General features: G+C 41.2%; 5 protein-coding genes and 1 long non-coding RNA gene across 35 annotated transcripts in view; 5 read left to right on the plus strand and 1 right to left on the minus strand.

The window, feature by feature from the left end:
• Positions 1–3,288: 3,288 nt before the first annotated feature.
• phf21ab (PHD finger protein 21Ab) lies at positions 3,289–36,599 on the plus strand. Its single transcript, XM_051380811.1, is given in 20 exon segments — positions 3,289–3,326; positions 10,087–10,126; positions 10,705–10,756; positions 10,967–11,056; positions 12,773–12,805; positions 12,898–12,963; positions 16,095–16,247; positions 16,740–16,976; positions 17,744–17,833; positions 21,596–21,934; positions 22,799–22,909; positions 22,985–23,036; positions 23,113–23,192; positions 23,841–23,901; positions 26,585–26,698; positions 26,701–26,813; positions 27,194–27,349; positions 27,700–27,775; positions 27,864–27,967; positions 28,691–36,599. Coding segments are annotated over 18 exon segments (2,709 nt in total). The 5' UTR covers positions 3,289–3,326; positions 10,087–10,126; positions 10,705–10,714; the 3' UTR covers positions 29,483–36,599.
• A 1,123-nt stretch (positions 36,600–37,722) lies between these two features.
• On the plus strand, positions 37,723–41,910 carry LOC127352451 (histone-lysine N-methyltransferase SETD1A). Of its 29 annotated transcripts, none has more exons than XM_051380847.1 (8): positions 37,724–38,471; positions 39,112–39,357; positions 39,596–39,703; positions 39,734–39,775; positions 39,812–39,844; positions 39,930–40,051; positions 40,164–40,515; positions 40,593–41,910. In XM_051380847.1, the coding sequence occupies exons 1-8, from the start codon at positions 38,228–38,230 to the stop codon at positions 40,919–40,921; spliced, it is 1,476 nt and encodes a 491-aa protein (XP_051236807.1). In that variant the 5' UTR covers positions 37,724–38,227; the 3' UTR covers positions 40,922–41,910. The 29 variants fall into 29 exon arrangements, with proteins under 29 accessions (XP_051236796.1, XP_051236795.1, XP_051236790.1 ...); XM_051380852.1 differs by having other exon boundaries at positions 39,734–39,763; XM_051380851.1 differs by having other exon boundaries at positions 39,740–39,769.
• A 2,206-nt stretch (positions 41,911–44,116) lies between these two features.
• On the plus strand, positions 44,117–55,427 carry prdm11 (PR domain containing 11). Its single transcript, XM_051380807.1, has 7 exons — positions 44,117–44,332; positions 46,656–46,723; positions 47,221–47,480; positions 47,730–47,797; positions 47,965–48,152; positions 48,670–49,173; positions 49,922–55,427. The coding sequence occupies exons 1-7, from the start codon at positions 44,127–44,129 to the stop codon at positions 52,075–52,077; spliced, it is 3,450 nt and encodes a 1,149-aa protein (XP_051236767.1). The 5' UTR covers positions 44,117–44,126; the 3' UTR covers positions 52,078–55,427.
• Positions 55,428–57,656: 2,229 nt separating this feature from the next.
• Positions 57,657–58,659, plus strand: LOC127352506 (uncharacterized). The gene is made up of 3 exons (XR_007881123.1): positions 57,657–57,738; positions 57,829–57,892; positions 58,043–58,659. It is a non-coding gene; the product is annotated as an uncharacterized LOC127352506 (long non-coding RNA).
• A 3,991-nt stretch (positions 58,660–62,650) lies between these two features.
• On the plus strand, positions 62,651–66,086 carry cd59 (CD59 molecule (CD59 blood group)). The gene is made up of 3 exons (XM_051380968.1): positions 62,651–62,870; positions 64,406–64,507; positions 65,407–66,086. Exons 1-3 carry the CDS (start codon positions 62,816–62,818, stop codon positions 65,604–65,606), a joined length of 357 nt encoding a protein of 118 aa, XP_051236928.1. The 5' UTR covers positions 62,651–62,815; the 3' UTR covers positions 65,607–66,086.
• A 639-nt stretch (positions 66,087–66,725) lies between these two features.
• Positions 66,726–70,833, minus strand: part of kcnj11l (potassium inwardly rectifying channel subfamily J member 11, like) — a 5,353-nt gene continuing 1,245 nt past the window's right edge. The window contains exons 2-6 of one of the 2 annotated variants that reach the window (XM_051380862.1): positions 70,628–70,790; positions 69,801–70,040; positions 69,458–69,727; positions 68,481–68,688; positions 66,726–68,090 (exon numbers count right to left, since the gene is read on the minus strand). In XM_051380862.1, coding sequence (XP_051236822.1) covers positions 67,657–68,090; positions 68,481–68,688; positions 69,458–69,727; positions 69,801–70,040; positions 70,628–70,786 — 1,311 coding nt within the window. In that variant the 5' untranslated portion in view covers positions 70,787–70,790 and the 3' untranslated portion in view covers positions 66,726–67,656. Of the gene's footprint in view, positions 68,091–68,480; positions 68,689–69,457; positions 69,728–69,800; positions 70,041–70,627 lie in introns of both variants that reach the window. The other variant, XM_051380863.1, reaches the window with a different exon arrangement.

Genomic DNA, 70,833 nt, shown 5'->3' on the forward strand with positions numbered 1-70,833 from the left:
CTTTCGGTACTGCGCACCCGAGGCCTTTGACGGCTGTTCCATCTCACAAGATATATCAAAACATGACCTGTCTGTCACTTTACCTGACCTCTGTGACACCTGTCTCACCCTCTGAGGCGCGCAGCCAATGACCACACGTCATGTGACTCAGCACCACAAGTGAGAAACATGTCATTGTTTATCTGTTTCTTTATTTTGTTAATATTTATTATTTTCAAGACAGAACACGAAGGGGCATCGAAAATTATTATTATTGTTTTTTTGTTTTTTCCTCCCTTCAGGGTGACTGGCGGCGCCCCTCCAGCAGATATATCGCCTATGCCTAGAGCCGGCCCTGCTACTGTTGGAAGTCCGACTGAAGAGCGAATATTCTCCTAAACTGGCGTTCTCTGTGGGAACGCAATATTACTCTATTATATTAGTATAATGTACGATAAGCACCGTCAGCCAGGGGGCGCTGTCTGGGAATGACTCCCTACTCTCTGACACTTACAACTCATAGTTACCTGACAGGGGAGATACCATCAAGAGTGAGGCTGTCTGTATGTGCCCCCCCCCCCCGACTGGGTCTGGGGTTGTATGAAGTATAAAGGTATCTAACATTGCAGTGGCTCCTCCTGGTGATCAAACTGTGATCAGCACTAGAATGATGTTAGTTCAATTATCAATCAATAGATGGAAAATGTACTAAATATATGAAATATTGATCACAGATACTCTCAAGTGCCCTGATGAGGTCAATCCAGAAGAAAGACATCTTTATACTGGTTTCTCTTATAATTGAATGTGTTAATCATATACCGGTATTTATACCAGGTTAGTACTACTGGTCTGCAAACCAGCTCGCTGTGGCAGAAGTTTGGTCCCTTCTACCATAACTCTACTCAACAGAACTCCCCGGGAGCCGTTCTGTGTAATTACCTGTGTTCAGATGTCTATCCTGTGCTAATGTGTGTGTATGTACAGACTGTGGCAACACGTTTCCTGAAAAGGACAATAAAGAATCTATGTATCATTTACTGTGATAGTGACTTTAAACTGTAATTCCATTTGAGCATTAACATCAGAGAGTGGTTAAGGGATGGATGTGGCCTGGGATCCTGGCAGCCAATAGGCCAAAGGACACTAACCAGGAGTAGAGGCTGGGAGGACACCAGACTTTATAATGCAGATAATATATAATAATATATAATTCACTTTTTACTAAAGACCTGAGAGTGAAGAGGAAAACCAATCAGTTAAATCACTTTTTGCTTCTAGTTGTATGTTTGTGTGTCTGTGTATTTAGTAAAATGATGAAGACTGTACCGAAGGCGATTTAGGCTGAAACTAAGTTATCCTTTACTGAAACCCTTCACAGTAATTCATTCTCTGCAGTTAACCTCCATCCCAAGTACTGGGAGCAGTGGGCATCCACCACATGGTGCCCGAGGACCAACTCCTGCTCCACTCAGCGAGGCCTCCTCGCCCTCACCCTCACCCTCGTCCTCCCTCGCCCTCGCCCTCACCCTCACCCTCGCCCTCGCCCCATCCTCGCCCTCACCCTCACCCTCGCCCTCGCCCCATCCTCGCCCTCACCCTCACCCTCACCCCTCGCCCTCACCCTCACCCTCACCCTCACCCTCGCCCTCGCCCCTCCCCCGCCCTCGCCCTCGCCCTCGCCCTCGCCCCTCACCCTCGCCCTCGCCCTCCGCCCTCGCCCTTGTCCTCGCCCTCACCCTCGCCCTCGCCCTCGTCCTCCCCTCCCTCACCCCGCCCTCACCCTTGCCCTCACCCTCACCCTCGCCCTCGCCCTCGTCCTCGCCCTCACCCTCGCCCTCGCCCCATCCTCGCCCTCAGCCTCGCCCTCACCCTCACCCTCACCCTCACCCGCGCCCTCACCCTCGCCCTCGCCCTCGCCCTCGCCCTTGTCCTCGCCCTCGCCCTCACCCTCGCCCTCGCCCCCGCCCTCGTCCTCGTCCTCACCTCGCCCTCGCCCTCACCCTCGCCCTCACCCTCGCCCTCGCCCCGTCCTTCTGCGTTCTGTGTAAAGAACACTTTCACATTGACATTCAACAATCATCTTTATATTTTTTATTAAAATATAATATCAGCACAGAAATGCTCATTTTAGAGAGTTAAATTATAATTATTATTGTTACGTTTATAATTAAAAAGACTTCAAACATAGTCCCAGTAAAGTGGAAACTCTATCGTTATATAATGCATAATTATATAACGATATATGCATAACAAACAAAAGGTTGTATATGGAAGTTACAGAAATACAGGAATGAAAAGGCTATATTATTATATATAAGTTTTTGTCTTAATATAATATAATATAATATAATAAAAAATAATATAATATAATATAATATAAAACAATATAATATAATATCATATAATATAATATAAAATAATATAATATAATATAACATAATATAATATAAAACAATATAATATAATATAATGTAATATAATATAAAATAATATAACATAATATGATATACTATAATGTAATATGGTATAATATAATATAATATGATATAATATAATATATCATATAATGTAATATAATATGACATAATATAATATGATATAATATAATGTAATATGGTATAATATAATATGATATAATAATATATTATAATATAATATATTATTATATTATAATATAATATAATATGATCTAATATAATATAATATAATATAATGGTATAATATGATACAATATAATGTAATATGATATAATATAAATGTACAGGGGAATATAGTACAAAAAGTAAGTAAATAAAATATAATAAAATACAACATAATAACATATAATATAAAATATAAACACTATATGCAATAATAAATCCTTTATTACTGATAGTATTGTACTTTACTCAGTATGTTTTATCTGTTTTATTGTGAATATTTACTTCTATATGATTTTAATTGTTTGATTTAATTTTACCTCCTGAAAGTAAAGTATGAATACAGTTTATTAATTATTATTATCATTATTATTCTCTCTCTGCAATGAGGTGGAGTAAACGTGTAAAGTTACATAATGAACTGAAGATTGTACTTTTATCCTGATATAATATTCAGTTGTTGTTGTTTACATTCCAGCACTGCTTTATTTATTTGTGAGGAAACCCTGAGACACTGAGGCAGGAATGAAAAGGCCGAGCCACCTGTCCTCTTCCTCCTCTTCCTCCTCCTCCTCCTCCTGCTGCTGCTGCTGCTGCTCCTCCACAAAGTGCAACAGTGCGGCAGCTCCAGCAGCGAGCAGCCGAACACGGAGCCTCATCGGCGGCAGACTGAGGGCGGACTGCCCGGTGCAACAAACACAGCCGGTAACACAACGAAACTGAGTTACAGTGTGTGTGTGTGTGTGTGTGTGTGTGTGTGTGTGTGTGTGTGTGTGTGTGTGCTGACTTTCTCTCCATAGAGTTTCACTGAGTTTACATCCGGGTTTTTTCCCTAGGCAATGGGAGTCGCAGCACCGCCGTTCCTTAGGCAAAGTGAAATAAATTCGCAGCACCGACACAAAAACTAGTCCGCTTTTCGAACACATTTTCCCGGCACCTCGCGTCGCTCATCGGCGCCATTTAACGAACTTTAACAGCAACTGGCGCAAATATCAAGCGCTTTGAGGCGGATTGACGCGCATCAGCCGCACGGGGAAGTAGTTTTTGTGCCCCTTCCTCCAGCTCCGGCGCGCAGGGATCTGTGCTGTGCTGAGGCTGAGCTGAATGAGATTGAAGAAGAGTTCTTCTTGTTTTGTAGCTTCAGTTTCTCTGTTTTTTACACAAATTTACTAAAACTAAAATATAAAATACAGCAACAAAATAAAGCTCCGCGGGAAGGAGTGAGCCGGACTGTTTGTATGCTGTTATTCCATCGCGGATCGGGCTTCTTATAGATATATATATTTAATTAATCTAGAGGAGGACTGCTGCTGAGTAAGTGCACATTGGGGCTTTTTTAATTTCATAACTTTAATTTTCTCTGGTGTGAAAGTTCGCAGTCTGTGTGCGGCTCTGCGTCCGGATCCGTGTGTGTGTCAGCGGGCAGGTGTGTGCCTGGCAGCCGGCGGTATGTCGCTGTGCTCCCGTGTGTTTCTGTGGCTTTTAGCTGCTGTGTTTCTTATTCTAGGAGTTGGTATTCTGGAGGACAAGGGGCCGATATAACTTGCCTGCTCGGTGTCATAATTCTGAAAGATGGCGTCTTTTTTTGGGGGGACTATTTCCTGCGTGAATGTCTTTCTCAGCCTCTCTCTGTTTTCTCCCCCGTCGCCGCCATTATTTTTATTATTATTTATCTTTTGATGTAAGTTATCAGCGTGCTGCTGGTAGCGTTAGCCAGCGCGGCTAACAGGATGGTTAGCATTAGCGTTAGCTCCCAGCTAACACTTGTTCTCGGTGAACATTTCTCAGCCTCACACGGAGCAATGTCGGATGTGTGAGGGTCGCTCTGGATGGGGGTTTCACCGACACTTAGGACCCGTTAATCCGCCGGAACATGCTAGTTTACCGCGTTGTGAGGACGATGGATGTGTAAGGGGATGCTGGACGTCCACACGGCCGTAGATAGCGGGGTTATAAGGAGGTTATAAAACATTTATTTCACCGCCGAAACAAAAACACACTTTTCAGTGTTTCCACTCCCGCGGCTGAAGCACTTAACGGCTCTCATCTTGAAAACCCTCCATTTTAGCTTCATTTCTCGCCTTTTCGAGGGCCTCTGCAGCGGCATGTGATGCTGATGGAAGTTTATCCAGACAACTTCATGTCCCACCCAGGGAGCAATTACTCCAATTAACCGGCAGCGTTTCCATACAGCAGGAGCTCCACATAGGCTGCTCTTAAAACGGCACTTTTGTTTATGAGCTTCTGAATGGAGCTCATCTTTTCCACCAGTGACACATGGAGTTAGTCCTAGAGGTCATCATATAACCTCTCAGTGTGCTGGAAAGTACTTCTACCCAAACTCCTACCCTCCACTATTAATCTGAGCTACTTGTACATCATTGTGAGGTACTTGTACTTTGTTGTAATCGACTACATTTCTGTTAAACATTGTGTTTTTACTCTGATTCCTCCAGAGGAGGCTAAAGCTCGTTCAGAAGTGCAGATATTTGTGTAAAAGTACTCAAGTACTCATTCTTTACTCAAGTAAAAGTGAAAAAGTACAGGCTCTGAAATGTACTCTAAAGTAAAAAGTACTCTAATGAACTCTGTAAAACTGTGGAGGAGAAAAGAGAAATACTCGAGTAGAAATACCTGAAGAAGAGTAACAGTAATAAAGTATTTATACTTTGTTACATGAATACAACTTTGGGGACTATTTCCTGCGTTTCTCTGTTTTCTCTCGTCGTCATTGTTTTTATTATTGTTTATCTTCTGATGTAAGTTATCAGCGCGGCTAACAGGATGGTTAGCATTAGCTCCAGTGGCGGATTGTTGTTTCCTCTCTCAGATTATGTGGCGACCCTCTGGAGGGCCCCGACCCCTATGTTGGGAACCAGTGGACTAAAGTAGCTCACTGTATATAAAGTACAGTACAGTGTTGCTCTAATATTGATTATTGATTAACAGTCCAATCAGTGTGTACTTTTACTGCAGGATAGTTGGTACCACTTTAATCCCATTATTGATCCAGTATAATCAGTATTTAATCAGTATATTGACAGGTAATAAGTGGTATATTCCAGACTATAATGTAGTTTTAAGCAGATATTAGTGATTATTAATGTATTTATTAACAACTGCTGTCAGCGGTATAAACTGATCATGAACAGCTGTAATGATATAAACTTATACTGTAAGTAAACACATACAATGTCCTAATGTCTGCTAACAAGCACATTGCAATGTGTTACAACCATTTGCTACATACTGAACAGAAGGTTAAAGTTACCAGACAGTTAATCAATGAATTCATTGATGAGAGAAGTTTAAAAAAAATAAATCTTCAAGCAGAAAGAAAATAAAAACTCATGTATTGTACTTTAAATTACATGAATGTAGAAGAAGTATAAACAGCACAGTCTACTGAGTAAAAGAGCATTTTATAAGCTTATTAAACTTTAAATAGTCAAAGTAACTGATGCTGACAGCATTTATATTGTAATAAAAGTAGTTTCAGACAGTGGCAGTAGTTGAGTAAATGTACTCAGTTACTCTCCAGCTGTAGATACTCAGACCGCGGCGGTCGACACTGTCGCTGTTTACATCTCGCTGCCGTCAAAGATTGTTTCTGAGGGAGGAGAAGTGTCACTCTGTAACGTCGCTGTACAATCAGTGTTTCTGTAGTTCAAGAGTCTTCTTCTGTCTGATCAGTCCTGGTCCACTGCAGTCGTTAGATAAAGCCAGTGATCGACTTTCTGTTTCTGATATTACTGTATTGATTTATTGATTATAGTGTGTTTATGTGAGTCTGTTAGACGCTAACAGAAACAGCGATGATTCTGAACATCACACGGAATAAATAACTGAAACTGATCAGACTGATCGATACGATGGATGATTGATAACGTTAACAGTTACTGACGAATTAACTGGCTACAAACTGGCTCCTCTTCCTCCTCCTCGTCTCCTGTTGCTGCCTGAACCCACCGGGTCTTCATCCTCAGAGTCAGAGTCCTGGTCGGAGCCGCTGGACATCAGCCGGCCTCCGTCGGGCCGCCCCGCTCTGGTTCTGTGGCTCATTCGGGCCCCGCTCTGGTTCTGTGGCTCATTCGGGCCCCGCTCTGGTTCTGTGGCTCATTCGGGCCCCGCTCTGGTTCTGTGGCTCATTCGGTCCCTGCTCCGGTTCTGTGGCTCATTCGGGCCCCGCTCTGGTTCTGTGGCTCATTCGGCCCCGCTCTGGTTCTGTGGCTCATTCGGGCCCCGCTCTGGTTCTGTGGCTCATTCGGGCCCCGCTCTGTTTCTGTGGCTCATTCGGGCCCCGCTCTGGTTCTGTGGCTCATTCGGGCCCCGCTCTGGTTCTGTGGTCCCCCCCCCCGGTCCTTCCAGCTCCCAGTCGACAGTTAATAGCACCGCTAACTAGCCAATAGCAGCTAGTACAGTTAGCATATGCAGCGGTGCAGCGGTCAGAGACTTCCTGTGTTACAAGAGAAAACGTCCCTGTTGCAACGATCCTCTGATCCTTTGGTCTCGGGGACGAGGAGCAGCTCGTTGGTTTGGGTCCGACTGATGGAAAGTGTCACTGAGAGTCCATTAAGTGGACTGTTGGCAGTTTAAGATGATCAGCTTTAGAGGAGGCTGTATTTCAGATACATATTTAATCTTTGAGGGAAATGTAAAGTATTGGATCAGACTCTGTATCAGCAGATAATCAATATTAAAGGATCCGATCAGGGCCAGAAACACTTTACTGGGACGTCCCTACAGATGAGTTGAAGTCTTCAATATCAATAATCAATATCTCCACATAGAGAGAGGTCGCTAATAAATGTAATAAATGTAAATAAGAACTTTATTGTGTTTGTGTGTCGACCCTCAGAGTCTTTAAACTGACTTCAGAGGGTTGAACCAGGAGTTAGACCTGTTCTAATCCGTCAAACATGACCTTCGACCCTCTCTGGATCATTTCTATAATCATAATCATAATAACAATAACAACAACAATAATAATCATATTATAATAATAATAATAACAATAATAATATAATAATAATGATAATATTATAATAATAATAATATTATAACAATAATAATATTATTATAATAATAATAACATTATAACAATAATAATATAATAATAATATTATAATAATAATATAACAATAATAATATATAATAATAATGATAATAATAATATTATAACAATAATAATATAATAATAATGATAATATAATAATAATAATAATATTATAACAATAATAATATTATTATAATAATAATAACATTATAACAATAATAATATAATAATAATGATAATATTATAATAATAATAACATTATAACAATAATAATATTATAATAATAATATAACAATAATAATATATAATAATAATGATAATAATAATATTATAACAATAATAATATATAATAATAATGATAATAATAATATTATAACAATAATATTATAATAATAAGATAATAATAATATTATAATAATGATAATGATAATAATATTATAATAATAATAACAATAATAATATAATAATAATAATGATAATAATAATATAATAATAATGATAATGATGATAATATAATAGATATGACATAATAACAACAACAATGGGTCCTACCAAAGTAAAAGACCTTAACTTCCATCTGATCTCTCACTCTGTTAATTGATCATTATATATATATATATATATATATATATATATATATATATATATATATATATATATATATATATATATATATAATCAGTATATGGTTATATATATATATATTGGTCCGTTAGTTCTTTGGTTCTCCGTTTTGGTTCTCTGGTCCTTTGGTTCTCTGGTTCTCTGGTCCTTTGGTTCTTTGGTTCTCTGGTCATTTGGTTTGTGTATCTGAGAGAAGTTTGTGTTTACTGAACACATGAACTCAGTTTCAGAACCAGAATCAGAAAGAGCTGATTGATCCCGGCGGGAGATCAGTTAATTATTAAGTGATTGAGTTGAATTGTGTTTGAGTGCAGTGAGACAGAGAGCTGCTACTGATGTTCACCGGTTCTGCTCTGGTTTACTGGAGCTTTGTGGAAGTTATGACAAAGATATTTTATATATATATATATATATATAACACTATTATATTTACCAAACAACAACAACATTGACTTTTTCAATAACTTATTTACAACCAGAATTAAAGTTTAGGCCTTTTGCAGAATACTGTAATAACTTTACTCACTGAAGATTAGTTATTAATATTAATCTATTATTAATAAACAATAACTTGAATCCATACACACGTGGTTTTATATATTTAATTTTGAATTTTATCTTTAAAAAGTCAGAAAAGAGTAAGAAAGGTTTATTGTAACAGCACAAAGTGTTCAGAATAAAACAATACATTCATTATAAAAGACACAGTAATATTAATAGTAATGGAGTAACTGTTGCAGCTGTAGTACAGATAAGTTGTTCTTTATCTCAGAACTTACATCCTGTAAATAACAATAAGTCATATAAATACAGATCATATAAACTTTATAGAACACCAAATACAACTTCAGCCTTGTTCCAATGTAAAGTAGAGCTGGAGATGAGTTCATGTTAAACACAGTTTAATGTTTAAATGCTAAAGTCTGTGTGTAACAGTGTGTGTTTGTTATGTGTTACAGTGTGTGTGTTTGTTATGTGTTACAGTGTGTGTGTTTGTTATGTGTTACAGTGTGTGTGTTTGTTATGTGTTACAGTGTGTGTTTGTTATGTGTTACAGTGTGTGTGTTTGTTATGTGTTACAGTGTGTGTGTTTGTTATGTGTTACAGTGTGTGTGTTTGTTATGTGTTACAGTGTGTGTTTGTTATGTGTTACTGTGTGTGTTTGTTACAGTGTTAGTGTGTGTTTGTTATGTGTTACAGTGTGTGTGATTGTTATGTGTTACAGTGTGTGTGTTTGTTATGTGTTACAGTGTGTGTTTGTTAGGTGTTACAGTGTGTGTTTGTTATGTGTTACAGTGTGTTAGTTATGTGTTACAGTGTGTGTGTTTGTTATGTGTTACAGTGTGTGTTTGTTATGTGTTACAGTGTGTGTTTGTTAGGTGTAACAGTGTGTGTGTGTTTGTTATGTGTTACAGTGTGTGTGTGTTTGTTATGTGCAGTGTGTGTGTTTGTTATGTGTTACAGTGTGTGTTTGTTATGTGTTACAGTGTGTGTTTGTTATGTGTTACAGTGTGTGTGTTTGTTATGTGTTACAGTGTGTGTTTGTTAGGTGTAACAGTGTGTGTGTTTGTTATGTGTTACAGTGTGTGTTTGTTAGGTGTAACAGTGTGTGTGTTTGTTATGTGTTACAGTGTGTGTTTGTTATGTGTAACAGTGTGTGTTTGTTAGGTGTAACAGTGTGTTTATGTGTTACAATGTGTGTTTGTTATGTGTAACAGTGTGTTTATGTGTAACAGTGTGTGTGTTTTCATATGTGTAACAGTGTGTGTTTGTTATGTGTTACAGGGCAGCACAGAGGGGTGGAGTCCAGTCTCACAGCCAGGTGGTGAGTCCTGAATTAAAGTTGTCCGTAACCTCTATTGTAATAATAATTTGATAATAAACAGAATAATTGTAAATATTACAGTAAAGTTAAAGGTTTAGTTTGATGATAATAATAATAATAATAATAATAATAATAAAAATAATAACATTTAATCATAAAGTTACATAATCTGTTTTAAGAGTTACAGTAAAAGGTTTTTATGGTTTAAATAATCATAATAAGTTACATTGACTGTGTTAATAATCATAATAATAACGTTCAACCTCTTTGAGTTGTTATACGTAATGTGTATTTTTATATTATTATAGGAAATTGTATTAATGTATTTATTGATAACTGTTATAAACATAAACAAATATAAACATGCATTTTATTTACAGTCCACAAACCTCACAAACCAGAGATATTCTGTTTTAAACCTGTTTCACTAACAATAAGTTCTCCTGTACGGTTTATATTAATAACGTATTAAAGCCATTTCTATTTTTACTTTAATAACATTCAGTGTGTTTCCAGCTGAATTCTGGCTCCATACAACCTGTTTATTAATGATGTCAATGTGTTTGTTTTGTCTGCAGCGGCACTTTAATGCTTCAGTTGGATGGTTTTCCTACTGGAGACGGTGTTAAGGTAAACAACAACAAAGAACCTGCTGTGTATTTACTGCGTCTGACTTCCTGTCACCTTGTTTGACCTTGACGTATTATTAGCAGCATCACACAGGAGGTCCTTATATGGCTGTACCTCCCGTTGCTATGACAACAGCTGTGATTTCTGCTGATGTCTCTGTGTGTGTGCATATGTGTGTGTGTGTGCGTGTGTGTGTGTGTGTGCGTGCAGGCTGATCGATCGGCTGGCAGACTGACTGGATCCATGATGGAACTACAGACGTTACAGGAGGCTCTGAAGGTGGAGATCCAGATCCATCAGGTAACGCTGAGGTTCCACGAGTCCGTCTGCAGACACATCCTGTCACATAGGAACCAACTGCTGGACTTCTGAAGGGGGGCAAAGAGGACTCTTAAAACCGGGGGGGCATTTAATCATTAGTTTAACTCACTAATATTAATAACTAATAACTGGATACATTGTCCCACAGCGACACTAAAGTCACACATCTGTCCGTAGAGGGTTAATAAGTTCGTTATTAGTTAGTTAGCTGGTAACTAATCACTGTGATATGCAGTCATTGGTAAAGTAATACAGTTACTCCTGAGAGAAGAGTCTGATGAGTGTCTGCTGATCCCATATCAGTCCAATATTTCTCCTTCTGTTAATAATCTGTTAATAATCCCTCTGTAACACAGAGCAGGAAATACACAGCACACAGCTTTAAGCAGCATTTCTAATAATCAGCCTCAGTCAGATACTGGAAGTGAAACAATGTCAGTAACTGCACTGCTGACAGTGTCCACCAATATAATTGAATTACACGTGTTTGATTCCTGGTTCAAGCATGTAAAGAACTTATAATAAATAATTATTGTTGCTGTTGTTGTTGCTGTCGAGGGATTTCTGTCTCAGGGTTTCTTAAGATTAATATGACTGAATTTTAAGACCTTTTTTACATCCATATTGGCAACTAAATCATTATCAGTATCAATTCCCGCTCTTTTTAATGCACCATTCTTCAGAATAAAGGACAGCACTCACTCACAGTCAGACGAGTCAGATGAGTCTCAGGTGGATTACAGGTCAGAGTTTATGAGGCTCTTCAGTGTGAGTGATAATTAACACTTTTATTCAGTTTGTTCAGGAAGTCACACAAACACTCACTTCCTGTTAGAGCGGTTCTTTAATGACTGCTCATTATTGTATTATCCGACGGAGCAGTTAGTGGACACATAATCTTGTTTAATCTGTTATTTTACTGACGTTTATCATAAATCGGATTTTCTGCTGTGCTCAGACTCACATTATCTCCAGGAGGCTCCAATGAGAACCTCTGAATTCATTAGCTTTTTCTTTTCATTAGAGTTTGTATAGTGGGGTTTAATAACTCCACATATCTTATTTTCACATATATCCTGCATTATATAGTGTTTTTAAAGTATTTCACATTAAAGAGGAACATTGAGGGTAAAGAACTTTTTAATAAAAACCATAGAATTTGACATGAGAGCAGCTCACAGGTTCAAATAAAATGGAATAAAATAATGTGGAGAAATCCAAAAAGACTGAGAATATAATATTTAAATGATATAATATTTGATGTACATTCATTCCTTTATTTATTTATTCATTTGTTGTGACTTTTAAATAATTTCTTTACTTTATTATAATAATAATACTAATAATAACTGATAATAACAAACTCATTAACAGGTAATCAATAACAGATAATCACAGATAATAACAGGTTATCAATAACGGATAATAACAGATAAACTCATTAACAAATAATCAATAACAGATAATAACAGGTAATCAATAACAGATAATCACAGATAATAACAGGTAATCAATAACATAATAACAGGTAATCAATAACATAATAATAGATAATAACAGGTAATCAATAACATAATAACAGATAATAACAGGTAATCAATAACAGATAATCAATAACAGATAATAACAGATGTGGGTGCAGTTCCTCGCTTTGTCCAGCAGGTGTCACTGACTGTCTGTTTTCTTCTTCTGCAGAAACTGGTTGCCCAGATGAAGCAGGACCCTCAGGTAACGGCGGCTTAACGACTTATTAATTAATGTTTGGTATCTGAGTTATTAATCTGATTTATTAATCTGATATTAATCTGATTTATTCTCAGAACGCAGATCTGAAGAAGCAGCTCCACGAACTTCAGGCAAAGATCACAGCGCTCAGTGAGAAACAGGTAACACACACACACACACACACACACACACACACACACACACACACACACACACACACACACTCAGTTGTCTCTTTGCAGTTATCTTGCGTCTCTTTGTGGTCATTTTGCAACCACTGTTCTCTGCGGTCAGTTTGTGTCTTGTTGCTGTAGCTTTGTGTCTTGTTGCAGTAGCTTTGTGTCTTGTTGCAGTAGCTTTGTGTCTTGTTGCAGTAGCTTTGTGTCTTGTTGCTGTAGCTGTCTTGTTGCTGTAGCTTTGTGTCTTGTTTCAGTAGCTTTGTGTCTTGTTGCTGTAGCTTTTGTCTTGTTGCTGTAGCTTTTGTCTCATTGCTGTAGCTTTGTGTCTTTGTTGTCGTCTGACTGACGCTCCAACTGTAAACAGTCAGTTCATACAGCGGCTCTGGGGCCTCTGGTTCTGTACCTGGTCCCGTTCAGTAATCCATCAGTGTGACTCTGGCAGGAGGACCAGGACCAGGACCAGCAGACTCTGTAATCCTTTAAATGTTGATGTAGTGATTCCAGTTATTTCCACCAACCATCAGCAGCTTCTGAAGGCTCTTTGATTTTTCTGACTCTTGTTGCTGTTTTTTATTTTTAACCGCTTTCAGCGTTCGTCCTATTTTTATCTCCACTCTGCATATTTTACTGGTACTGGCAGTGAAACTCTGCTGCTCCCAGATCAGTGCACAACTACAACGGCTGCTAGTAGAATAAGAACTAAAGCTTTTAAGAGCTCTAATGGAGGTTAGAAAGTGTGCAGATACAACAGGATGTCTCTGCATGTCGTTGTGAAGTTTGCAGACTGTCAGTAAAAATAGAAAACTCTGTTTGTATTTGTCCTCCCAACTGCTTACGTAACAGTTTAAGGTGTATTCAGACAACCAGTATTCCTCTATACACCATATCCCACTGTACACCACTGTACACCCTGTACACCACTGTACACCGTATACCACTGTACACCACTGTACACTGTACCACTGTACACCGTATACCACTGTACACCTATACCACTGTACACTTGTACCACTGTATACCGTGTACCACTGTACACCGCATACCACTGTACACCGGGTACCACTGTATACCACTGTACACCGTATACCACTGTACACCGTATACCACTGTACACCACTGTACACCGTATACCACTGTACACCGTATACCACTGTACACCGTGTACCACTGTACACCGTATACCACTGTACACCGTGTACCACTGTATACCACTGTACACCGTGTACCACTGTACACCGTGTACCACTGTATACCACTGTACACCACTGTACACCGTATACCACTGTACACCGTGTACCACTGTCGTATTGTGTGTGGACAGGACCCAATTTAGGTAACTATGTTGTAGTTTTTGCTCTCCTCTGCAGCGACTGTGAGCTTTATGTGGCGTCCTCCAGTCGGCTTTGCAGTGTTTGTAGCTCCACTAAGGTGAAGCAGGTGAAATGTTTTGTGGAGGACTTGCTGAAACTTGGTGTGTGTGAATGTGAATGAGACCCTGGAGGAGCTTCACTGTGGACAAGTTTCAGCTGGCCAAATACCTGCAGACTGTTGTACTGCAGCAGTTCCAGTTGAAGGACTTTAAACAGTGGTTGTCAGACCCTCTCAGTGTTGCAGCCTGTCGGTCTGCTGTGTGTACACTGGTGCACTGATGGACCCACAGAAACACTTGTCTGAGAATCATCACGTTTTTAGTGAAAGTTAACAGGCGGTGCTAACAGCTGTTAGCTTTGACTTTAGTCTTTGTGTTGTGTAGTGGTGGGTGTCCATTTATAAGCTAACGTTAGCCAGCAGAGGAAGTTGGGACGTCTCTTTATTTAAGGTGAATTAAATGTCGCCTGTGGTGCTCACAGGATTAAAAAATGACCTCCTGAAACGTTCCCTGTGTTTTAACTGTTGTCAGTGGATTGTCACTGAACATCTGACTGACCCTGGAGGGTTAGATGCCTCCAGAGGTTAAACAGTAAGTGGGTTCCTCTGTGATTTGTGTGAACTGATCCTTTAAAGTCACTGGCAGATAAAAGCAGCTCATCCTGAGCAGCAGATAAAGTTGTGAGGGTCAAACTGCTCTAAAAGGGAATCGGGGCACTTTCCAGCCGGCTTCCTCTCTCTGATTCTGCGTCGCTGCATTAAGTTGCAGCCTGAGAGTTGAGTGTTGCTAAGCAACAGATGTGCTTTATCTCTGTGCTGGTTTCATACGTCAGTGAGTCTTTGTGTGCGTGCTGATTGTCTGAACTCCACATTTCTGCGTACCGTTTCTTCTTATTTGAAGACGGCTGTAGCTGCAGTGTTGTAGTAACATCAGAGACTGGCAGTGTTCCAACACACCCTGGAAAACCTGGAAAACCTGGACAGTCCTGGAAACACCTGGAAAGTGATTGAAATGAGCAAAATATCCTGGAAATAATGTGTGTTGTCCTGGAAAACTTGGATTGTATTATAGCTCCGATTACATAAACTGAGTGTAGAAGAGTTCACAGAGCTCCAGTATCAGAAGGTCTGCACTCACACAGCCTGTTACTGATGGACACGTTCACACTGCTGCTTCAGAACTCACAGTCTACCATCAGGATGGATTCATGTTACAATGAGAGAATAACTGCAGCCTGTGTTTACTTGTATGTTGAACAACAATGTAAACATAGATTTTAGTTTATTATTAACAACAATAAACAAATATATATATATATAACCACAAGATTAATGTTTGAACTAAAGCAGCTGGAGGTCAAAGATTAGACATCAGTTAGAAATATTCTAAATTTGTCTTCAATTAACCTCCAACTCTCCTCTCTCCTCTCTCCTCTCCTCCTCTCTTCTCCTCTCTCCTCCTCCTCTCCTCTCTCCTCTCCTCTCCTCCTCTCTTCTTCTCTCTCCTCTCCTCTCCTCCTCTCTTCTCCTCTCTCCTCCTCCTCTCCTCTCCTCCTCTCTTCTCCTCCTCTCTTCTCCCTCTCTCCCTCCTCCTCTCCTCTCCTCCTCTCTCCCCCCTCCCTCTCCTCTCTCCTCCTCCCTCCCCCCCCTCCTCTCCTCTCTCCTCTGTCCTCCTCCTCTCCTCTCTCCTCTGTCCTCCTCCTCTCCTCTCTCCTCTCTCCTCCTCCTCTCTCCTCCTCCTACAGAAAAAGGCGGTGGAGCAGTTGAGGAAGGAGCTGTTGGTGAAACAGGAGCCGGAGGCGAAGCTGCAGCTGCACGTCCAAACTCCTCCAGCAGGCGGCGACATAAAGCCGACCAACCTGCTGCAGAGCCAGCAGATACCTGGAGGACTGCAGCAGGTGGGAAACAATATCAGGACATCACGATCAATAAATACTGTTTATAATATCTATCATGTAGATATAGATTTAATATTGAACAGAAGGTCAATTTGTGAGGAGAGACCCTGCAAGAAGATTGCAGTGACTTCCTGTTTACATATCCTTTGATTGGATGGCATTCCAGATGTTAGTCTTTACTAGCCAAGAGATTCCTCATGTTTAAATTAATTAAATAAATGAATATTAATGTAGGTTGAAATCACTGATATTCAACATTGTTAAATCCAGTAAAAGCAGGAAATAGAAGTCTGTTTTATTATTCTGGTATCTGAAACATATCAGTCACACAGAGAGAAGCACATTGTAGCCAAAGTGCAACACAGCGTGCATGCTGGGAAATGTAGGAGTATGGTAGTTGTAGTAGAAGCCGGTTTGCCAACAGATGTCACCTGTTACTACCAGGTACGAGCTGACTGACCTGCTGTTAACGGGTTAAATCTCCCTCCACAGACCCTGACAGTCACGCCGGTCCTCACCACGAAGACTCTACCTCTGGTGCTGAAAGCTGCCGCCACGCCCGCCCTGCCCGGCTCTGTCCTGCCGCAACGCCCGCCTGCCGTCGCTATGGTAACCACAGCTATCCCCAAACCCGACTCGCAGAACGCCCCCATCAACCTGCAGGTGGCCAACAAGCTGACCAATCAGAGCTCGGAGCCCGTGCGACTGGTGTCCAAGAACGCCATGGTGGTAAGACCCTCCAGTTCCCACCGCCGCGCATCATCATCGCCTTCCTCTAATCTGACTCACTGTACAGTACGTGTTGTGTTCTGTAGAGCTGAGGAGAGCTACTGAGTGTAGACGAGCATTGTTAAAGGGTCCCTGCTCTCAGTGAAGGTTGTGTCTGTAATGGAAGCCGGCTGCGGGGTGAGTGGTGGCCTTTTACACCCAAACTGTGGCTCCACATTATCTCACACAGCCACAAGTTCATCCAAACAACAGAGGAGGACTAGTAGAGGTCTAAAACCAAGCCAACCAATCGGTCTCCTACACGTCCTTATGGAATCTATAGATTGGACTCTAATGTGACAGCAGCAGAGATATCAGTGTAACAGCAGCAGGTAGACGTGTAACGATTCACTGATACCGGTCAGAAATAGTTTTTAATGTTATAGCTGCGACTGCGTCGGTACACAGACCCTTGGATGGATCTCCGTGTACCGTGAACCGGTCAACGGTCCAAAACCTGGAAAAAACCTGGAAATTTACAGACTGGTTTTCCAGTTATGGAAACACCTGGAAATGAATTCAAATGACCAAATATGCTGGAAATAAGCTGTGTTGTCCTGGAACATTTCTGATTGTATTTGAGCTCCTCACATTGAATCGTATCACAGCAACTCTCATGGCTCCGTATGGCCTCAGCTTGTGTCTCACACAGACATGTAACAGTAACAGTAACAGACATGTCGGTGTAACAGCAGCACAGATCCACATCTGCTGTGGTTTTGTCTCAGGTGCAGGCCACCACCACCGCCCAGCCAATCAAAGTTCCTCAGTTTGTTCCTCCTCCTAGACTGACGCCTCGACCCACCTTTCAGCCACAGGTGCGTCCCTGTAAGACCCGCCTCCAAACCCTAACCCCCTCAGACCAGTGTGTGTGGCCCACATGAGGTGACTCGCTCACTCTCCAGCAGAGGGCAGGAGTGCACCAAAGCAAACACTCATGCCTTGCTCCGTGGCACTAAAACATTGTTTGCTCTGTGCTGCCTCTACTCATCTCTTCTCCTCTCGTTGTGCTTTTTTATAATTTTCCAACTGACCTATGACCGGGTGGTTTGAAGGTTTCCTGCCTGTGGATGCTTGTGTGTGTGTGTGTGTGTGTGTGTGTGTGTGTGTGTGTGTGTGTGTGTTTACCTCCTGTGCTGAGAGCTTGTTTTCCTGCAGCTTCTTGGTATTTTGTGTTCCTGGCTGTCGGTGTGTTTTAACCCTTTCAGTGGAAACGTTGGTGATGTTTACCTGTGCTGAGTGACGCCACTGGGAGCTCTGGCTGGTTCCATAACAGGATCAATATTAGCATCAGTACCGGGGCCTGTAGTAGTATCAGTGTTAGTATCAGTGTTAGTATCAGTGTTAGTATCAGTGTTAATATCAGTGTTAGTATCAGTGTTAATATCAGTATCAGTGTTAATATCAGTGTTAATATCAGTATCAGTGTTAATATCAGTGTTAGTATCAGTGTTAGTATCAGTGTTAGTATCAGTGTTATCAGTGTTAATATCAGTGTTAAAGTAATATCAGTGTTAGTATCAGTGTTAGTATCAGTGTTAGTATCAGTGTTAGTATCAGTGTTAGTATCAGTGTTAATATCAGTGTTAGTATCAGTGTTAGTATCAGTGTTAATATCAGTGTTAGTATCAGTATCAGTGTTAATATCAGTGTTAGTATCAGTATCAGTGTTAATATCAGTGTTAGTATCAGTGTTAGTATCAGTGTTAATATCAGTGTTAGTATCAGTGTTAATATCAGTGTTAATATCAGTGTTAATATCAGTATCAGTGTTAATATCAGTGTTAGTATCAGTGTTAGTATCAGTGTTAGTATCAGTGTTAATATCAGTGTTAGTATCAGTATCAGTGTTAATATCAGTGTTAGTATCAGTGTTAGTATCAGTGTTAATATCAGTGTTAGTATCAGTGTTAGTATCAGTGTTAATATCAGTGTTAATATCAGTGTTAATATCAGTATCAGTGTTAATATCAGTGTTAGTATCAGTGTTAGTATCAGTGTTAGTATCAGTGTTAGTATCAGTGTTAATATCAGTGTTAGTATCAGTGTTAATATCAGTGTTAATATCAGTGTTAGTATCAGTGTTAGTATCAGTGTTAGTATCAGTGTTAGTATCAGTGTTAATATCAGTGTTAATATCAGTATCAGTGTTAATATCAGTGTTAATATCAGTGTTAGTATCAGTGTTAGTATCAGTGTTAGTATCAGTGTTAATATCAGTGTTAGTATCAGTGTTAATATCAGTGTTAGTATCAGTGTTAATATCAGTATCAGTGTTAATATCAGTGTTAATATCAGTGTTAGTATCAGTGTTAATATCAGTGTTAGTATCAGTGTTAGTATCAGTGTTAATATCAGTGTTAATATCAGTGTTAATATCAGTGTTAGTATCAGTGTTAATATCAGTGTTAGTATCAGTGTTAGTATCAGTGTTAATATCAGTGTTAGTATCAGTGTTAATATCAGTGTTAATATCAGTGTTAGTATCAGTGTTAATATCAGTGTTAATATCAGTATCAGTGTTAGTATCAGTGTTAATATCAGTGTTAGTATCAGTGTTAGTATCAGTGTTAATATCAGTGTTAGTATCAGTGTTAATATCAGTGTTAGTATCAGTGTTAATATCAGTGTTAATCAGTGTTAGTATCAGTGTTAGTATCAGTGTTAATAAGTTAATATCAGTGTTAGTATCAGTGTTAATATCAGTGTTAGTATCAGTGTTAGTATCAGTGTTAATATCAGTGTTAGTATCAGTGTTAATATCAGTGTTAATATCAGTGTTAGTATCAGTGTTAATATCAGTGTTAATATCAGTATCAGTGTTAATATCAGTGTAAATCAGTGTTAGTATCAGTGTTAGTATCAGTGTTAATATCAGTGTTAGTATCAGTGTTAATATCAGTGTTAGTATCAGTGTTAATATCAGTGTTAATATCAGTATCAGTGTTAGTATCAGTGTTAGTATCAGTGTTAATATCAGTGTTAATATCAGTGTTAATATCAGTGTTAATATCAGTGTTAGTATCAGTGTTAATATCAGTGTTAATATCAGTGTTAATATCAGTGTTAATATCAGTGTAAATCAGTGTTAATATCAGTGTTAATATCAATAGAAGTATAAAAACAGTTCACACATAATGATGCTGTGGTTATATTATTATATAAATAATATATATATATTATATATTAAAGTTCACATGAAACAGGAAGCAGATCGTTTGCTTCCTCATATTTACAGTTAGGGAGGGATCACAGATATTGATCACAGATATTGATTGGTGTTTACAGCAGCCAATAGCAGCTAGCACTATGAACTAGTGTCAGCGTCTACCTCCCAGTGAACCCGGGACCGAACACAATCTCTGAGGCTGACGAGGGATCCAGTCTTGCCGGGTTTAGATCCTGGCGTGCCGGAGCTGAGTCAGTTAGCTTAGCTGCACGGCTGACCGAGCTAACGGCAGTTAGCGGTTGGTTACTGATAGGGATGGGAATTGAGAACCGGTTCTTCTTCAGAACCGGTGCCCAGTGAATCGATTCCTTGGAACCGTTAGCGTGCCTGCTTAACGATTCTGCTTATCGGTTCCGCTCGTTGCAAATGCGTCATGACGTCACACACGCAGCGAACATGGCGTCGAGGCAGAAGCGCTCTAAAGTTTGGTTATATTTCACTCGAAAAGACGACAGGGACTACCTCCAATATGCAGACACATTTGGCCACACAGCATTAATTCATTTGCAGGACTGTCGCGTGTTTGATACCCTACTACCTAGAGACACAAGTGAGTCAAGCCGCAGCGGAGCTAACGGGACGCCATCTGTTATCAATGCCGAAGGTAACGTTAAACTCTCCTGGCAGGACAGGCCCTGTCTGCAGTTAATGTGAGCGCCATTTCATTGTGTAAACTTCTACTGTACGAATAATCTCCATTGTCCATCAAATTGAGATGATGATGACTTCACTTTGAGAAGTAGCTCACATACTTTTAGGTTTGTTCTGAGGTTGCTACTATAATTTGTGTATACTCTGTGCTGTGTCCTCTGATCAGATATTAAAGCGAGTTAATACAAACAAACTCATTTGTACTTATTCCCTCACCCAATGAGAATCGATAAGGAATCGGATCGATAAGCAATATCGATAATGGAATCGGAATCATTAAATTCTTATCAATTCCCATCACTAGCTACTGATCAATCTGTCCATCAGAAACTCAGTAACTGACCTCGGTACTGTGACGTTACTCCCTGTCGGTCTCGGAGGCTGTGTTCGATCCTGGTCCGGCTGCTGAGCCCGGTTCTTTTAATTAGCGGTTAGCTACTTTAGCTAAAGTTATCTGTCCATCAGGAAACTGTGAATGTCAGAGAGTGGAAGCAGCCGGAGGACGTCAGAGGGAAAACCAGGAAATATTTTCTGACTTCTTGGGGACTCCTTAGTTCTTCCTCTTTGATATCTTCGCCTCGACAGCAGCGATGTAGCAGAATCAGTAGCGTCAGTCTGAGACAGAGCTCCACGGTGGCGTTACCCAGCAGTGTCGGGTCACTTTGGTGCTGTTTTCTGATTGGCTGTCTGTTGTCATCAGGTAAGGCCAAAACCGGCCACACCCACCAACATCCCCATCGCCCCGGCCCCTCCCCCGCCCATGATGGCGGCCCCCCAGCTGCTCCAGAGGCCCGTCATGTTGGCCACCAAGCTTTCGTCTTCGCTGCCCTCGGCGGCCCCCATTCACCAGGTCCGCATCGTTAACGGACAGCCCTGCAGCAAGACCGGCTCCGCCCCGCTGACGGGCATCGTCATCACCACGCCGGTCTCTGCCACTACCCCCACCCGCCTCGCCAGCCCCGCCCAGGCACCAAACCCCATCCCCACCCCGACTCCTGCCCAGCCCATCCAGATCAGCAGCCTGACCACTGAGCCCAAGGTAAGAGTTCACCTTTATGGATTATTGATCAGTATACACTGTATCTGTATGGATGATATTGATCAGTATACACTGTATCTTTATGGATTATTGATCAGTATACACTGTACCTTTATGGATGATATTGATCAGTATACACTGTACCTTTATGGATGATATTGATCAGTATACACTGTACCTTTATGGATGATATTGATCAGTATACACTGTATCTTTATTGATGATATTGATCAGTATACACTGTATCTTTATGGATGATATTGATCAGTATACACTGTATCTTTATGGATTATTGATCAGTATACACTGTATCTTTATTGATGATATTGATCAGTATACACTGTACCTTTATGGATGATATTGATCAGTATACACTGTACCTTTATGGATGATATTGATCAGTATACACTGTATCTTTATGGATGATATTGATCAGTATACACTGTATCTTTATGGATGATATTGATCAGTATACACTGTATCTTTATTGATGATATTGATCAGTATACACTGTATCTTTATGGATGATATTGATCAGTATACACTGTATCTTGATGGATGATATTGATCAGTATACACTGTACCTTTATGGATGATATGATCAGTATACACTGTATCTTTATGGATGATATTGATCAGTATACACTGTATCTTGATGGATGATATTGATCAGTATACACTGTATCTTTATGGATGATATGGTATGATAAGGCTGTTAATTATTAGTTTGATGCTTTAATAATGTGAGTATTGATCAATGATTGATCTGTTAAAGTCATGTAGTGTGACCGAGGCTTAAAACAGGTTTGTGATTGAATGTTGTTCTCATAGCTGCCCTCCTCTCCTCCTTCCTCCTCACAGCAGACTGTTAAATCAGGAGGTGGAACAGAGCAGAAGGCCGTCGTCAGCCTCCCCTCCTCCTCCACTCCTCCGTTATCTCCTCCTCCCAGATCCAAGAAGGAGGACAACCCAGAGGTATGGCAGAGAGGAGCCCGACAGGTGATGCGTTCAGTGTCACTGGTGGGTTCTGATGATGTCTTTCTCTTCCAGAAACTGGCCTTCATGGTGTCTTTGGGCCTCGTAACACACGACCACTTGGAAGGTGAGTGAGTGTCTCCTTCCCGTCCTGACACTGCTGCCGTGAAGGTTTCTGTGTTAACACTTTGTTCTGGTTGCAGAAATTCAGAGCAAAAGACAGGAGAGGAAGAGGAGAACGACGGCCAACCCGGTGTACAGCGGCGCCGTGTTTGAACCCGAGGTACAAAACACACTTTTCTCGTTTTTTTTTCTTCAAACTTCCAATTCCAAAAGTGACATTAGAGAAAACCTCATTTCAGCTTCCTGCTTGTGAGGATTTGCCACTTTTCTTAGTATTCAGATACTTTTGTTGAACATGTAACTGCAGCACACACACACACACACACACACACACACACACACACACACACATGTATATACATTCACTACATTCTTCCTATATAATGTAACCGCACAAAGCCTTTACTTAAAGTTGAATATTTTAAACCGGCCCATTAGCATTGAGCATTTAGCATTGTCCAGTGAGAATTTGGGTCCGTTCACTTGTTTCCATTGACTTTGTATATAATCTCATTATACGTATACGTTTATATCCTCAACATGCATGAATCCGTGATTGGGGCTAATTTCCCATATTCGCTCTGTTCAGTGTGAATTTGTGTTTGTCTGCGTCTTTGCTTTGACTTTGTAAGTGAAACGTTTTGCTTCACTTCCCGTGTGAACGTCCTGTAAGGGTTGAGAGTGTGAGTTAAAAACCTAACGTGTTACGTTCACTCACATTAGTGGAGCTGCTCAGTAGGGAACTAAAAGGGATTAATCACGTGAATGAATTATTCACATTAACATGTTTTTTCCACGTTTGTTTCAGAGGAAAAAGAGCGCAGTGAGTTACCTGAACAGCCCTCTGCACCAGGGGACCAGGAAGAGAGGTCTGTATGAAAAACTGATCCACAGCTCAAAGACCAGCAAGAACTGGCAGAAACAGACTAGAGACCAGCAGACAGGAACTGATTGAGAGGCAGATACAGTATACAGATATAGAGAGCAGCATCAGCTGGAGATACAGTAGAGCCATAAAATAAAGATACAGCACAGAGCAACAATATAAAGTAGATATACAGTAAATATATAGTAAATACACAGTAAACACGATTACAGTAATAATAAATATATAGTAAAAATAAACTTACAGTAGATATACAGTAGATATACAGTAAATATATAGTAAATACACAGTAAACTTACAGTGGATATACTGTAAACATACAGTAAATATATAGTAGATTTACAGTAAACATACAGTAGATATACTGTAAACATACAGTAAATATACAGTAGATTTACAGTAGAATAGAGACTAATATGTTGTACTAATTACATGCTGTAAAACAAGTCTTCTTCCCTCCTCCTCCTGCTTCCTGTTTCCTGTCGCTTCAGTCCGGTTTAATATCTAAAGCTGGATTTCACATATTCACATAAAACAAACAAGAAATTATATATTTTCAGCTTCATGTTTGTGTTTCTGCCAGAATATAAATAATGTAAACATGTTCTCAGGGTTGTTTACGACCTCTGGACTGCCTTAATGAAGAAGTATAAATCCGGTTGAACCTTCACACCCGTTCTCTTCCTGAGACAGGTTGAGGAATTAAAGCTTCTGTATGTAACCTTCATTAAACTGTTGTTAACAGTGACACCAGCAGCAATAAAAAGTGATAAATACATTAAAATAAACTGCATCAGAATCTTACATATGGAATCTTTAATAATATAAACAACTGTATCTGAGACCAGAGACTGTTTTATATTGAATTTATATTTTTATTTCACCTCTGAGTATAAAGTTTAATGTTCGAGATGTTCAGTCTGGATCTCCAGCAGTTACACTGACTGATGCTAACCTGCATATGTTGGACAGTTAGCATAATTAGCATTAATAATCAGCTATATGGAGAATATCTCAGCAGCTGATTGGCTTATTGAGACAATAAAGGAGATTTTGGGGTTATTGAGGACACTGAATCCATTTCTGACATTTTTAAAATACAAAATGGGTGTTTAATCCAGAAGTGGTCATATTTCAGCTCCTAGTGGCCTGATCTGAATTCATTTTGAGTCAATTATGTGGTTATTTATATGTTTTATACATAAAATCAGCGGCAAGAAATTTGAATAAATATTAGGTCTTAACATTCACACCAATAAAGTTGAGCTTTCTTGATGCAGATCCAACGTATTAAACATATAAATCACCTCAAAATCTACTCAAAATGAATTATTATTATTATAAATTCTAAATGTTGTCCATATAGCTGATTATTCGTGCTAATTATGCTAATTTTCCAACATATGCAAGTTAGGGTCAGTAAATGTAACTGCTAGAGACCCAGACTGAACATTTCTAACATTAAACTCTGTATTCAACCGTTCTGGTTCTCAGTGCCGACACTATTATATTTGTGCCGTTTTAAAGTTCAGTGAAGTGACTTGTGTGAATGTTAAACAGGGAATAACAGACTAACATTAATTGGCTTTTAATACTTCATACCTCAAATGACTCAAATTGAATCCAAGAAGCTTCCACTTTCCTCCTGTTTAACTAAAGAGGTTAACAGCACTAAATACTCTGCACACAACCTCCATTTGACTTTCAGCAGAAAAGACTAAAGATTGAAATCAACTCGCAGTGTCAGATTTTATCACATCAGAAGTCTAAATGTAGCTGTGATCAGAGGCTGGAGCTGTTGAGAGGGAGTTCAAATACAGAGACAAACACTGAACGCTGTAAAACAACTGATGATCATATTTAGAATAACGTTACTATCTGCAATGTTCCTTTATTTTATTTGGACCGTTAGCTCAATGCTAATAACTAGCTCGCTGTTTACAAATCAGCCATCAGCCGACACCACGAAGCAACCAACACCAGACCCACAATGCAACACCAGACCCACAATGCAACACCAGACCCACAATGCAACACCAAGATACAGCCAGCAGGACAACACCAGTTAGCTTAGCTACAGTTAGCTAGCTGGATGCCCCTCCCTCACATCACTCTTGGCTAGTAGGAAGCTATCGTTAGCTTTGTACCGCTACATCATTTATTTATAGCTAAAATCAACACCGTTCATCATGTTAGCTGGGGAAGCTAACGTTAGCCAACTAACATAACCACTAGGATAGAGTTTTTGCTAGCCACTCTGAATAACGCGGGAGCATAAAGGTCACAACCTTTGACCCTCATCCTACATAGAGACACATAGAGATCAGTCCACAGGCAGCAGAGGGACAAAGCTCCACTACAACCTGTTCACTCTCTGCTGATAAACAGTGATTATTATAGAGACAGGATTCAGAACCTTCTGGTTCTTTGATGAATGAACACTTTGAGCTCCAGCCCTGCTGACAGCCTGCAGCAACCGGACTGAGGTGTGTTAATATCTGACACACATTGATGTGTTGTGGCTTCGTAGACGACTGCAGTAGGTTGTACTAGCGCTCACCTTCAGCTCGCACAGAGCCAGTCTCCTGCACTAACACTGCTGTCTGTGCTTCTGACTCCTCCTCTTCCTCCTCTTCCTCCCTTACCGCTCCCCCGTCTCATGCTAGCCAACGAAGACTCCCTTTCCAAGGTATGTCATACAGACTGTTTGTTTTTGTTTTCTTCCCCCCTCTCCATCTTTCTTTTTTTCTTTGTTTTCCGTCTTTGTTGTCTGTCTCATTTCACCCAGGTCGCCCACCCAAATACAGCAGCGTCCCGGAGCTGGGCAGCCTCACCCCGACCTCCCCCTCCAGCCCCGTCCATCCCCTCCCCCTGCCCAGCCCCAGCTCTGGGGATGTAAGTAACGATGGGGGAGACGGACAGTTCAGAGGGTTGGAAACCCCCGTCACACACAGTCCTATTGGCACCCCAAGACCTCCACAAACACGTCCATTAGTTTGTTGTCTCCATGTGATTCTCATCAGTCATCAGTTGATTTTTACTTTGATTCAGCCTTACAAAGTGAACAGTGTCCTGTAGCCCATTAATAACTACTACTCAGAACACATTCTAACTTTTCTGTGGGTTAATTAACACACCATGTCCATTAGACATTAAAACGAGGCCAACTGTAAACTAAACCGAACCAGATCATGGTGCCTCCCCCTGCCTCTCCACAGATGGATGGTGGGGCTCAGCTGGGCAGGGAAACTGATTGGTCCAATTCTTCCTCACAGGGAGACATCCATGAGGATTTCTGCACTGTGTGCAGACGCAGTGGCCAGTTGCTCATGTGCGACACGTGTTCTCGTGTTTATCACCTCGACTGCCTGGATCCACCCCTGAAAACCATTCCTAAAGGCATGTGGATCTGTCCAAAATGTCAAGATCAGGTAACCGCAGCAGCCGTGACTGATCCTGAGTCAGGGGGAAGGGGGTACCACAGTCCAGAGAGGGGCCAATCAGGGCCAGTAGCTGTACTTGACTGTAAAAAAACTGCTTCTGCTGACACTGTCCTGAACGTTAGGACTGTTCAATCCTTTGTAAGCATATACATGATGCAGTATTGTTTTTTTGTGCTTCTGTCCCATTCATTGTGTCAGTAAAGATTGGCATCTCACATCCATCCACTTCATTGCTTGTCCCCTCTCGGCCTCACCACAGGGTGGCGGCTTAATTTTGTCTTCCTCAAATCTTCTCTTAAGTCTCAGCCTTTGTGACAACTGTGAGCTTCTCTCTCCAGATCCTGAAAAAAGAAGAAGCCATTCCCTGGCCCGGTACTCTGGCTATTGTTCATTCCTACATCGCTTACAAAGAAGGTGACGTCAGATTATCTTCCTCTCTCAGACGTCCGCTGGGACAGGTGGTGGATGGTGAGGTTAACTGTTTTATTGTGCTCTGCTGCAGCTAAAGAAGAGGAGAAACAGAAGCTGATGAAGTGGAGTTCTGAACTGAAAGTGGAGCGAGAGCAGCTGGAACAGAGAGTCAAACAGCTCAGCAACTCCATAACGGTAACAAACACAAGAACCAATTCCTTTTTAGATCCAGTTGCAGGTTCATAACTTACTCATTCACCGAGAAACAAACAGGAACTGATAGAGCTCCAGAGCGTTAGTAGTAATTAATATTCGAAGCTTTGACAAGGCTTGACTTTAAATCTGGTTATCCATCCAAGAGACAGACGCCATCCATGATTGATTAACTTGTGTGTGGGAGAAATAAATGCATCAAAGGTCACAGTTTATGATTAAACTTTCATATCATTCTGAATCAGGACCTCTTTAGAGCAAAGTAGACTTAATCTGTCACACACATTTTTAATCAACAGTTTGTATCTTCTGCTGCTCATCTGATGTCAATTTGTACTTGCCCTTATATTATTGTATATTTTATTTATTTATTAGCAGTTTTCAATTGACAACAAAGACCCTTTTAGTTGATCCAGTTTCCAGGATCATTAAAATGCTTGCTTAAGCTTCAGCTCATAAACTCTGTCTTACTCGCACACCGAGTGCCTGATCGGTCCTGATTGGTTGCAAAGCCTCCCCAACAGAAGAACCAGGTGGGTAATAATGAGACTGAGGTGGATTTGTGGGACACACTGCTAGTAGTAATAACGACTGATCCTATTTCTAGAAGCACGGGAACTTGAGGAGATACATTATTTTTGATCATCACCTAAAGCACATCTGATGCCTTCAGTCGAATCTAACTTTGTTGTTGTTCTTCATCAGAAATGCATGGAGACCAAAAACACCATCCTGGCTCGTCAGAAAGAGATGCAGCTTTCCCTGGAAAAAGTCAAACACCTGATTCGCCTCATCCAAGCCTTCAATTTCAACCAAGCTCTGGCAGAGACAGAGGGTAAGGACGTCAGTGCCAGAGTCCAGGACAGTGCTGAAGTTGCAGTCGGCTCTGAAGCCACGCCAGAAGCTAACTCTGTAGAGAGCGTGAAGGCTGGGAGCTCCTCAGCCAGCAGCAACACCGATGGAAACAACAAACCAGAGGAGCACGGAGCCGCAGGGAACAACCAGACAACAGGAGCAGCAGGAGGAGACACCGACAGCCAGCCTGTCCCTGAAGGCAGCGCTGTCCTTACAGCAGATAACAGCCCCAGTGTAGGGGCAGGCGGTAAGGCGGAGCCTGTTGACGGGGCAGTGGTGGGGGGAGGGGGTGACACAGGGACTGGTGTCCAGGCGGAGGCTGTGGCCAAGCCTGAGACTGAGGCAGCTCCAGTGGTTGACATTCCCACTTCCTCAGTGGTCGCGACTGTTGCCACCACCAATGGTACGGCCGAACCGGCCTGCCCTGATCACAGCCCCGCAGGAGGCTGCGCCACCAACGCCACCACCAACTCTGAGAACAAGATGGCTGCCGTCAATCCTCCAGAGACAGCAGTGGAGAAGAAACAGGAGGAGATCTCTAACAGTGACGGCAGCAACAACAACAACAACAACAGCAAAACCTCAGAACCCTCCCAGCATTCTTTGCCAGCTCTTGTCAGCAGTTTGGACAATAAAAAGTAATGCTTTGTCTCTTGAGTTGCGGGAATTCAAACATATATATTAAAAAAAAGACTTTTGCTTGCACCGTACGGTGCCCTGAAGTTGCCAATCTGTATAAATGTTGTTTGTTTGCATTGTATTGTCAGACTGTGTCAATGGTAGATATACAGCCCAAGTCACATGACTCTGGGAAGACGTAGGCCGTTCCACCCACAGAGCTGGGGTATAGGAAGGCTTACGAACCAGTGTCATCATGCCAATTAGTGATAGACGTCAGTGGTGGGAATGCTCGAAGGGAGATTAATCCATCATCACACCAGTGTGTGCCTGTTATAGTGGCCCCTGTGTTCTCTTGTGGGGTGGGGAGATGGGTTCGCATGGGTGTGGAGAAAATCGAGAACCAAACATCTGTCAGGAGTTACTGGTCTAAGAAGCAGTGTTGTGATAGAGTAATGAAAAGAGAACCTGTTCATCCCCTTGTCCCAATGAACTTAATGTGAACAACCTTTAACTTCTTCAATCCCACGACCCTGATCTCTTCCTTTGAACCCTAAACCTTACCCAGTGTTTCTAACCCTTAACCCCGATCCTTCCGATCTTAACTTCCCCCATTAACCAACAACTTCGACCATCTTCAGACAACAAAAACCTATAATCTTTCCTATCCTTCCCCAGTCCAACAATCTAATGTGGCATCCCAAAGGTTCAGATGCTGTTAGACGATCCAACAAAGACTTTGTTTGAAGAGTACCCTTAAACAAACGACCCTAACTTCTCCATCAACCTATAACTCAGTCGTCTTTAGTCCCATACTCAAATTTACCTTCCCCAGTCCACCAACAATCTAACGCAACCTTCTTCTTAAACCCAAAACGGCTCAGTTTGCATCAACTAACTCTTACAAAGTGCCGTCCGAATTCCCGCTCTAGATGGCGAGGGGAGATGCCTGCTGTTGTAGCAAGGGGCTAGATGCCATTAATCCTATAAATGGGGATAATGGAGTCCACTTTTGGACATTCATTGTGTTGTACTTGGTTCATCCCAATTTCCCCACCTCATTGGATTGTCTATTTAGGAAAGTAACAATTGCAACGTCAGAGAGGTCTTGGGGGCTGAGGTTTCAGACAAGCACTTCATTTGAAGCCTTCTGGTACATTTACACCAGCGTCCCGAACTTTCCCATTAACCAGTGACTGTCTTTAGACAACAGAAAACACAACGTCTTAATAACAAATAGCAGTAACCTTCCCCTTGTGACGAAATGTACCTTTAGCAGTCCACCAACAATCTTAAGTATTCTTCCTTCTCAACCCAAAAGGGATCAGTATGCTTCAAACCTAGTTTTTTCATATGCAGCCCCCGATCAGTTCAGAAGTCGGGAAAGGTGTGGGGCACAATCTTCATTTGAGGCATCCCTACCTTCCATATCAGCCTACAACTTAAACCGTGTTCATTCGAACAGAAAAAACATCAACGAAACAGCCTTCCCCTAGTGACTAAAACCCAATCTTACCTTCCCCAGTCCGCCAACGATCTATCGTACTCTCCCTCTTCAACCTTTAATCAGATGCTGTTAAACGATCCAACAAGTACTTGAGGTTTACTGATTCCTTTCAACCAACGTCCCTAACATCCAATTTGCTTAACTGTATTCATTCAACAAAAATCAGCCTTCCCCCAATAACTAAAACCCAAACTTACCTTCCCCAGTCCATCCTCCTTCTTCTGGAACCACAACGGAGACTCCACCCTGTCCCAGTTGACCAATAACCAAACGTCCCCATCAACCAACAATCCCAGTTAACTCCCCCTCCCCCCATCTCTTTCCCCACTCGTATCCCTGAGCTCAGGCAGAAAGGATGCTGAGCGTCGTGTTCAGCAGGTACGGAGGACGAAGCGAACAGGCGCGGTAGCCTAACAGATGTTTTCAGTGGTGTCGGTCAAGTGTAGTGATTGAGTTTTCATTCGTGAGTCAAGTGTGTCAACTGTGAGCACTAAATGTGAAATTGCAATATTGCAATGTCAACACACACAAACTATATCTGGGCTGTGTTTCTTTTTTATAGGAAAAGATATTCAGGTCTTCCTAGTCTTCAGAATAAGTGCTTTCTGTTCCTGAACCTGCTGGACTGGCATTATCAACACAAAAAGGAATCCTCTTTTTGAAGTGGTGATCTTTGCATTATGTACATTTCTGTTGAATCCTGAACTGCCAAAATGATGTTGTATCCAAATTCAGCAGGGACAAGTCCACTTACTGTATTGAAAGATCAAATCATTGGCGTTGTAAGATATAGATGCTACCATTTCAGAAATTGGAAATCCCCAGATTGAGACAGGAGAGCTTATTAAACAATAACATTAAAGGAACTTTTTTTTCCTTGAAATGGAGGGATTTGTTGTATGAACCTGCTCCTTCAGACGGATCTCAAAGGACAATACCACAAATCCTGAGATTAAAGCACAAGCTTGCTGCATTACAAAGAAGTGCTGAAGAGCTTTTTGTATGTTAATATGGAATTAAACAGAGTATGCATCTCTTTGTTGTGATGTGACTTATCCCCACATTGCCAATATTTTTCTAGGAGGAAATACAAACCTCTGTCTGACATTAAGGCTCAAGTCTAGTTCATATTTTTGGGGGGGAATTGCTGGGCTTCTGTCTCAGAAACCCCTTCATCCCCTCACAGTTAGACTAGTGCATCTCTTTTCTTTCTGGAGCATGTCTGGGCTGAAATGTGATGCTGTTATTCGTTGGCTTGGTGGCTGTCAGTTCGGGTCTGTCTTTGTCTGGTGAACTGATCATGACTTCTGGCTTCTTGTTGGGTACGGGGCATTAACAAACTCTGGTCTGTTCATTAACAGTGCCTCTGGTTGTGCTGGAATCATTATTTATGTCTTTCTTTTTGCAATATTGGAGCGTTTTTGCTGAAATTGTAGTCGTCTGAAAACGTATTCACCCCCGAGTAGCGTTGAAAGTTCTGTTATTGGTGTTCAACTCTTCAACCTGGATGTTTTATGTGGAAGATTATCTCAAAATGCTTTAATTTGTCTTACTGCTTTTATTTATGAGGGATTTGTAACCATGCTAGTGGCAACGTCCGTCTGTCAGTTGGTCTTGACAACTATAGAGTGCAGCAGGGACAACGTCTCTAATAGGATTTTTCCATTTGATTATGGATTATTGGGGTATTAACTTCTGTATTTTATGTCTGAGAACAATCTCTTAATCTTCTGTTAACTACCGACTTTATTTCAGACATCTACTAAAAACCCATCAACTTCCAGGTGAAGGAACCAGGAGGAGCTAAATGCTAACTCATTTTTGGGTTAGGACTAATTCCTGCAGCACGCAGTTGGAGAAGTGACATGAAAGTTTGCACAGACGGATGAATCCTACTTTTTATCCAGCGCCACCACAAAGTTCACAACTTTGGCTTTTAGTGACATATCTCAACAACTATTGGATCAAATTTCATACAGATATCGGTAGTGCCAAGAGCATAAATCCTAATGATGTTCCTTTTATCCTCTAGCGCCACCATCAGGCCGACTTTTTAATGTGTCCAATACTTAGGTTTAATACCTGCAGAACTAATAACATTCCCATCCGTCTCAGCTGCACTTCACTTTTAATTCTAATTAGCAAATGTTAATATGCTAAACTAAGAAGGTGAACAATGGTAACCATTAGCATGTTAGCATTGTAACTAACCCTTTTTAAGTCCCGCCCCTTCTATAAAAACTCTGTCAGCTTTTTCCTTTCCTTTTTTCCCAGGGTGGCGGAGTCATGACCCGCCCTAGCTTGCATCTGATTGGCTTGTACTTGTTGCCCTCGTTGGATGGAGTGGTTAGGTTTAGGCATGAGGAGTGGGGTAAGGATATCAGTGTAAGCCAGTCAGAGGTAGAGTAGGGCGGGTCATGACTTCGCCATCCTGGGAAAAAAAAAATTGCTTCCTGTACTTAGCTATGCTACATGCTAGGCTAATGTATGTTGAAAAGTCAACCACATTCTGAAGATAATTACAAAATAAAAGAGACAAATATTCCTATCATCAAGTGTTAGCTAGCCTTTGCTAACATTAGCTAACTTGAGATCCGAGATTCCGTCCCGGAAGTTGCGACATTCAACCAATCCCAGTGAATTCTGTGCAACCTTACAATTTTGTCCAATCACTGCAACTTTTTTACAAATTTTAGCAATCTTTGTAGTTTGAAGGTGATCTGTCTCTTTCACGGTGAACCATACGTCACCAAAACTCACTTCCTCCTCCTAGTTGTGAAAATGCAGCCGTGTGACGCCAACGTCTCACATTTACCCTCCAAACTCAGATTTTTATTCTCACTGAAGAAGTTTTCTGTTTCTCACGCAATTTTATTCACAATTGTGTTTTTTAGAAAAGCTGCTGTGAAATCAGGAATTTAAGGTCGCAACCAATCCTGGAGGGACTGTCGTACACAGAACAAAAAGGGGCGGGGCTTAGGAAGGGTCAGTTGTGAGGATGTTAGCATGTTGATGTTAGCATTTAGCTGAGCTGAACAGAGCTGCTAGCATGGCTGTAGACTCTCTGGGGCAGGGTGAAATTTGTGCCTGTTTTTATTGACACAGTTCTGCACAGACGTCCAATAATAGCAAATTATACGTGCACGCGGTTGCGGGGGTGAACACGTTGTTGGGCGACTATACAATGTGCTGTTACAGCTGTCTTTTTTTCATATCATACGGACTCTTGTAACTGAATCAACATATCTGACACAACACCTTATTTTCTGACATCAGCTGTACAAACTGCCTTCATTCAGAAGACCCCAGAAAAGAGAAAATCTCTGTAACATTTCCACATGTTTGGCCACAGTGTTGTCTGATAAATGTAATGTGTCTCTTACGAAGAGTTTAGCCATTCGAACATGGAAGGAAAAGACTGCAATTCTGAGAAAATGGCAACTAATATGTCCCCAATTCCTTATGAATTCCATTCGTTGTGTGTTTTCTTTGTCGGCTTTCTCGGGTGGACGTTCTCCCTCATTAGTCGTCATCACTCCACCAGGTTTTCTTTAGACGAGCCCGAACTTGTGTTCCAGACAAACTGGACCTTTCCCTCTGTACAGTAGGTACCTAGAGTGCCTTTCTTCAAACAGCAGATAATATTTGTCTCTTGACTTGCACTGTGACTTGTAGAACCTTACTAACCCTCCGGATAAATCCTCCCACCCCGACCCGCCTCCCCCTCCGAGAGCTCCCCCCCCCGAACCTCCGGAGCACAAACCCGGTCCCTTCACCTCAGGCTGCCAGTAGTCAATGCAAGTTACCAACTACGTTCATATTCTCACACAGCCGTTTAGAGTGACCAGATAGTGTTTTGTTGTTGTTTATTATAGGAGTTGCCTTAAATGTGTTTTATTTTCCTTTATTAAACTTTTACATTATTAAAAAAAAAAAAATCGCTGCAGACGCTGGCGAAGCTCAGAGGTCGATTGGCGAGCTCCAAAGAGAGGATTGTTAGTGATGAGATCTCGCTCGGTGTGGCAGCCAGCTGTTTGACGCACTTTTGGTTCGACCAGTATTATTATCAGAGTGTAAAGAACGGGGCGGTCCGGTTCCCGTGTAGTCGGCTCCTCGGTCAGGACTCGGGAGCTGTTTTTGTTTTCATCGTTCCCACCGTGCTGTGGTTCTTCTTCTTCTTCTTGTGTTTTCGGAGGAGTTTGTTATAATCAGGTCACGCAAAGCCGGAGCCTGTGTGCATTTGGAACGAACAAACTTTAGACCCAATTAGCAACATCTGTCCACTCTGGTGGAACGCATGCCTTCTTATGCAAATTTTTATACAAGATTTGTCAAACCTTTTTAATATGCATTTTATTTTATTTACTTTTGTTCTTTTTTTAAAAACTCAAGTCACCTTTTTTTCTTTTGGCATCCTGATGCCAGTTGTGTGCAGTTCAGTGCGGTAGCCATCCACGGTAGAATGTATGGAAGCTCATTTCTGCCAATATGAAAGGAAAAAAGATCTTTCTCATTGCAATGAGAAACTTTATCAACTTATTGACTTAGTAAAATAATGACTTTGTGATACTAAGTCAGAATATTGTAAAACTATCCTGTTCATTTGAGAGAGTTTCTCATTATAATGACTTTCAGAATCTTTTTTTTCCTCACTTTGGCTGAAATGAGCTTCCATAAAAACGGAGACATTTCTTCCTGCAAGCAGAGTTTTAACAGATGGAGCAGCGAAATGCTCCTTAGTTTAGATTTTAATTTGGCTAATGCACCATGCTGAATGTCGGGAGGGGGTTCGTGTCTAAATTGTGTCATTGTATTATAGAGAAAAGAAGTCCTCGGTTTCTATTTAGTCGAGCTCTAAAAGTGAATTTATCCAAAGAACTCTACATTTCTGTTTGGAAGCCTTTAATGTTGCATATCATTTGGAAATTAATTTCTGCGTCAGCATCGTGTGCAAGCTGAGAGGACCGTGTTTGTATTAGAGGAAGTCTTATATGCATTGAAACGTTCGCCTCCAGCTCCCCCGTGTGGTAAAGTTTTCAGCTTTTTACTTTAAAAAAACAAACAAAAAACGATCAAGTCATGATTGTGGCCTTCTAGTATTCTGTCGATAACATGACATCACCCCGTCGTTACGGCTCGCCATCCATCCTGTCCGGACCCAACTGTACACCTGAAGCTTCTTACCTCATCCACAGCTAATTCCATTGGGGGTGTGTTGAGTGCAAAAAAAAAAAGAATAAAAAATAAAAGAAGTCTTTTTTTATCTTCCATTTGGTGAGATGCATTGTAGCGATATGAATAAAGAAAAAGTTCACCTGGTGTGCTGAATAATGTGTAAATTGGTAATTACACAATCTGAATATTTGTATAATTGTTTGTATTTTTTCATAATGATTTTGGAAAGGAATGTGTTTATTTTTTTGACTTCTGTTCCAGATGTGTCTTCTGTTGGCCTGACATTGTGACTGGTCTGGTGGGATTCTTACCTCTGTATTGAGCCTCTTCTGTGATGAATTCTTTGTATGCAGTGTTTAGGAAATACTGTAGGGAACATGGGGAGGAGTTGATATTAGGAGCATTTGATCAATTTGTATTTATTTATTTTATCATTTTGTTAATAAATTGTGAAAAGCAGAGTGGTTTTGTTTTCATTAACAGTTTTAGAGGTTGTATCTCTCACATGATTATCAGACTGAATAGGCCTTTTTCACAGCAACCATTTTGACATGAAACAGTAGGGTAAACACAGGTTCCATTCAGGTCAGAGTCAGCTATGTGCTAAGCTAATCTATGTTGAAAAGCAACCACAGTCTGAAGATAAAAAGATAGAAAGATTATATATATATATATATAGTTACATCTTTAAGTCAGCTAATGGTAGAAAAATGCTAACTAACTAGCCAGATAATGTACGTCAATCTTTAGCTGGCTAGTTAGCAGGTTAGCTTTGCTACGTAACGAAACTCTAGCTAACTAGCTAACTAGCTATCTTAGTGACGACCTGTGTTTTAACCATAGCGTAGATTAGCTTAGCATGTAGCATACAGCAGAGGAACCTACGGACACTGTTCTGATAACACTTCAAGTCTTTGTTCATTGTAAAAACATGGACGGTTGAGTTCCTTATGGATCTCATATCTGCAGTTCTGACCCGCAGCGGCGCGGGTTCGAATCCCGCCCGGTCGTCCGCCCGCTTTGTGCTTTAGGTTCTGATCAAATGATCGATGGAGAAAATAATCATTAGATTCAGTTCGACACAGAATAATTCATAATGAGCTCAACCAACAGTAAAGTCCTGTTTTATTACATTAATTAATTCATAATGAACGTTACTGATAATAAATATCATATAAAAGCTCAACGTACTGGAACCAGTGTAACACTGTCTGTGTGCTCATATACTATAAATATATATATACTATAAATATATATACTATAAATATAAAAAAAAAAAAAATAAAATATATATATATATAAATATAAATATACTATAAATATATATATATACTATAAATATATATATACTATAAATATATATACTGCATATATATATTTATAGTATATATATATAAATAAATATATATATATATAAATATAAATATACTATAAATATATATATATATACTATAAATAGTTTATTCCGCTGTTGTTGTTCTCGTTCAGCAGAGTGGCGCAGCGGAAGCGTGCTGGGCCCATAACCCAGAGGTCGATGGATCGAAACCATCCTCTGCTAACGGGACTTTATTTTTTATTGCAGGATAATAACCAACGAACTCCTCTGAGGGAATTGATAAAGACATTAACAATTAACAGTTCGATCAGTGACATTGAACCCGCAGTGTACAGTGTACACGGTCCAATCTGCGGTCCCGCCCTGAACACGTCTTCAGGTCAGTATAGATAGTGTAATAAATAACAATACAAACTAAATAAACTCTCATAAAACCACTTTGGATCTTGAGATACTAAAACATTATTTAAAGTTTGAGCTATAAATTATTAATTTATAGTTTCTCACTATAATTTTAATATATTTTTTTTATCACATTGGCAGAAATCAGTTGCATTAAACTCCATTTAAACCCGAAGAAGAAGAAGTAGAAAAAAAAGAAAAAGAAAAAGTAGAAGAAGAATGTTTGGAACGATGTCTCGTGACGTCACGCCGCGGTGTGTTGTGGGACATCAGCCGTAACTGTTGTCTGTTCTCGTGCAGCGTGTTGTTGTTGTTGTTGTTGTTGTTGTTGTTGTTGTTGTTGTTGTTGATGGGGGGCATTGACTGCTGTGTGAAGAGCTGCCGCCGCCGCTCTCACGACCACCGCGGGAGGAAGATCCCCAACGGGCTGAGCTTCCACTGTTTCCCCGACTGGAGGAGGGACGAAGGCGGGCAGATATCCGAGCTGACGAGGCGGAGGAGGGCGGCCTGGGTGTCCGCTGTGGGCCGGAACAACCTCACCTTCAACAGCATCCCCGCCTCGGCCAGAGTGTGCTCCCGCCACTTCCACTCAGGTGAGTTTTACCTGGTCTGTTAAAATCCCCGTTTTCCCTCTGGGGTTTGGTTCAGCTTTAACACTCACTGTAGTTTGTGCTGCTGTTGGTTTGCTGACTAACATTATGTCCTCCACATTTAGATTAAATATGAGAGAAACCTCTCGGTGGTGAGTCTGTTTGTCCACAGTAAAGATTAAACTCCTCCTGAAGCCCACTGAGGAACCACAGGAGGGAAATGTTAACAGGCAACAGAACTCCATTCAGATTTCTCCCGATTTAAGGAAGAGTTCACCAGCTGCCTCCGTTAAAGCTCCAGTGTATCATTAATATAATATCTATGTTAATGTATGTTTTCATTAGTGTTTAATCAGCTGAAATTAACAATCATTGTGTGTTTGTTACCTTAGAATGAGACAAACATAAATCACAATAAAATGCAGATAATTGAGTCCAGGGTCTCCAGATGTCTGGATTTTATTTACTGTTTGAATCCACCTGAATATTTGAGAAGCTGGAACCAGAGAATTTAGATTTAATGATAATCAAAAACTCGTCATCATCAGTCGATCAGCAGATTGTGGTTTATTCTGATGGTTGGATAAAAGAAGACGTCACTGTGGATGTTGTTTTCTGAGACTAACTCCTCGTGTGTCTGCAGGTAAACCAGCTACTGAAATACTGCAGTCGGACCCAGATTGGGTCCCGTCACTGCATTTGGGTCCCAGCCAAGAGAACGGCGGACGCACTGAGCGCCTCCTCCCGACGGAGCAGGCGAAGAAACCCAAAGCAAAACAGAGACTGACGGCGAGGAAGAGACCGTCTCTCTCGTCCAAACGTCCTCCGACAGAATCCAAAGCAGCAGCAGGAGGACAGAAAGGAGGAGGAAGAGGAAGAGGAAGAGGAGGTGAGACTGAACTGTTGGATGTGAAGGAGAATTCATAGAATTTAAATATTAAAATGACACAGAATAAGGATTTTTAATCTCGTCTCTGATTGACGGCGTTGAACTCAGGCTTCCGTCCCGATAACGATCAATATCTCAAGATATTTCTGTAGATTCAGAGAATGAATAATTCACTGATACAGACAGGAAGTGCTTCAGAGGAACGCTGACAATTCTTCTTCTTGCTGTTCTGTGACAGCTCGGCTCACGGTGAACCGGAAACGAGGAGAGAGAAAGGGGGACGATCAGAGGCCCACAGGCCAGACTGAAACCCAGTGCAGTAAGGACTCAGCTGTGGTACATGCAGGTCCAGGTCCAGGTCCAGGTCCAGGTCCAGGTCCAGGTCCAGGTCCAGGTCTAGGTCCAGGTCCAGGTCCAGGTCCAGGTCTAGGTCCAGGTCCAGGTCCAGGTCTAGGTCTAGGTCCAGGTCCAGGTCCAGGTCTACCAGGTGAGCTTCAGTGTTCATTCACTGTATTTACAGAAACATCCTGTATCGATTTATCTAAAATCCGTTGTTCTGTACATCGCTGCAGCGAGACCGGACTGGAGAGAACTTAAATCTGTGCTGCAGTCGGTTCTACAGACCAACACCAGCAAACAGTCTGAAGACACAACGCGGCCCGCTGCAGTGGACCAGAACTCCCTCAGCTTCAGAGTAAGACTGACAGTCAGCGTCCGGTTGCGTCATCCTAGCTCGCCGTTACCAGCCGACACCACGGAGCCATTTTTTGTTCTTTTTATGAACTAAAGTTAATTGTTTGTTTCAGGACTTCTTCAGAGGCGCTCTCGAAGTCTCTCTGGAGGCCTCCAGCAGGTCCCGGGCCCTCGCAGCCAAACGGTCCTCCGGCTCCGGGGACTTCAGTGTGCAGCTGAACTTTAACCCTCCTCCTCCCAGCTCCTCCTCCTCCTCCTCCTCCTCCTCCTCCTCCTCCTCCTCCTCCTGTGAGGACTGTGTCAGACTGCGGAGGACGATCGTGGAGCTGCAGGACAAACTGTCTCATCTCACAGAACCACAGGAGGACGAGGAGGTCTCACCCGTCGTCAACAAGCCCCCCCTCCAGCCAGACCAGGACCTGCAGAGTCCCGACCCGGTCCAGATAGAGGAGACAGACTCTAGTTGTGAGTTCAGTTACAGTTAGAAGTTGATGATGATGATGATGGTGATGAAGGTTAAACGTGTCTGTCTGTCCTCACAGGGATGGAGCCTCTCTCTCCTCAGTGGGTGTACGGTACCGGGGTTGAGGACTCGGCCAACGAGTCCACTCCCAGCGCCCCTGCGGTCTATCGGGACATCCGGTCCAAGCATCAGCCGCCTCGCTTCAAGAAGGTCTGGCTGAGCATGTTCTGGTTCCTCTGCTACTCGCCGGCCCTCAACCAGATGTGGTGCCACGTGTGCCGCCTGTACTCCGCCAAGACCCACCCGAACCTGGCTCTGATCAAAGGTAGCCAGAAGTTCAAGATCGACAACATCAGGAAACACTCGAACAGCAAGAACCACAAACACAACGTGGAGCGTCTCTACTGAGCGACCACAGACTTTATGAACTCTGTGAGACGCCGTCTACCTCCGGCGTCCACTGAGAGACGGTTGGACCGACAGCAGCCTGATGGACACTTTCACTGTCTCTGCCATTAATGTCTCTGTTTGTCTGAACCATCAGATTAGTTCAGTTATAAAATCCCACAATGCACCACATATAGCATTTATAGGAGTCACAGTATAAATATTTGAGACGGTGATCCAGCGAAAGAGACTGAAACGACCCGAAGTGAAGAACTGAAGACCAACGTTCCCTCAGGACGTCATGTGACACATATAAAGAAGGTTTAATGTGACCACGTTAGAGAGCGATATCAGATACCACAAATATCTATAAATCTATTGTTGGATATTGTGAAAGGTATTTTAACGTATTGTACGTTCTTTAAAAGACTGGTTACCAGTTCCTCCCGTCACCTTTCTGTGAACAGGAGAAACTGATCTGAGGTCGGAGGAGGTGAGAAGACGACAGAGAGCAACGGCTCCCTCTGGTGGCAGGAAAAACACTCTGCACCCAACAACTCGACTGTTTTCAGCTTTTTAATGCAACAATCTGTTAAAATAATCTTTAAAGAGTTTATTTATGGCCTTAAAAACAAATATACCTTCAGATATTTATAGAACACAAATGTTTTCTAAAGGGCTCGTATGATCATAATAGAGAATAATAACATTACAACCCGTTTATTAAAGAGTGGTCTTTGGTGTCGGACTCCGCCTTTAAAGTAAACTGGCTCCAAAATACGACTGTTTGTGACCTCAGACCTGCAATACTGAGCTGAAACTACTTTTCTGTTTTACTCATCATCATATTTTGTTATTCAAAAGTATCATTAAGGAAACTACAACTGAATAAAATAACTTGAACATTAATATTTTATATGTCGTTAGTGATTTAAAAAGATTGTAAAGTTTTGATGTAAAAAGCTGTTTTGATTTTTTGAAGTGAAAATAAATATATTTATAAAACGTGACTCACTGTTTTGTAGTTGACATGAAACTGTTTTTCAGAAAAGTTTGATATGATGGGAAGTCTTAATAAATAAATGTTCTGATGTATGGAGGCCATTTCAGGCTCATTCTGACGCTGCAGCAGCAACAACCTCCGGTCAGCCTCATGACGCAGCAGTGATTCATTATTTACTTTCTATATTACCGTTTTTTTGTTTGTCTTTTGAATCTTTATTTATTTTTTTGTTTTCTGATATATCTGTTTCTATGGAAGCCCTTTTATGCCAATGTGATGGGAAAATAAAGATTATGTAAGTCATTAAAATGAGAAACTCAAAATATTGAATAAAACAAATATGTATTTTTTTAGATAGTAAGTTAAACTATTGAGAAAGTTTCTCATTATAATAAATTACATAATCTTTTTGTGGGGGGGGGTTTTCACTCACTTAAATTAGTGTGGTTAGTTTCTTTAATTTAGTTCAATAAAATCGTATTTACATTTCCCAACATGAAGCTTTAAACGCTGTAGCTGTATATTGTCTGTTAGCTACAACGCAGGTTAAGTCGAGAGTATAACGTTAAGTTTACTGTAACATTAATCAAGTTAACTTCAGCCCCAGTGAGGGATGTTTAACAATGAAGATTTGAAGAGTGCGACAGACAGTTTATATGAGATAAGTCAAATCACTGTAGTTTATCTTTCAGGAGGCCAAACGTTAGGGTTAGGTTAGGGTTAACCCTTTGTTTCGTTGTTTGAGGGTAACTAACATTTCAATTGTTTTCACAGATGAAAAAAATAAATGTAAAAAAACGATAAAAAATTACATTTGCCTTTCAGGGCTTCCGAAGAGTTTTGACTACTTGAGTAACTCATGAATAATATAAAATAATGAATGTAGGGCCGGAGTCGTTATAGATTATTTTTGCCGTATTTGTCTTCGTTAACGATTTTAAATGTTTTCACAGATTAAAGAAATTGAAACTTAGAAAACTGATCATGAAAAAAAAGATTTCACCTGTTTTCAAACATGAAAAAAAGAGAATAAATTCACAGGTGACAAGAAAAAAATTTAATTTAGAAAACTGAAAAAGCTTTAAGAAAAAATTTCAAACAAATTTCAAACATGAAAAAACATTAAAACTTCTTAAAGAATAAAAGAAGAACTTCAGTGTTTTAAGAAGAATTAAAATGAAACTAAAAATGTTTTTACCTATAAATGAAAAACTCTTGTGGGTTTGGTAGTGTTTGACTCCAGTGACACTACAGTGAAATACTGAATGCAGGACTGGACTCGTAATTATGATGGCGTGTGAGGGCCAGACTAAGAGAAATAAATATTATTTTTTGGGGAAATTATGAGAATAAAGTCATAATATTACAAGAATAAAGTCGTAACATTGCGAGAATAAAGTCATAACATTGCGAGAATAAATAATCGTAATCGTAAAAAATCGTAATTTTATATTCCCACTCCGTTAAAATGGGGAATGTTGAGCATCTTGTGATCTTATCATCATCAAATTATTATCAGCATCAGGACTTTGAAACGATTGTGCAAACGACTGTCTATTTCAAAGAAAGAACCACACGGACTTGGAAGAAATTGCTTTTTTTCTACTTTATTCTCATAATATTACGACTTTATTCTCGTAATTTCCAAAATTGTATTTATTTATTTTTCCTCTTGTAGTATGGCCCTTATACTCCGCCGTACGTAATGGATTAACTTTTGCAGTATTTTGGTTTTTATTTAAGATTGTTTTTCCATTTGTTCTCGTAGATGTTATTTTTTAATTAATAGATAATAAAAATGAGAAAACTGAGAAAAAAATGAAATCCTGTTTTTATAGATGAAAACAAACAAGAAAACAAATGATTGTGTGGAAAAACTAATTTAACCTGTTTCCACACATGAAACAAATTTAAAACCTTGGAACAGAAAACTCCACTTTCCTCTCAGGTCTTCCATACATTGAATTTACGGTACTTCATAGCCTCCATATTCTGTAACTGTAAAATCCTAAATGCAGGTTGAGTATTGGGGTTATTTTATGTGTTTATTGTGTATTTATTGTGCATTAAATGTTCCTTATATTGCGGCTGTTTCTCCTTATTTCCGCTCATTCACTGAAATCAGCGACTTTTCCGGATAAAATGCGACAGAAACTGAAACTCTCGGAATCAAATTCTCGCTGTTAACTTTAATTTTTGCGCAATTGCTTTCTTCCGTTCTCCATGTCATTTCCTGTGATAAAAAATGGTGGTCAAAGCTCGGGGAGGCGACCGAGTCGCTGCAAAAAATTAACGGGAAAAACTTTAACATCGAGCGGGCGGCGGCGGAGCCAGCGGCCGGGGGCGGGTCGGTGCTCGGCGGCCGGGCAGCGGCCGGAGAGTCCAGCTTCAAGCCGGGAGAGAGGCTCCGTGTCCCCGCTGTGCTCACGGTGGGTCTGTCGGTAGCCACTGTGGCCAGCGAAAATGGCTTCCGAAAGGAGCAGGCAGATTGCCAGTTGTCTGCAGACCGAAAGCGTGGCGCAGATTAAAACTCAGCCGCTAATTAGCCTTAAAATCCGCTAATTTACCGGATTATCTGCGGACACCGACTCTCGGCTTAACACAACTTTAGTTTGTGAGTGTTTGTAAAGTGTTTTAATGTCGGAGCAGACTGCAGCAGAGAGTTTAAACCCTCAGCACACAGACTGCACTGTGGAAGAGCACCATGATCAATAATCAGCAGTTATTAGAGATCAATAATGTGTGTGTGAGGGCGGATATTAAACTCCTGGTTAATATTAATACTGCTCAGTTAAAGCTGATATAATGGGGACAGCTTTATATTTCTCTGATTTATAAACAAATAAAAGTTGAAGCTGTAAATAAAATATGATTTAATTTAGTCAAATGTTTTTAAAATGAGGTTTTTTATGATTAAAGTCACATTTGTTAAAACGCTGTAGTGACAGAAAATAGACAATAGAAAGAGTTTGAACATTTAATAGATTATCTGTAACATTTAAAAACAAACATTGTTTAATAGTTTATCTGTAGGAATGTTTACTGTTCAAATAATAATAATTATATCCAAAACCAATAAAATAAAGTTCTTTAAAGGACCAGTCTGTAGGATTTAGATCCATCTAGTGGTGAAGTTGATTCAACCTCTAATTAAACTACGGTGGCCGCGAAATACAAAAAAGTCCCCAATCTGGATCCAGAGTTTGTCCATCAATCAATCAGCTGATCCATCAATCAATCAGCTGATCGATCAATAAACAGTGAATCTGTCAGAAAGAAGAATATTAAGTCTAATTGTTAAAAGGATAAAAATACACAATACAGACAATGGATCAATATATCTCTGATCAATATTCACAGGAAATAATCAAACTTCCTGCAGTTATTGAGTTCACTGTTTGTGTTCATTGATCAGTTGATCAGCTGTTCTCTGCTGTTATTGATACTGATCAATAGGAAACATACAGTTTACTCAGAGTCTCACAGTGACGTTACAAAGTGCCGCTTCAACAGAAGATTAATCACAAACAGTTTGTTCCACATTGGAGCAGCAGGAACCGCCTGAATCCAGAACCAGCCGGAGGTCTGAGGGCTCGTGCAGGGTCAGTAGACCTGGACCTCGGACCTGAACCGCTCAGTGACTCATTGACAGACAGCAGAACATTAAAGTTGATTAGTGAACACAGACAGAGACTAAACTAAACATCGTCCAGCTCCTCAGCTGATAATCAATACCGACAGTCTGAATAATCTAATAATATCAGATATAATAATACAACAGGTTCATACTTTACATTTCCTTCCTGTTTACAGTAAGTAGTGGTAAACTATTAAATTCATATTTAATTATTTTAATAATCGATTAAGTGAAAACGTCCAAATTCTCTGATTTCAGCCTCAGTGTGAATATTTGAGGCCGTCGTCATCTTTCAGTTTTAGGAAACATTGATTCAAAGTTTTTCACCATTTTATGGACCAAACAGCAAAATGACAATCAATTAATTGATCCTAAAAATAAATAGTTTACTCCAGTAACATTCAGTGCAGTATTTTTACTGAATACTTCCTCCACTCCTGCAAGATCTATATTAATCCTCTGATCCATTGTTACATACAGACTGACTGTGATAAAGTAGATTTTGTCAGGAAGGAGAAACTCAGACTGTTGTTACTGAACTGCCTGTATATCTGTTTCTGTAATAGATACATACTTTAAAATAATACAAAGACAGAGTGAAGGATCTGTAGTTTACAGGGCGGAGGTCAAATATTTGATCTGGATTTTTAAGCCATGAAAATTACTCAGAGAATACATATTTAATGAGCATGTAACTGCTGTTCTACATAACAACACATTTGAATTTACAGTCAAAAAAACATTTTTCTTAGTTTTATTGTTAGTTAGTTACTGTGGTTCGCCACTGGGGGGCAGTACTGCAGGACTGTAGACGGTATCAACTGCAGTTATGAGTTCAGAAGATGTTACAGACATTATGACAGCCAAACTGGTGACCGATTTTATTCTCTCTGGAACTAGTTGCCTTAAATTTTTAATGAATTATACAAAAATAAATCACAATTATAACTTATAACAAGCAATTTTCACTTTTTCCAACAATTTAATTGCAAAAAAAATCCTAAAAACATATTTTTTAAGAAAAGCTGCAGTGAAATCAGTGATTTTATAACCTGATACCTGCTGTCCACTGTGAGGAAAGGTTTGTTGTTACTGACCCGTGTTGTTGTCTGCAGAGGCTGTGAAGACGTGCTGAGTTTCTACCAACATGGTTCCACCATGAGCGAGTTGTTGGACCACTGGTGTAAGTTCCTGTCTTCAGATCCTTCGATACATTTTCCAACCGATATATTCACACATTATAGATGACCTAAAAATCAGATCTAAAACCGTCGCTGGCTGCTGGTCGTCAACCGGCAGCTCCTTGTGACTTTGACTACAGATTGTATTGAAATGAATAACTGTTATTGTTGTTGTCGGTCTGAAATGATTCTTACATTCTCCAGTTGTAAGATTGTGTAGCTGTTACACACCAAATTAAAAGGAAATATTTAAACATTAAACTAAAAATTACGAGTCAAAGTCAACTTTATGGCGGATATAGAAACAGAAACATGAACCAGAACGGTTGAGTACAGAGTTTAATGTTAGAAATGTTCAGTCTCTCAAAATTAGCATAATTAGCATTAATAATCATCTTTATGGGCAATATAGGAGTTGTTTTTATAAACACGCTGTAAATATTTTATTAGCGCTGGAAGAGTAAATAAAATCCTGAAATGTCGACTGTTTGTCGTCCAGTCTGCGAGGAGTGCCAGGACTATTTCCAGAAGGAGTGTCCGTCCCACGGGCCCCCGCTGTTCGTCCCTGATACACCTGCGGCGCCAGGGTCGGCCAACAGGGCGGCGCTCACCGTCCCGTCCGGCTTGGAGGTGTTTGCTGAGGGAGACAAGGTTGATGTTCGCTGCGTGGATCCAAACATCCCCAGGGGGGCATTGTTCGGTCCGTATGAGGGAGATCTGGTCTCCAAGGACAAATCCTCCGGTTTCTTCTCTTGGATCGTAAGTCCAACCAATCTGAAACCAGTTTATAACCAGTCTGAGACCAGTTTATAACCAGTCTGAAACCACTTTAGAACCAGTCTGAAACCACTTTAGAACCAGTCTGAGACCAGTTTAGAACCAGTCTGAAACTACTTTAGAACCAGTCTGAAACCACTTTAGAACCAGTCTGAAACCACTTTAGAACCAGTCTGAAACCAGTTTAGAACCACAAGCTCTGAACACGTTTCCTGTTCTTTTTTGTTCCAGATTGTTGATTCTAACAACGCGTATCAGTCCATCGATGGCAGCGATGAGACCAAAGCCAACTGGATGAGGTAACGCTTTTATTTTAATACATAATTATTAATTTTCTATCAATTCTGCACTGATTGAATCAACAAATATAATAGTATAATAACAGAAAGTTACATAAATCATTTAAATCTTTGATCATATGAAAAATTATCTATAAAATATCTTTGTTGATGTTTGCGAGCTGCAGGTTCGTCCGAACCTCGTCAGAGGAGAGCGACAGGAACTTGACGGCGTTCCAACACCACAAAAACATCTACTTCAGAGTGTGTCGGCCTCTGGCGGTGGGAGAGAAACTGCGGGTTTGGTACAGCGACGACTACATCCAGCGACTCCACTGCGTCTCTCAGGAGAGCATCGACCGCAACCTGGACACAGGTAGTCTCCGGTTGGAGCTCAGGGCTGTGGTTGGTGAAAGAACTGTAACAATAATAATTAATAATTAATTAATAATGTAATAATACTGTCAATAACATTCAGTTTTATTTGTAAAGTGCCAATTCATAGCACACGTTATCTCAGCACACTTCAAATAGAGCAGGTCTAGACCGAATTCCTTATAACATTATTTACAGAGACCCAACAGTACCACCATGAGCAAGACCTTGGAGACAGCGGCAAGGAAACACTTCCTTTAAGAGCCAGAAACCTCGGACAGACCCCAACTCTAACAACAACATAGGGCTGCTGTTTCAGAATCAAGTTCCCTCATAACAAAAGTTTATGACATGTGAGATGCAGCCCATCAGTTTGAGAGTCTAAGCTGGTTGCCAATCTGTGGGTTTTTGTGTGTTTCACTTTAGTTTGAAATGAGAAAAGTAACTCATTTGCTCAATTACTGACCACCACAACTGTGTTTTCCATTGACATAGCTAATGAAACCGTCTAATTCCAGATACTGGGAAGCCGAAAGTCCTTCCCAACATTCAGAAGGACTTTAAATCTCCGTGTCTGCAGTCGGCTCTGCAGGGCAGCAAACAACCCAGCGAAGAGCCAGACGACCAGCCTCCTGCCAAGAGGAAGAAGATCGACCTCATCTTCAAAGACGTCCTGGAGGCTTCTCTAGAGGACTCCAGCAAGTCCAGGTCCCAGTCTTCCCTCCACAGTGAGTGTAAAACAGCGGTGCTTGGGCCGGGGGCTGAAAGCAGCTTTAACGTTCCTAACCTAAAGGTGGAGGAGAAAGAGGAGGAGAACCAGAGCAGCGAGGAGCCCTCAACCTCCTTCTGCCCCAACTGTGTCAAACTGAAGAGGAGGATCCTGGAGCTGGAGGAGGAGCTGTCCCGTCTCAGAGGAGAACAGGGGGACGTGGTCGGTGCACCAATGTCTGAACAGAATCTGCCCCAGCATGATCAGGCCGGACCGCCCCACCCGGAGCAAGGCCCCATCGAAGACTTTCAAGGTTTGTTCTGAAACATTATGTTCTGACGAAGAGCCAAATGTCTTCGATCTGATTCTTTAAACCATCTACTTGTTGTATTTAGCAATGGAACTGGTCGTGTTTTTTTTGTTATGTTATTAATCTAGCTAACAGCGCCACCAGTGGTCGTTCATTAAACTGTAGCTAACAGCGCCACCAGTGGCCGTTCATTAAACTGTAGCTAACAGCGCCACCAGTGGTCGTTCATTAAACTGTAACTAACAGCGCCACCAGTGGTCGTTCATTAAACTGTAGCTAACAGCGCCACCAGTGGTTGTTCATTAAACTGTAGCTAACAGCGCCACCAGTGGTCGTTCATTAAACTGTAGCTAACAGCGCCACCAGTGGTCGTTCATTAAACTGTAGCTAACAGCGCCACCAGTGGTCGTTCATTAAACTGTAGCTAACAGCGCCTCCAGTGGTCGTTCATTAAACTGTAGCTAACAGCGCCACCAGTGGCTGTTAGCAAACTAATGTTATCTGTAGAGGAAGCGGAAAGAGAAGCCAGAGAGAACGTACTTAAACATCACATCCATTGGATTTTCTAATTCTTTTGAATTTTTCGCAGCCACCGTAGATTCTCCTACATGCTTGGAAGGGGAGGGGGAGGCGAGGGGTTATCAGTTGGTTGCAATCTGCAATTTCATTAATGCCAATTAATCCTACACACTGGGCCTTTGAAGAAGAATTACTCCAAGGTGGTTGAAGTAGTTTTTGTTTTTCTTTGCAGGGATGGAGCCTCTGACTCCGACTCAGGTGGTTCTGGATGAAGATGACCAGGACGTGGACTCAGCCGATGAATCAATTGCTGCAGATCTTGTGATTTCTCCAGAAGATCCTTCGAAGCTTTCCTCTGGAGGAGGCAGACGGATTCGCCGCTTCAAGCAGGAGTGGCTGAAAAAGTTCTGGTTTCTTCGCTACTCGCCGACCCTCAACGAGATGTGGTGCCACGTCTGCCGCCAGTACACCGTCCAGTCATCTCGAACGTCTGCCTTCATCATCGGCTCAAAGCAGTTTAAGATCCACACCATCAAGCTGCATAGCCAAAGCAACCTCCATAAGAAGTGTCTGCAGCTGTATAAGCTGCGCATGCATCCAGAAAAGACAGAGGAGATGTGCAAGAACATGATGTTGCTGTTCAACGCAGCATACCACTTGGCCCTGGAGGGAAGGCCCTTCTCTGACCTCCGTCCACTGGCAGAGCTTCTGAAGAGGTGTGAACTCAAAGTGGTGGACCAGTACATGAATGAAGGAGACGGTCAGATCCTCATCCACCACATTGCCCGGGCTTTAAAAGAAGATCTGGCTGAGAAGATGCGCCTTTCTCCCTTCCTAAGTGTCATAATGGACGCCCAAAATGATGACCTTTTCTCAGACATGGTGGCGGTCTATGTCCAGTTTATTACCAATGAGGGCTCTCCGAACACAGAGTTCCTGTCATTGCAGAGACTGAGCATGGCCAGTGTGGATGGATACCTCCAGGCTATGGATCGTGCCTTTGGTGTCCTAGGCCTCAGGTTTCAGGACTTGCTGGTGGTGGGTCTTGGGGTAGATGGCACCAACATGTCTTCAGGAATGAGAGCCAACCTGTACATAGCTGTACAAAAGACTTTCCCTTGGATCCTCTGCCTTCCTATTATGATCCATCGGCCCCATCTGGAGGTGCTGGATGGCATCAGTGGGAAGGAGCTCTCCTGCCTGGAGGATCTGGAGAACAACCTTAAGCAGCTACTCAGTTTCTACCGCTATTCGCCTCGCATGATGGCCGAACTGCGATCCACTGCTCCAACACTGTCAGAGGAGACAGAGTTCCTGGGAGACATTAGAGCAATTAGATGGATCATAGGAGAACCAAATGTCCTTAACGCGCTAATCAAAGATTACCTGGAGGTAGTTGCCCATCTTAAGGAGATCAGCAGCCAGACGCAGAGGGCTGACGCTGCAGCCATCGCACTTACCCTCCTCCAGTTCCTTATGGACTATCAGTCAGTGAAGCTCATCTACTTCCTTCTGGACATCATAGCCGTTCTCTCACGATTAGCCTTCACTTTTCAGGGAGAGTACCTGCTGGTGTCACAAGTGGAAGCCAAGATAGAGGAGGCCATTCTGGAGATTGGCCAGTTGGTGGACTGTCCCGGAGAGTATCTGCAGGAGTTTGAGGAAAATTTTCGTGAAAGTTTCAACGGTGTTGCTCTGAAGAACCTCCGTGTGGCGGAGTCCAAGTTCCAGTCCATCCGAGAAAAGATCTGCAACAGGAGCCAGGGCATCCTGTCTCAGAGGCTGGACCTGCAGAGTCGTTCATTTGCCAAAGCCTGCAAAGTCCTGGACCTGTCCACCTGGCCCCACAACCGGGAGGACCTACAAGCTTATGGGGAGGAAGAAATCCAGATGATTTTCAATCACTTGGAGTCCATTCCGTCTGTGGGTCAGGAAGGCTCCCATGCCAGGACAGAAGCCAGGGGCAGCCTTGTGGTTGAATGGAAGGACCTGAAAGAGGACTATTGCAGTATGAATGGTTTTAAAGAGGTCATTGGTCACATCTGTAGGTACAAGCAGCGTTTTCCTCTGCTGAATCGGATTGTGCAGGTTGTCAGGGTCCAGCCCAGTTCCACAACCTGCTGCGATAAAGGCAGAGTATCTCTACAGAAAATGTGTAAGAACAATCGTTCCCGGCTGACTCTGGAGCAGATGAATGACCTGCTGACTGTGGCAGTTAATGGACCGCCCATCTCTAACTTTGATGGGAAGCGAGCGTTGGACAGCTGGTTTGAGGAGAAGTCTGGCAGCAGTTACTCTCTGTCAGCTGAGGTGTTGAACAGGATGTCAGATCAAAAGTCTGTCTTGCACAGCGTTGACGTCAATACAGAGTTCTACCCTGACATCTAACAGGCAAACCCAGTGGTGTAGTACTAATGTAATAATATTACAACACCAGGCCACAATAACAAAAAGAGTCAGCAGTGCTCCTCAACACCAGTGATTCCCAGCCAGGAGTTCTTGTACACCAGGAGCAACTGCAGTTACCTGAGGGTACATGAAAAGATTGTAAAGCTCAGCTAATTTGAAACATAGTAATTATGACTGAATCTTTAGTATAGTTATAGTAACAATAACTGAGAGGGACCTGGATGCAGACATTGGTGGACCTCCAGAAGAGCATGCGTAAACGGTACCTCCGTTACCTCAGTTTAGCAGTCGTGACAGCAGACATACTGACCACTGTACCCGGACTGGGAGACCTGAGCACTGGGGCAGTGTCGGTGTTGCTAGCAAAGTAGCTTTAGCTGCAGAGCTAACTCAGCTTACAGCAGCTAAAGTTAGCAGTAGTTAGCGTTTAGTGTTACTTTAGCAATAAGTAAAGCTATCTGACCATCAGGAAACTCCATATAGAGTTGAGGCAGAGCAGCCAGAGGACATAAGAGGAATATTTTCTGCATAAAATACGATCCAATTTCACCAAATTTAGTAAATTAAGTTGTTGTGTTTTGGTTTACACTAAGGTAACAGAGATTGCACATGCTCTTGCAGAGGTGGAAGTCAACAGTTTTTTTCTGCAGCTATGTACTCTTGGTAGCCTGACTGCACAAGACACACCTCAGTTTTCCACCAACCTGAGTCATTGTACCTTTATTAAGACTGCTTAGAAAAAAAGACAACAGAAAGCTAAAAGTATAGATGCTCTAAATTGTTGAAATATCCAGTTTCTGTGATTCTAAATGGCACTACGACAGGCAAACTTTACAAAATAAAAGAAACAGACCAAGCATAAAGATAAACACTGACTGTATGTGTTGGTTCACACACAGCAGTGATTTCTTTACAGTGACACTATTGAACAAAACCATGAAGGTTGATAACCCATCTCATAGGACTGTAGGGATAACCGCTGTTCTACACCACTGGGCGAACCTCTTTCCTCAATATCTTCAGCTGGATGGATGGATTACAAACAGGCCTTAGGCTGGGCTTCACTCGCAAATGTCACTAAAAGAGACACAAAACAGCAAAAGAAATTTAAAAATAAATGCAAAGCGATTCAAAACAGCTGCAGAGAGACACAAAATGACTACAAAGAGACACAAAACAACAACAAAGAGATACAAAACGACCAAGTGACTCAAAACAACAACGGACAACAAAACAAACAACAAAAGAACAAAATGGGCACAAAGAGACACCAAATGAGTACAAACAGACAGACAACCATAGAGACATAAAAAAGATACAAAGAGACGCAAACCAACCACCAACTGCAAACTACTAAGCAGCTGTGTGGTGGTTATGTGTGTGTCCCAGGGACCCACTGTCTCATAATCCGTCCATGTTCAGCTGGATATTGTGCTGAAATCTTCCTCCTCTGGCTGACTGACGTCTTTCACTGATGAGCATTGTCCAACGGAGTGCTACTGAGTGGCCCCACACTTGTTATACATAATAATAAAGCACTTGTTGCCAGAATAAAAGTCAGTTATTCGCTGGGAACAATCAATTAGTGTCAAACTAAATGTCTGTGCTATGAGCCGCTCTCTGCTTCTTCAGCTTATTTGCCAATGGGATATTCAGTCATGTAGTGCCTGGAATAAATAAGCTTGAGTGTGAGGATGTATAAAGGCTTTATATTTCTATTAGAAACGCAGACGACCCTGCTCCACACTGTATATAGTGTATAAACTGTATATGTTGTAAATGCTTTTAAGCCTGTTTTTAAGGAGAGTATTTTTCTCTTGAATTTGATGATTGTGCCATAATGATCGACTGCAAGAACCGAAAGAAAAAGGTGCTATCCTGCTATGCCATACTGTATTTGGCCATATTTGTTTAGATGTTTACTGCTGCAAATGATATATCTGAAATATGTTATTTTTCACTGACGCATCAGCTTCATGTTTGGGTGTTTGTAGCAGAGTAACTTCAGTCTTGGCCAAAGCTCAGGCTTAAAATAAGTCAAATAAGGTTCAAAAACTGCATGATGATAGTTTTTACTGCACATTTAAGTCGTATTTTATCATTATTATTATTATTAGTAGTAAAATGTTTAAGGCTGAAATAAATATAAAATGGTGGGGATGCAATGAGCTGAGACAGGATGACCTCAGCAGGCAGATGGTCACTTTTGCTGGTTTACTTTCTTTTTTTAACACATTTTTTGGGAAAATGTGTTTTGTCTTAAGTTAAAGGAACAGTTTGACATTTTGGGAAATATGCAAATATTTCCTTTTCCCAATCTTATGCCTGTAATTAATGTGCATTATGTCATATTATTATAGCATTATATAGTATTTATAATATACAAATAATATCATATCATATATATATTATACATTATGTTTCTGAAAAACTGTTAACGTCAGGAACCGTTTTTGACAGCAACAATAAAATAAACTTTGGAGTTCAAATTGAACGCATCATTTTTTTATATCTGGTTTCGCTTCCAATAGCTAACAAAGCAAAAGAAGCTAATTTAGGCTGTTTAAATATTGCGACTAAAAGAATACCAATGGGGTTAGCCATCTTGGAATAAGTCGGAAAAACAGGAATTTCCCTGCCCCTCCCATTCTGATGACATAGAGCAGGGAGGTGAATAGCTTAGCTTAGCATAAAGACTGAAAGCAGGGAGAATCAGCTAGCCTGGCTCTGCCCAAAGCTAAAAAATATGCCACCCAACATCTCTAAATATCTGTAGTGTGTTGATTTATCTTTATGCTAAGCTAAGCTAATCTCCTCCTTCACAAGAAAGTGAATATTGTCCTCAAATGTCAAACTGTCTCTTAATGTTTGCTGTATGATTAGCTCCTCTCATTTCACCCAGAGATGAACCCTTTGTTTTTACATATTGTGCATGTCTGTATCGTATGCATGTCGTTATTATTACTGTATAAAACTGATTTTAAGAGCCTAATGTTTGTATGCAGGATGAGACAAAAGACTGAAGTTTGATCATTTCAATCCAAAAGCATTTGACTTATGAATGCCAATACTTTGTGCTAGCCGTATGGTGTAGGTGTTATACCGGCTGGTCATCTTTATACCGACGTTTGGCTGATTGTAATCTGACTCCAGAGCTGATCGGAGTCGACTTTACGTTGTTGGATGTTTGCTGAACTGTGAGATTTTTCACTGCTGGAGTTGAATTTTGGTTTCAGACGAACCAGAACGAACATTTGTGGTGACTTTATTTCTCTGTAAACTGTTTTTATTTCTGTTTCAAAAGCTTTAAAAATACACTTTAAAAGACATTTTATCTGAAGGAGTTTTGTCGGCCATGTTGAATGGATACTACTGCTGTTGTCATGACGACCTTACTCCGGCTGATTGCCGTTGCCTTCACTGGTTTGGTTGGTTAGTGGTTATTTCTGTTGGTCAGTGTGCGAACGTCATGGGAATCAGACCAATCAGAGTTCAGGTCAGGACTTCACCATCCTGTAAAAAAAAACTGTAAAAATGAATGTAGATTATGTAGCTAATGCTAGTTAGCTGGTGGTTATCTAACCAGCTAACTAATGACTGATGCAGATTAGTTAGCCGGAGAAATTAGGATTATTAAACATTAACAACAGATTATGTTCTTTAAGGAAAAGTTGGTTCTGTTACAGTTGCTCAAGTTGCTAAAGAAGACATTATAAGAAAATAAATATTATTATTTTTTTAATGAATTTGCCCCTGTAACAGAACCAATAAAGGGGATCAATAAAGTATTTATGATAACATATTAATACATTAGGAGCATTATATTCTATATTAGCAATATATTCACACATTGTGGAATTTGTTGGATAATATCTGTGAATGGTTTTAAATAACTTTATATTTGAAAGGGACTGCATGTTTGTGGTGTTTGTGGTGCTCTGAGGTTTATAACTACAGTTCCTATGATATATATACTTTATAGGAGCTGTCCTGATATAATATTGCAAGGTTGCTTTTTTCTAAACTTTATTGAAAAATATTTTGTTTAATAGAACATAATAGTTTTCAGATTCAGTTCTTTTACAAAAAAAGACAAAGAAAACAAACATCAGGTCATTAATTAACTAAAGTGGGAGAAATATTAAAGAGTTTCTGCTCGTTTGAAGGTGAAACAAAGAAAAAGTAAAACAATAATCAGTAATTAATCACACAAAATATTTCACATTGACTCAATGTAAATAATTTAACTCTTTTATTTTCTGCGTTATTTCAAGTCTTTGTTGACTTAATGTAAATAAATTTAGTTCAACCTGAATTGTTTAATTCCAGTTAAACCAGTTTTTTAGATTTGGAGCAAAGAATTTGCTATAAATAACTTTGATCAATAACTTCAACAATTAGTTTGTTTAAAGGTTTAAAGGTTTGTTTAAATACTATAAATATACAGTGCAGATATAATGTAATCTTTATAAATTATATATGTAAAAGTAATAGTAACAGTATGAGATCTTTATTTTATGAATGTAAATTAAATCCAACGTGTGTTTTAAGATTAATTTCTGTTTCCAGTCTGTTGATTTATTTAAATACAACTTTATTGATAATCACATTTAAACAATAATAATAATAATATAGACATGAATATAACATAAAAATAAAATACATTCAGTACGAAGATTGTGGAAGAAACATTCAATAAAAGAAAAACGATACAAAGAAAAAATAAATGGACACAGAAAAAATTATTGACAATCAATCATTTTATATGTTTCAAATATTAGTTGGGTTTTTGTTTTTTATATATTTAAGCTTAGCAAGAGAATTGTAATAGAGGTTAATATCCGTTATAAATGTGCTAATGATGTTTCTGATGAATCTAAAAGATAGAAGTGTTATGTTAAAGGTCCAGTGTGTAACATGCAGATATATAATGCTGATAACAACGTTATTTATTCAGTTGTTTATCTGTGTATGGACACATAAACAGATACCACACGCTGCAGCACTTATAGCCAAAGCTCATTTACACTGTCCCTCCCATGAATAAATAAATAAATCCTTAATTCACAGACATACATGATAAAATATACACATTACCGACATTAACGTTATTGTAAATATGACTAATATAGGAATTTATTTTCCAGTGTTCAGTCTAGTTCATGTCACTTTTGAAAGTTGCATATAAACCTTTAATAAAGAGTCTACAGAGGAGCCCAGCAGGAGGTGGAGGACGGAAACCCGGGCTGGATCAGAGGTTCTGTATGTGGGAGGACGTGTCGCTGTCCAGGAGACAGAGCGTCAAAAGATTTCTCCTGCTGAGTTTAACAGCCGCTGGGACTCAAGTCTGAAGAAAAGGAAGGAAAAACCCACAGAAATGAATAAATAAATGAGGGCAGGAAGAGGTTTGACAGCCAGTAATACTGTAAACGTTGAACTGCTGTCCACATGAACAGCATTGATCTGCTGTCAGTGTGTCAGAAAGTGAATGGATGCTGGCTGCTGCTGAGACTGGGACCTCTTTGTTTGCTGACGAGCTTTAATGAAATGATCTTTGTCCTCAGGCGTCTGCTCGCTCCATGAGTCTGCAGCTGCCTGGACTCTGACATCACCTTTATTCACACGTTCCTCACATGCACTGTACGATACAAGCTGATAGCGTCTGTTTCTGCTTTAAGACAACTTTGTCTTTGAGTGACAAAAGTCAAAAATCCCTCTTTCTATCCACAGAGGTGCTGATTGGCTCCCCTCCCTCCAACCACGACACTCAGGTGAAGAAGCTTTCATTCAACAGGTAAGTTCAATGTGTTTAACACAGTCTGCATCTGTAAAAATAGACACACAATGCTAACATTACCTCTGATTGTATGCAGTGGTGGAGGAAGTATCCAGATACTTTGGTAAAAGTAATAATACCACAGTTTGAAAATATCTGCTTATCCAGGATCGCGGGGTTAGCAAGTCCAGCAGAAGACCCCAAACTTCCCTTTCCCTAGCCACATCGGCCAACTCTGACTGATCCAGAGGCGTTCCCAGGCCAGTGTGGAGATATAATTCCTCCACCTGGTCCTCGGTCTGCCCCGTGGCCTCCTCCCAGCTGGACGTGCCAGGAACACCGCCCTAGAGGCATCATCATCAGATGCCCGAACCATCTCAGCTGGCTCCTTTCTACGCAAAGGAGAAGTGACTCTACTCCGAGTCCCTGGCGGATGACCAAGCTTCTCACCCTATCCCCAAGGGAGACGCTGGCCACCCTCCTGAGGTAACCCATTTCGGCCACTTGTACCCGGGATCTTGTGACCCATCTCTCATGACCATAGGTGAGGGTAGGAACAAAGAGAGGGACAAAGAGGTTGAGCCTTTCGGCTCAACTCTCTTTTCGTAACAGTGCGATAAAGCGACCGCAATACCGCCCCTGCTGCCCCGATTCTCCGGCCAAGTCCTGCATTCAAAACTTTATTGAAGTGAAACAATCAGTTGATTCTCAGGCCAAAACAAACTCCATTCACAAAACCGCTCATTTTACCTAGCAGATCATCAGAGAACTGAACAGAAACAGAATAAAACTCATTAAAACCGTCTCTGTTAGTCTTTCTGACAATCACCGACTCTGGTTTGGTGGAAATAAATTAATTCACTGACGTAGACGTGAAATATTCGCAAAACTGGCTGCAACGTATTCCTGGCGCCATTCAAAGTGTGTTATTGTCAGTGTCTGACAGCATTATGGAAAGGATCCCTACAGAGATAGACCTTTAGTTTAACCACAAACAGCTGTAATATCACTATCACTCTCCACCAGACTCCAGAGACAGAAACACTCATTTTACCTTCAGATCATCGTAACTTCATTAAAGTGGACAGAAACAGAATAAAACTCATTAAACCGTCTCTGTTAGTGTTTTAAAGGTCCTTTGATAAGCACGTCCTTTATCACCTCCTCACTGTGTTGGGTTAAGGTGTATTTGACTCTAATTAATGAACTAAACCTGCATGAAAGCAGTGATTTCTTTCACTGGTCAAAAACATTCAGCTGACGTATTTAACTTTAATTTATAGCCCTGAAAAGTGAATCCTTATGGTTTCAAAAGGCGTCCTGTTGGATACAAATAAATAAACTATAGTCTCAGTGTCTCTCTATTATAGCCGTGTGGCGTTTATTTATTGGATTCATTCTTCACTGGTAACTGCGGGGAAAGTGAAGTAGTTTAAATGAAACAGCAATGTTTGGACAAAAGGCCTCGGTGCAGCTTCAGCCGGCAGCTGGATGCAGATACAGTCGCTCCTCTGTGTGCAGCAGCTGACCTTCCCGTCTGTCACACCCTGGGACTGATACACAACCAGCACATCCTCCCCAACCAACCCTGCACAGACAAGTCTGCTTCTTCTCCGTCGTCACACTGAGAGAGAGTCTGTACAACCTGTGAGCTTTTACACAACGTATGCTTCGACAACATCATTTACGTCCGTTTTTATCTGTTTATTGATGTTTTTGGTTCAGTGTGGTTCATTTTTACTGACTTTCAGCACAAACTTAAAGGTTCTATATGTAAGATTTTATGGATTATTTTATGTATTGAACACATTTTAGTGCCAATGAGTGAACAGGTTGTGATGATTTATATGTTTGATGTAGGGCTGTAATTCAAGTAAAAAAACTCAGGAACCCAAATTCTAAGAAAAATGACACAGGCGCCTTTTAAAATAAATCCAATAATTAGTGATAGTTAAAATATTGTTCCACAATTTATACACACAAATACAGCAGAAAATATAAATAAAGGTTTAAAAGTTCCTTTCAATAAAATGTTTTATGGTCTGCAGATATAAGTGAGTTGTTCCTTTATTGATCTCCTGTAGGGGAAATTCAGATTCAAAAGCACAGAGGGATGTAATGCAAAGAGCAGGAAAAGGATAAAAATACAATAAAGTGTAATAAAACAAAAATACAATAAATATATATTAAAAATAAACACTATATATAATAAAATGGGGTCTAGATGAATAACATAACTATAAATGAGATGTTGTGTGAAGAGTTCACATCAGCACTTTTACAGAGTTCCCAAAGGTCCTGGAAAACCTGGAAAATAACAAATATACAACAAAATTAAGAAAATTAAATAAAGAAAACAAGATAAGATGCTATTTGATGCTGTTTGTCACTGAGACTGAAACAAACTGTCTGAACCAGATTGAAAGCATTCAGAACAAAAACACTCACATGCCAAACCAACGCCTCCCACAGCAGAGAGGACCGGGTTAAAGGACCAGTGTGGAGGATTTAGTGACATCTAGTAGTGAGGTTGCAGATTACAACCAACTGAATACCACTCACGTCTGTATTTGACGACCTGGGAATGAGAACGGGTTGTGAAGTGTTCAGTAATGTGACCCACTGGAGCTTTTAATGTGGGCTGAGTTGAGGTTCACATTTAAGGACTCTGGTTATGTTTGCTTTGTTAACTCTTCCGTTATTTTATACTGACCTAAAATACATTAATAACATGAATAATTGAATGCTTCCCTTATTATTGAACACAAAGTACTGGACTGCCATTGAATATAGTGATGATGAAGCATCGTCCTGGTTCCTTTAACTCGTGCAGGAGAGACTGTGATCCTTTAAAGAAACCTTTTAAAAAGTTAGCATGAAAGCTAAAAGGCTCTTACTGTAAAACATTATAACTCTTATCTTGAAATTCTTTCCCACTTTGCGCCACTAATGGGGGCCGAACCTCTGCGAGAAGTAAACTTTACTAATAAAGCTTTTGGAAACCAGAGAAATCCCAGATTATTGATACCTGATTGGATAAAAAACCAAAACAGAACAGTTTTCATATAAACTATCAGCCAATCAATATCAGCCGATCAATATCAGCCGATCAATATCAGCCTCATTGTTTTAATGCATTTCTCCATTCTTGTGCTTTAATTTCCCAGTATATTGTTTTCATATGACAATGTGTTATTTGGCTATAAAACATATATCAGCAGTTTGATCATCTTCTTAGAAAATCACTCATCCTGCACATGAATCTACATTTTCCAATTATAAACCATTTTGAAAATGAATTCAAACAATATACATATACTTTAATGTTACATTACTCCCATAATCCAAACTCTTCCCTGTACGACATTTTGTTTAACTAATGTATGAGTTCCTGGTCTGTGTGTCTGTCACACAGTCTGTCTGTCACTGCTCATAGCTGAGTTATAAAATCCCAGCGCTGCACATTCAACAATCATTAACTCACTTTTTAAGGTCACAAGATGATTAGATCAGATTCCTGTGAGCTGATCAACAAACATGAAACTTGGTCCAATAACAGGAAATAATGTGTGTGCTTCCCAAGAAACATGAGCCCAGTCAGCCAGATGGTGGCGCTGTGGGCTACGCCCCCTCACACCGTCCCACTGCACTCTACAGAAACCCTTTTGGACGACTAAAGTCGGCCAACACATTTCTGCTGCCTCCTCCTGAACCTCCGGAACCGACTGCTACCAAACATTCTGTGGATCAACATCGGACGAAGCTGATCAATAGTTCAATTCAATTCATTTCAATTTTATTTATATAGCGCCAATTCATAACAGAAGTTATCTCAGGACACTTTTCAAATAGAGCAGGTCTAGACCGAACTCTTTAAAACATTATTTACAGAGACCCAACAGTTCCACCATGAGCAAGACCTTGGAGACAAGGGCAAGGAAAAACTGCCTGTTAAAAGGCAGAAACCTAGGACAGATCCTCCGGCTCTAGGTGGGTGGTCGTCTGTCTCGATCCAGTTGGGGTGAGAGAGAGAGAGAGAGAGAGAGAGAGAGAGAACCACACCCGGAAGCTGGTTCCACAGGAGAGGAGCTTGGTAACTGAAGGCTCTGGCTCCTGTTCTACTTTTAGAGACTATAGGAACCACAAGTAGCCCAGCATTCAGAGAACGTAGTGTTCTAGTGGGGTAATAGGGTACTATGAGCTCTTTAAGATATGAAGGGGCCTGACCATGAAGAGCTTTATAGGTGAGGAGGAGGATTTTAAATTCTATTCTACATTTTACAGGGAGCCAGTGCAGAGAAGCTAGTACAGGAGAGATGTGATCTCTTTTTCTAGTTCCTGTCAGTACTCGTGCAATGAACTCTAAATCCTGACTGAAAATCCTCAAATAAGCTATTGTTATGTAGAAAGTCACACAACTCTTTGGCGACTACTTTCTCCAGAATCTTAGAGAGGAAGGGGAGGTTAGAAATCGGTCTATAGTTGGCTAAAACCGTTAGTTTCTCTGATCATCTCAAACTGACAGGATCTGTTTTATAACAAAGTTGAACCTCGTGAGTAAAACTATTAATTTCTAACCTGAATAACATGTGGAGTGTGATAGATGTGTGAGGTTGTCCCGGGTCAGAACCATGTTCATCACAACACAGCGGAGTTAACCCGGCTACGGGAATGGAACGAGAAGACCTTTAAATAGATTACAGAGTACTACAGCCACAATAAGCCTCAGTGAGGCAGCGGCCAAGTAATTGTTGGAGGGGGGAGGAGGAGGAGGACGTTTGGCCAGACAGGGTGTCTTTGTGGTCCGCTGGACAAAGAGCCGTTCTCCTCGCAGGGTCACAGTGGAACCAGATCGGACGCCAAACCCCAGCCGGACGCTCTGCAGCCACAGCCTGACTCCTTCTCCCGTCTGCTTTCACCTCTCGTTCGCAGGGAGACGCCATGAAGCGCTGCCTTGGATTATTCCTGCTCCTCTGTTTTGGGATGCTGCATTTGGGTGAGTGGACCACATCACACCCTGATTTACACTAATGTGTCCCGAACTGATACCCCGCCGTATGTAGCAGGTTTGAGAAGCAGTAAATAAATGGTTTATAATAGAGGCAATGAAGATAAATGTGTAAAAGACTGCAAGAGATAAAAGCACAATACAGCTAATAGTTCATTTCAGTTGATGGCTACACAAACAGTACCAATAAAAACAGACTTATAATGTTTACCCAAAGTTAAAACCCTCAGAGAACTGCAGCAGTGTAGAAATTGGACTTCTACCTATAATATATCTCTGATAAGCAGTGTTGGCCTGATTACTCTATAATGTATTTTATCACTTATTACTTATTAATCCCCGCCAACAGTAATTAGTTACACTACTAAGTTATATTACTTTCTGCTCCTCCCCACAAAATTGGTAATTGTGTTTTTTCTCCCAAAAATTCAGACTGACGATGATTAAAATCCAGTTTTGTTTATTAAAATCAAAGTAATCGAATAGTTCCAGCGTTTCATCTTCCAAACTATTTTCCTCCACGATTACAGAAATGAATCTGAGGATCAGTACGAGACAATATAAGTGAGGCTGGAACTAATTATTTCTTAATATTATTACTGAAATGTATATATTTAGTTACACTGTAGAAAGTAATATCATTACCGTAAAATTACTACTAGTAATGAGTTACTGCCCAACACGGCTGATGAGACTAAAATAGTATAACTTTTGGTATAATAGTACAAAGTTTTGTTTTTGCAGTTAATTTGAGTAATTATTATCTCACTGTGAGAAAATGGAGACTTTTGATGTAATTGTGACGTTGAGGTTCTGCAGAGCTGCTGAAGCAGAACAATCACAGTGACACTGAATACAACTACAGCCAGAAGTGTTTAACGTAGTGCCAACTTGCCGGCTAAAGCTTTATTGGTCCTTTATTGTTGTTACTGGAAATAAATGACGTAGCAGAAGCAGCTTGTTCACATCCTTTATTTTCTATGCAGATGACTGAGCTTTGTGCAAGTATGACAATAACTTATCTTTACACTTCTGAATGTGTTGTTCATGGAACGAGACATAAATGAAGACGTGTGTTACGTCCTCCCAGTCCAGCAGCTGTAGTGGATCCATTAGCTGACCCTGTCGGACTGGGAGCTCCCAGTCAACAGGACCAGATACAGCAGCTGTTACAGGCTGACGACAGGGAATTTTTGTGTTGTTGTTATTGTTTTTACTGTTATATTTTAAGATAATATTTGTTTCTGTAGTCAAACAGTTTGAGGTTATCATTCAGTTTTTACTGACCGGCTGCTGGAGGCTGAGATGGAAGCGAGCGATGAACAATGGAGGTTTATTATGTTGAAGAAGGTTTTTTTAGACGTTTTAGATGTTTTCATTCATTTTTTTTTTTAAAACTTAACATGACATGACTTAAAGCTGGTGACAAACCTTTTTCTGGCAGCTGTCAGGTCTACAGTGGTGAGTGTCTCTGTTGATCCGTACGAACGGCTAAAAAACTCTTTCTTGTTCTTCTTTTTCAGGTTCTGGACTTCGTTGCTACAAGTGCGCTGATTACACGGGACAGTGTCAGAATGTGCAGGAGTGCACGTTTGAAGACTCGTGTATATCTCTGAGTGAAAGAGGTCAGTTATCGTCAGTATTTACTTTATTAAACGTACTGCTAGCACTGAGTGAAAAAAGAAAATGGCTTCCTCTACCTAGCTAACTAACGGCTGATGTAAATTAGCTGGCTAGGTAGTTAGCATTTTGCTACTGCGAAAAATAATAGCTAAATAGCTAGCTAATCTAAATTTAACATTAGCTAGCTAACAATGTCAGACATTCAAATTCTTTATTAATCGTTATCGTCTTTAGCTGCTGGTAAAAGTTAAAAGTCGATTAATTGATCAGTTGATTGACAGAAAAATAAACTATAAATATTCTAAATACTCTGTGTGTGTGTGTGTGTGTGTGTGTGTGTGTCGTGTGGTCTGTGTGTGTGTGTGTGTGTGTGTGTGTGTGTGTGTGTGTGTGTGTGTGTGTGTGTGTGTGTGTGTGTGTGTGTGTGTGTGTGTGTGTGTGTGTGTGTGTGTGTGTGTGTGTGTGTGTGTGTGTGTGTGTGTGTGTGTGTGTGTGTGTCTCTGTGTGTGTGTGTGTGTGTGTGTGTGTGTGTGTGTGTGTGTGTGTGTGTGTGTCTCTGTGTGTGTGTGTGTGTGTGTGTGTGTGTGTGTGTGTGTGTGTGTGTGTGTGTGTGTGTGTGTGTGTGTGTGTGTGTGTGTGTGTGTGTGTATGTGTGTGTGTGTGTGTGTGTGTGTGTGTGTGTGTGTGTGTGTGTGTGTGTGTGTGTGTGTGTGTGTGTGTGTGTGTGTGTGTGTGTGTGTGTCTCTGTGTGTGTGTGTGTGTGTGTGTGTGTGTGTGTGTGTGTGTGTTGTGTGTGTGTGTGTGTGTGTGTGTGTGTGTGTGTGTCTCTGTGTGTGTGTGTGTGTGTGTGTGTGTGTGTGTGTGTGTGTGTGTGTGTGTGTGTGTGTGTGTGTGTCTACAGGGGGGAAGACCATCCGTCAGTGTATCAGGTACACGGACTGCGATAACTCTCGCCTCAGCCAGATGTTCCCGTCCATCGCCAGCTTCACGTACCGCTGCTGCAGCAGCAACCTGTGCAACTCTGGCAATGCTGTTACCACGGCAACGCCCGTCCTGGCTGCGGCAGCGAGCCTGCTGAGCGTTTGGTGGTGTGGGGTCTGAAGGTTGTTGTAGTTCAGTATGAAGCTTGTTTGAGTTAACACCAACTAATGTGAGGTCACTGTGGCTCCTTCAGGTTCTCAGGTCAGTAAAGAACGACTGCGTTTACTAATGTTCAGTTTAACAGGAAATCCAGAACAAAATGACTTTATGTCAAATTCATATTCACGTCTGTTTGATGATGACCTAAAAACTGAAACTGATCACATTACAAAATAAATTGTCTCTAAACTGTTTGTTTGGTTAGACTCTCAGATCTCTTCAGTCTCTCGTCCTCCTTTTTTCTGCTGCAATCGATTGTTTTCACAGGAGGATCTTTCATATTATTACAGTGACATTTATTTTTCTATATTAAAATACAACCATCTGGTTCCAATTGGTGCCGTCTGTGTGTTCATGTGTTCAGTGTGTCAGATCTGTTGCTGTCTGCTTTTTGTAAATTAAACATTTGACAAACAGTTTAAATAAATAAATGTGATTGAAGGCGTCTGTGGCTCTACGTTTGTTCAATCTTTACTTTGGTTTCTGTTGTCAGGACCACGAGCAGCTACATCCCATCTGCTCCTCATTAACTAATATTCTTCCTTATGTCCTTTCTTTACTACAATAATACGAATAATAAACCTGCCTCACAAAACCAGGATTAAAACGTCTCAGGAGGCCAAATTAAAATCATATAGAAGTGAGGTTAAATAAAAGAGAATAAAAATAAATACCAACAATAAAACAGATAAAACATGTTGCACAATGAGCCGCACTGGGGCAAATAACATACACAGTGACCAAACAAACAAACATAAATAGATGGATGTGGGGCATTTTTATCTGTTTCCACCAGGAAAAGCCTATTTTTCCATTTCGTACATCCTGGAGACTTTTGCCGACCTCATTAACGGTGATTATTAGTCTCTATAACTAGCTGTGGGAGCTTTGGACTCTGGATCCTAGAGAATTTGGGCAGATTTGTTTGGTGTGCTGTAAAGTCTGCAGACTCCTGATCTGAACTCAACGTGTTTCACTTTGTTTTTCAGAATAATCTGTATGAACTGAAGACTGTACAGTTGGAGTTCAGATTTATCGGATCGTAGTAACAGAAGAAAGAATTTAACTTTGCCTTGAAAATATTGCTTCAAATGCATTTTATTAGAACAGAAACAAACTTACATCACTGGTGAAACTGACAGAAACAGCCTCGTTAATAATTAACACAGATGAGAAATTAATAAAATTGAATCAACTTGAGACCAAATTAAAAAAATAGAATATAAATAACAGCCTATAGACAGTAAAACTCCAGCAGTGTCACAGTGAGCATCATCTGCTGTAGGATTTAAACCCATATGTGACTTATAGAACATCCTATAACACACCAGCTTTATATGGCTTATATACAATATAATGAATAAATAGTAAGCAGTGGTTGCTGCCATGCCTGAACAATAAAAACAGATTACATGTAACCACAAGCTTTTATTGTTGTACAATATAATATAAAGTGTTTCCTGTATAACGTAATAACCTATACGGTTATAGAAAGGTTAGGTAAAGTTTTTGCAGGGTCTCTGGCAGTGACATTCGAAGGTCGCAGGATTCGGTACATGATTGTGTCATTTCCTGTTTCTGTATTCACCTTTTGCACATTGTACTTATTCCTTTCACAGAGAGAGAGAGTTTATCCTCACTCAGTGAAAGAAAGCGTCTGAGAGGGAGATGTTCAGATTGATTCCACTCACACGTCTGAATGCTAAACACAAAGCTACAGCCAGCAGCTGGTTAGCTTAGCTTAGCATAAAGACACCTAGCCTGGTTCTGTCCAAACCAAATCCACCTACCAGCAGCTCTAATGTCTATCTAATGTCCATGTCGGTCAAATACCGACTCATTGTGAGACATACTGACGTTATATCTCGTGTACAAAGAGTGGAACAGATCATGAGAGTGGCGTCCATCTTCTCTTCTGCCTCCCGGCTCATCTCCATCTGGACCTGAAGAAGTGGATGTCGTGTTCACTGAGTAGGATCCAGTTTGTAGTCTGCTCCCTGTTTCCTGGTTTTCAGTCGCTCATCTCTCCCAGTCCGTCCTCTTCTATCTGTCGTCCAATCACCTCCAGCTGCACCTTCTTCTTCTGTCCCTTCTTCTCAACCTCTTCCTTTGGTGTCTCTGATTGGGCGTACCAGGGATGAGGGGCGGAGCTATCGCAGGTCCGGCCTCCCCTGCGGAAGCCCCCCCTGCCGGCCCGGACCAGCCCCCAGCCCTGCAGCTGGCCTGTGTTGGAGCTGCCCTCCTGGATGCCCCTGGTCTGGTCCAGCTCCTTGGCGCTGAGGGACGACATCTTGATGGGAACCGTGTTGCCGAACTTGGAGTAGTCGACGCAGTAGCGGCCGTCCTCCTCCGTGATGATGGAGACAAAGCGCCTCCCCCACAGGATCTCCTCAGGAGTGTAGGAGGTCCGAGCCTGCATGGTGATCCCCGTTGTTTCCACCACACCTACAAACCGAGGAAGACTCATTCTTTAATGATAACAATAGTTACAGTTAGCATAGCCTTCATCAACCAAACTCCATTCAGAAAACAAACATTTTAAACCGACATTCTATGAATCTCCATCATGATGTCATTATTTCAGTCTCAACTGCTGTCAAATAAAGATCTGAAATATAAACAACGTGTAGAATACGACTATACGATTATTATTATGAGTGCTCTGATGTTTAACAATGTGTGTTTAATATTCCCAGACTTTTATATCTTTAAGTGTTTCACAGGCTGTGCAGTACTCTCTATATGTTGTTGTTGTTGTTGACGTTGTTGTTGTTTAGAACTTGGAAAAACACATCCTAAAGGAAAAATAGACTCCAGGTCTGCGTGGGTCCCGACCTTCCAGGATGACGACGATCTCCAGGTCCTCGGAGGCCAGCGACTGGGCGGAGAGCTCGTACAGCGGACTCCCTCTCTCCATGGTGTGGCTGATGATCAGAGGAGAAACCAGGAAGATGCCGTTGCTCCTCAGAGGGTTCTCCACCTGGATGTCCAGCTGGCACACCGGGATCACCTCGCCCTCCGCCGTCACCGTCCGCCGGATCACCTGGAGGGAAAGTCAGCGTGCAAACAGCGAGAGTAGGGACGGGGCTCTGAATGTGACCGGTTGCAGAGTGTGGGGGGGGGGACTGGATCATGTTTATATAATATCATATAATAATAATAATATAATCTATGGACAGATAGCTTGTTGCTATAGTAACTGCTGTTAACTGCAGCTGCCTTTAGCTAGTTAGCGCAGGTAGGAGTGTCTGTATCGTTAGCTACACAGCTCACGGAGCTAACTAACAGTAGCAGGTTGTCTGTCCATCAGGGTTGAGGACATCAGACCGAAAACCAGAACACATTTATGATTACGATCGAGATCAGAGTCCTGGTCAGAGCCGCTGTGAATCACCTCAGTGCGACAGCAACAAGTTCAACTTCTGACCCAGCCAGCAGACAGTTAGCTTAGCATAAAGACTTTTCATCTCTTTTAGCTCGTTTCTGTCTCTTTCTCTCACTCTTTCTCACACTCTTTCTCACACTCTTTCTCTCACTCTTTCTCACACTCTTTCTCTCACTCTTTCTCACACTCTTTCTCACACTCTTTCTCACACTCTTTCTCTCACTCTTTCTCACACTCTTTCTCACACTCTTTCTCTCACTCTTTCTCTCACTCTTTCTCCCACTCTTTCTCACACTCTTTCTCACAGTCTTTCTCACACTCTTTCTCTCACTCTTTCTCTCACTCTTTCTCCCACTCTTTCTCTCACTCTTTCTAGAGCTTCCAGTCAGAAATACACAGTGAAGTTTAGCTCAGAGTCAGACGTCACCTGCAGCTGGATGGTGGCAGAGATGATCATACTCTTCCTCAGGTCTCCGACTCTGAACATGAATGTTGGGCGACCGTTTCGTGAAGCGATGACGGCGTTTCTGGAGAAGATGAGCGTCTCTGCTCGTCGGTTGGCCTGCGCCGTCTTCATGAACACGCAGCCGAGCATCACGGCGTTGATGATCAGCCCCAGAATGTTCTGGATGATCAGCACGGTGATGGCCAGAGGACACTCCTCCGTCACCATCCGGCCGCCGAACCCGATGGTCACCTGCGGCAGACGGGACGTCAGCATCTACAGCTAACGAAGCACAAACACCTGGACCTGGAAGACCAGCACTCACCTGGACTTCAATGGAGAAGAGGAAGGCTGAGGTGAAGGAGTGGATGGCGGTGACGCAGGGGATGGGGCCCGGCTCGCCGTTGGGGTCACGGGGCTCCAGGTCTCCGTGAGCGAAGGCCAGGAGCCACCAGATCATAGCGAAGAGCATCCAGGAGCAGAGGAAGGCCGAGGTGAAGATGAGGAAGGAGTGCTGCCACTTGAGGTCCACCATGGTGGTGAAAACATCCTGCAGGAACCGACCCTGAAACCCACGAAGAAGAGACAGGAGAGTAAAACTGCACAGAAAACCACCGCCATCCATATCTCATATCTCATATCTCATCTTATATCGTATATCATATATCTCACATATCTCATATCTCATATCTTATATCACATATCATATATCTCATGTCTCAGCCTTTCATACAGCGTTCATACGGTATTTTCATGAGGCTAAACTTTATTTTAATGGTAAAAACTTGTATTTATACAGTAAAATATGGACTAAAAATCAAACACTAATGTCCTTTCACTGTTATAGTAGAAAGTGTATACTGTAGTTATTACAGATAATATTGTTTTTGTAAGTTAATCGGTCCTGACGCCTGCTACACGTGGACTAGCTGCGCGGCTAACTAACACGAGCTCTTGCAGACGGGCGCCATCTTTTGTCTGCAGCTCCGTACACTGTGTCGCTCTTTATACTGCGTCACCTGACCTTTATACCCCCAGCTGATCTCCTCTGGCGTCAGTATGAACTGGCTGATTGAAGATGGATCAGCAGCTGCTGTTAGAGGAAGGAACCACAGTCACACAGGGAACAGGTTCCCATTGGTTGGGACGTACCTGCTCCCGGATGTTCTTGTGAGCCACGTTGCAGGATCCGGTCTTGGTGATGAAGCGGGCTCTCTGAGACCTGACGCGGCTGCGGTTCGGCTGGTTCTGCTCCTCCGCCAGACGGGTCAGCAGGAAACCATCCGGCAGGAGGCCCTTCCTGGCCAACATGATGCTGCACACACACACACACACACACACACACACACACACACACA

The sequence above is a fragment of the Dicentrarchus labrax genome, unplaced genomic scaffold, assembly GCF_905237075.1.
Source record: "Dicentrarchus labrax unplaced genomic scaffold, dlabrax2021, whole genome shotgun sequence".
Taxonomy (NCBI): Eukaryota; Metazoa; Chordata; class Actinopteri; family Moronidae; genus Dicentrarchus; species Dicentrarchus labrax.

What these genes read in the sequence shown, in the direction of transcription:
- prdm11 (XM_051380807.1), top strand. Translation starts at nt 44,127, where the DNA reads ATGTCATTTCCTGTGATAAAAAATGGTGGTCAAAGCTCGGGGAGGCGA. An exon ending in ACCAAAGCCAACTGGATGAG is followed by an intron (nt 47,798 to 47,964) that starts GTAACGCTTTTA and finishes TGCGAGCTGCAG; the next exon opens with GTTCGTCCGAACCTCGTCAG. An exon ending in CCCCATCGAAGACTTTCAAG is followed by an intron (nt 49,174 to 49,921) that starts GTTTGTTCTGAA and finishes TTTTCTTTGCAG; the next exon opens with GGATGGAGCCTCTGACTCCG.
- LOC127352451 (XM_051380830.1), top strand. Translation starts at nt 38,228, where the DNA reads ATGGGGGGCATTGACTGCTGTGTGAAGAGCTGCCGCCGCCGCTCTCAC. An exon ending in CTCCCGCCACTTCCACTCAG is followed by an intron (nt 38,472 to 39,111) that starts GTGAGTTTTACC and finishes GTGTGTCTGCAG; the next exon opens with GTAAACCAGCTACTGAAATA. An exon ending in AAGAGGAAGAGGAAGAGGAG is followed by an intron (nt 39,358 to 39,595) that starts GTGAGACTGAAC and finishes GTTCTGTGACAG; the next exon opens with CTCGGCTCACGGTGAACCGG.
- cd59 (XM_051380968.1), top strand. Translation starts at nt 62,816, where the DNA reads ATGAAGCGCTGCCTTGGATTATTCCTGCTCCTCTGTTTTGGGATGCTG. An exon ending in TTTTGGGATGCTGCATTTGG is followed by an intron (nt 62,871 to 64,405) that starts GTGAGTGGACCA and finishes CTTCTTTTTCAG; the next exon opens with GTTCTGGACTTCGTTGCTAC. An exon ending in TATATCTCTGAGTGAAAGAG is followed by an intron (nt 64,508 to 65,406) that starts GTCAGTTATCGT and finishes GTGTGTCTACAG; the next exon opens with GGGGGAAGACCATCCGTCAG.